The sequence below is a fragment of the Schistocerca nitens genome, chromosome 5 (genome assembly GCF_023898315.1).
Source record: "Schistocerca nitens isolate TAMUIC-IGC-003100 chromosome 5, iqSchNite1.1, whole genome shotgun sequence".
NCBI lineage: Eukaryota > Metazoa > Arthropoda > Insecta > Orthoptera > Acrididae > Schistocerca > Schistocerca nitens.
Window position 1 is genome coordinate 629,639,294 of NC_064618.1, and position 53,541 is coordinate 629,692,834.

At 43.9% G+C, this 53,541-nt stretch overlaps 1 protein-coding gene across 1 annotated transcript; it reads right to left on the reverse strand.

Annotated features, from left to right (window-relative positions):
• Positions 1 to 805: 805 nt before the first annotated feature.
• Positions 806 to 24,167, reverse strand: LOC126260625 (outer dense fiber protein 3-like protein 2; the record flags this gene model as incomplete). Its single annotated transcript, XM_049957963.1, has 3 exons — positions 24,149 to 24,167; positions 23,878 to 24,096; positions 806 to 894 (listed from the first exon to the last, which is right to left on the reverse strand). Coding segments are annotated over exons 1-3 (327 nt in total), but the record flags the coding sequence as incomplete, so codon positions are not given.
• Positions 24,168 to 53,541: the final 29,374 nt, after the last annotated feature.

Genomic DNA, 53,541 nt, shown 5'->3' on the forward strand with positions numbered 1-53,541 from the left:
GTTTTGCTGTTGCACGACAGGGCAATCACAAAACTCGGATGGACAACAATGAAACACCCGCCTTACAGTCCTGACCTGGCTCCATGTGACTATTATTTCTTTGGGAAACTGAAAGACTCTCTTCGTGGAACAAGGTTTGAAGATGATGACTTCCTTGTGCACGCTGCCAAACAGTGGCTCCAACGGGTTGGTGCAGAATTTTACCGTGCGGGTATACAGGCGCTGGTTCCAAGATGGCGTAAGGCAGTTGAGAGGGATGGAAATTATGTGAAGAAACGAAAATATTGTTCCTAAAGGATGTATCTACACACTGTAAAACTTTCAAACATGTAGAATAAAAGATGGATTTAAAAAAAAATAGTGTGCATTTCTTTTGGAGTGACCCTCGTACGAGTATGTAGGATGAAGAATAAAGATGTAGACTGTTAATAATGTCTGTTTTACTTAAAAAATTTTAAGTGTTTTCACATAGAAATTCAGCCATTAATTTCCAGCACGTCCTCGTATGTACGCATGCGCTCGTGTGTGTTGTAAGTAGGGGCAGGCTACTGTGAGCAGTTAAGCAGAGATGTTCTAAAGGGGGGGGGGGGGTGAGGTTCGCCGGCGTACAGTAAGTAGTCAGTGACATTGAAGCAATATGCATAAATAGTGTGTCAAGCCAGCGGGGCAGCAGAGCAGATCTCGGCACTCACATGGTGTAGGCGGGCGCCGACGTCTTGATTGGCTGGCTGGGCCCCAGGTATTCGGGCATGACGTAAATGTTGGGCGCCGGGTTAAAGTCCTCGCTGCGCAGCTTGGTGCGGTCGCCCAGGCTGTAGGCCGGCGCGCGGTCCGTCCGCATCGGCGGCACCTCCTCCGTCAAGTAGGCGGGGGGGCCCGGCACGTTGAGGCGCGCTGCGGCACACAGCAGGGTCAGAGCGTGGGAGTTGAACGTATCACGATGGGATGCAATACAGTGACCTTTGTACAGTAATAATTGGCAGAATTTAACCATATTTTTGGCCTACACACAGCTCAACAAAGTGTTTCAAGATAAAGTGATCTCATTATTAGGTAGTAAAACTTAGCTCAACAGTTTAAAACGCTAAACAGTCTACTAGCGCAATTGCGGCATATAAAAAAATAGATAAAACACACTGGGGTATAGGTCCTCGTCTTTCATTAATATCGACGACATGTGTCAGTAGCAACTCTCTGTGACAAGTGGAACGGACACCGAACTGCATTAGTGTTGTTCGTGTTCATTGTTGTTACTGGGCTTTTACGGATGTATACACTGAGGTGACAAAAGTCTTGGGATATGTCCTAATATCGTGCTAAACCTCGGTTTGCTAGGCATAGTGCAGCAGCTCAAATGTTCAAATGTGTGTGAATTTCTAAGGAACCAAACTGCTGAGACACTATTTAAACTAACTTATACTAAGAACAACACACACACACACACACACACACACCCATGCCCGAGGGAGGAGTCGAACCTCCGGCGGGTGGGGCCGCGCAGTTAGTGACGTGGCGCCTCTTAAATGCGCGGCCTGCAGCAGCTCGATGTGACATGGACTCAACAAGTTGTTGAAAGTCCCCTGCAAAAATAATCAGCCATGCTCCCTCCGTAGCCATAATTGCGAAAGTGATGCCGGTGCAGGATTTTGTGCGCGAACTGACCCCTCTATTATATTCCACAAATGTTCGATGGGATCCATGCTGGGCGATCTGGGTGGCCAAATCACTCGCCCAATTGTCAGAATGTTCTTCAAACCAATAACAAACAATTGTGGCCCAGTGACGTGGTGCATTGTCATCCACATAACAGCATCGTTGTTTGGGAACCTGAAGTCCGTGAATGACAGCAAATGGTCTCCCAATAGCCGAACATCACCATTTCCAGTCAACGATAAGTACCATTGGACCACAGGACCAGTCCTTTCCATGTAAACACAGTCCACATCATTAAGGAGCACCATCAGCTTGCATAGTGCCTTGTTGACAATTGCGTCCATGGCTTCGTTGGGTATGCGCCACATTCGAATCCTACCATCAGCCTTTACCAACTGAAATCGGGACTCATTTGACCGGCCACGGTTTCCAGTCGTCTGTGGTCCAACCGATATGGCCACGAGCCCAGGAGAGACGCTGTAGGCGATGTTGTGTTGTTAGCAAAGGCACTCGTGTCGGTCGTATGCTGCTATAGTCCATGAATGCCAAAATTGCACCGCACTGTCCTAACGAATACGTTTGTCGTACATCCGACATCGATTACTGCGTTATTTGAATTAGTGGTGCTTATCTATTAGAACTGACAAGTCTACACAAGCGCCACTGCTCACGGTTGTTAAGTGAAGGTCGATGGCCACTGAGTTGTTCATGGTGAGAGATAATGCCCGAAATTTGGTATTCTCGGCACACTCTTGACACTAAGGATCTCGGAATATTGAATTCGCTAACGATTTCCGAATAGAATGTCCGATGTGTCTAGCTCCAACTACCATTCCGCGTTCAAAGCCTGTTAAATCCCGTCGTGCGGTCTTAACCGGGTCAGAAACCTTCTCGCATGAATCACCTGAGTACAGCTCTGCCGATGCACTGCCCTCGAGTACATGACACTACCCATACCTGTATAAGTGCATATAGTTATCCCATGACTTTTGACACCTCAGTGCAAGGTTCGTGAACAGCACCAGATGTTGAGCGATCGCTGTGAAGGACACGGAGATGCCATGTACTAATGTGCGGGAGTGTTACACAGGTCTGCGACTAAAAAACTGCATAGGATTTTTTAACTTTTTCTTATAGATTTTGACATCCCATAAGCAGCAAATATATTCTATCACATAGGTTTTTATGTATATTGCAGTATTTATGTTCATTAGTAATAAACCTATGTGGTTTTTTAAATTTAATAGTTATTAAAAATTATATCAATTATTATTGATAAAATAAACTTAAATTTAAAAAATTACAATGCTAATTATTCTTTGTTACCACTTGCATGTTTTACCGTGAACTCTTGGGTGCCAGAAGCAAGTGCAAACAATCTTATTGTTCAGTTTTATCGTGTTGCGACAAGTCAAATGACGATTTGTAACTCACATGAAATGAAGAGAATCTCTCAGTAGACATATTGCTATTCAAGTGAACAGTGCTGTTGTTTCTGTCTAGTCATGGCTACAAGAGGTTGTGTTATCCCTCCAAACAGTTTCTATCTGTGGTGAATACACTATTAAAAGTCAACAGAGAAACACAGGTGATTTTGTGAGGAAAGTTTATTTTGCTTACTTTAAATTAAAACTTGCTGATCAAGATAAACCATGAGCCCCGCATAAGGTGTGTAGAAGATGTGAAGAAGATCTTCGTTTGTGGTTTAATGGTAAGAAAAATGCATTTCGATTTGAAATTCCTATGATATGGCGTGAGCAGGAAAACCATACCACTGATTGCTACTTCTGTTCAGTTGACGTAAAGGGATTCAATTCAAAAAACAAAAGAAGCATAAGTTACCCTAACCTTGACTCAGCTACGCGCCCAGTGCCTCATAGCTCTGAAATACCTATACCACAGCCACTTTCCAGTTTGGATGAATACCCGAGTGAGTTGGAGGACGAAGTTACATTACATCCTCACGGTGAATCAAGTTCATATTTTTCTTCAGACGAAGATGAAAGGCCTCAACTATTTTCTCAAAGTGAGCTCAATGAGCTAGTAAGAGATCTAGGTCTTTCAAAAGATGCAGCCGAGCTGTTAGGTTACAGAATAAAAAATAAAAATCTTTTATCATGTAGCACCTCATTTTCATGGTTCAGATACCGAGAAAAAGAATTTACCCAGTTTTTCTCAAAAGAAGGAAATTTAGTTTTTTGCAATGATTTCGAAGGACTCATGCATTGCTTTGATATGCAGTATGACTCATCTGAATGGCTCCTATTCACTGATTCATCCAAAACTAGTCTTAAAGTAGTATTATTGCACAATGGAAATAAATTTTCATCGCTTCCGATGGGACATTCTGTGCATATGGACGAAAACTATAACGATTTGGCCATTATCCTGAAAAAAAAAATCAAATATCTGGACCATCGATGGATGGTTTGTGGGGACTTCAAAATACTCACGATGCTTTTGGGTCAGCAGGCAGGCTATACTAAATACCCTTGCTTCTGCGTAAATTTGACTCGATGTTGTAATCTTGAGATAAGTTTTCCACTTATCTCAAGATTACAACATCGAGTCAAATTTACACAGAAGTTGGCAGTAGGGGCCTACTTATCAGTATTATATTGCACCCCCTCTGGACTGAAAGCATGTACTGATTTGCTTGGGAAGGGTGTCATAAAGCCATTGAGACAAGCTAGTTCAAAACTGTTTCAACTGGTCCTTTAATATCCTGGATGCTGGCACTGGAATGAGGTAGACATTGAGATGATCCTACACATATTCTGTCAGGGACAGATCTGGGCAACTTGCTGGCCATGGAAGAACCTTATCATTATGCAGATAGTGCATAGAGCGACGTGACATGCGCGAATGACCATTGTCCTGTTGAAATGTGGCATCATGATATTGTCTCATTAGAGGTAACAAATGATGATGCAGGATCTCTGAAACGTGCCGTTGTGCCGTCAGAGGTCCCTCAATCCTTACCAACCGTGACCTGAAGTCATACTGGACAGCTTCCTACACCATGATGCCAGAAGTAACACCACCGTACCTCTCCATAACATTGAAAGCATGGGACCTCCCCCAAGTCGCTGCCATACCCGGAACGGTAGTTACCTGGAGTAGTGTAGAACTGTGACTCATCACTGTCATGGAACCACTCCAAATACAAACGGTCATGTTGTAAATTTAATGACAGCCTGAGCCTATTACATGTTCTCAAGTGGCAGATGCAGATGTGATGCCGTTTTGGGTGCGCTTGGTGCACGATATTCCCTTGTAGTGTCCACACGTGGTGATCGGAACTTTGATGACTAGTATGCCTGTCCTGACGTCCTAATACAGCCCATCATTCGGTCAATGTCACATCCGAATGTCCCATATATCTGGATATTGTTCGATTCGACCTGTTACTCTAATAGAGACCCACAAGCCCTTTCAAACTCTGTTACATGCTCATAATGCTGCCTCACACTAGTACGTGACAACTCCGTGCTCCTCGCAGTCATCACTCAACATATGATGCTGTTCACACTCCTTATATTCTCTACCAAGCCTAGTAACAACAATAATACACGAGCAACGCTAAGATACTCTGGTGGCCATTCTAAATGTCACAGAGAATTGTACTCAACCGCCGATGGTGTGTACGTGTACGAAGACATGTTGACATCGATGTGTTCTGGATGCTTCGTTTTTTTTTTTTTTTTTTTTCAGGCAGTGATCTGGAATGCCAACCTTGAAATCTAGTTTCATTGGTTAATGAGACACGTTGCAAAACGACTAGTCTTCCATTCCTATCGCGTTATTCGTTTGCGCTACCAGCTACAGAGACGAAAGAAAACGAGTCTGAGTTTGTGAGTTTGGAGACGGTGCCAGTTCGTGAGCAACACACGCGCAGCACGTGTTATCTATGTGCGATACGAGCTGAGCCTGCCAGCTAGGTGCTGCGGCAGCGTACGCACGGCCGGCGAGTGAATGCAGTTGTATCCTACAGGGGCAGACCCATCGCCTGCCGATGCTGTAACCTCTTTACCGGAATCTAAACGTTTCCCGACCACACGTTCCTTTCGATGTAGGGGATAGGTGGAAGTAGGAGAGCGCCAAACCTGGTGAACAAGATGGATGTCACAATTGTTCTTCCTTCAAAATCCTCAGTGTTCTCACTACCAAAGCACATTTTCGGGTATCCACATTGAAAATGATTGTGTTTCTCTGGCAGTCTCGAGCTCCTTCTCATGTCTTTTTTATGAGATTTGCGTAGTTTCGGCAATTTGTTGTAATCTTTTTAAGATGACCGATAAGAAGAACCCCTTTTTTGTCCCAGAAAACATTGGCCGTAACCTCTCTGACAGGTGAAACTGACTTTCCCCGTCTTGGTGCAGCAACACACGTCGTCCTCCGCGGCAGTCGTTGCTGTTTCGTTGTGACGCCACGCCGTGCGTCCAGATCTCACCTATAGCAACAAATCAGCTGGACTCCTTTTTAAACATTATAAATGTTGCTGAGAAATTATGTCCGTCCTTACTTACAATCAGCACCGAACCTCCTCAAACTTTACATTAATAAGGAACTTAGTAATGTACACTATTTTTAGTTCATCCATTTTAATGAAACAGCCTACACAAATCGCTACTGAATTAGAAGCACGCATAAATAAAAGTATTCTATGACGTTTAGAACTTTCCTGGCTTGTTGATTGTTCCATGATAGTTCCACAATATTCCGTGACAGTTGCCGGATATCGATAACTCGTTGCTACAATATTCCGGCCGAGAGCCGTCCGGTCATCTTGAGATGTATACCGCCTAAACTGCGGACATGACGTACAAACCACACAGCGAGGAAGAGGCTTTACCTCGCACACAACAGGAAAGTACAATATTGAGCAAAGACAGGCTGAAGTGGTGTCCGGTCCTCCAGTAAGATCTTACCGTTTCTGGGATCGGTCAAAGATGACTTAATGCTACACAAGGCAGCGGTTTATAGCGAACTGGCTCAATGGTTAGCAAACACTGTTCAAATTCCTGTCCAGCCGTCCAGATTTAGGTTTTTGTGTGACTTCTCTAAATCGCTTAAGACAAATGTCAGGATGATTCCTTTGCAAGGGGCATGGCAGATTTTCTTCCCCATCCTTCTCCGTTTTAAGCTTGTGCTCCGTCTCTTAATGATCTCGAAGTCGACAGGATGACAGACTCCTTAATTTTTCTTTAAAGGATACCATACGATTGGGTAGCATCTTACACAAAGGTAACACAGGATACCGTGCCAGGTTTTCGATCAGCTGTCACAACTATGGATCTGTGGTTAAAAGAGGAATTTCGTTTTGAATATTCTGTCATATCTCCGTTCTGATATTAAAACAAGTATAAACCTGTAAAGACTAAGCGCCTCAGTTATGTATTTGACTGGTTGGTCGCATAGAGGGGCGCTGATGAGTACCAATAACAACATTGGCGTGCCTTTACCTAAGACGGTTCTATTCGAATAGGCCTCATTCCTTCACCTGTCTGGGTAGCACTCAGTTCGCACTAGTTTACCGTACATTGTGTGCATCTGGCAGTGTGTTTGCACACTTTAGCAGGTATATACAATATTACCTCTTAATGGGACGAAAGCAGGAATCGAAACTGAAAAACTTGCTGTAATCTTAGCTCTGCATCAGAAAGGCTATTCTAGTAGGATAATAGCAACAAAAGTTGGTGTAGCCCAGTGTGCATTGGTATGTACTTGTACATTGCAGCGCTTAAGCAAAATGGTGTTAATGCAAGTGCTCCGCGATGTGGAAAACCCGGAGTAATATCATAGAGGGGTGATCAGTTCATATGTGTACAGAGTAAACGTCAGAGGAGTCGTACTACACTTGAAATTCGCGACGAAGTAAATAGCGTGCGAGCAGCTTTTACCTTTATATCAAAAGTGAAATGCCGTCTTCTAGAACAAAGTTTAAAGCGATGCACATCGGCCAAAAAACCTTTACTACGCAAACAAAATAAGGTGGAAAATTTGTAACTGGCACAGCAAAAAAAAAAAAAAAAAAAAAAAAAAAAAAAAAAAAAAAAAAGCTTGCAGCAATGGTCCAAGTTGTTATTCAAAGACGAATCTAAGTTTTAAGTATTTGGAAGCCACCGTCGAATGTTTGTTCGTCGATCTCGTGGAAAACGTATCAAGAGCCGGTGTGTGACGCCAACGGTGTGGGATGTTTACGAGCTTGTGAGAATTAATGGAACATTAAAGAAGAAAGGATATTAAAGGACACTGGTCAAAAATGAAGTTCCATCTGGCTGGAGACTTATTGGACGTAGTTTTCGTCTCCAACAGGGCAATGATACCAAACGTGTTTCCAAACTGCGCAGAAGGTATGACAATAGAAAAGAGAAATCTGAGTAACTCAAGAATAACATTTGCCCAAGTTACTTACCTGACTTAAATCCCACTAAACTCTTATCAGATGAACTCGACAGGGAGGTCAGAAACCTAAGGTCATCTAATGCTGTAGACCTGTCGAATAATCTACAGATGTGTTGGACCGCAATATCTGCAAAAACACTACAAAACCTTACATCCAAAATGACAAGAGTTTGTGCATTTGTTCTGAGCACAAAGGGTGAATACTTTGAAGTACGCTTATATCGTACTGTACTTAATTATAGACATAAAGAAATATTTATTTTGTTTGTACGATGTGTTTGTACATTGAAATAAAGTCTATAGATTTTATGATGGGTGATCGAAAACTTTGACCGGTAGTGTATATAGGGCGAATGAGCTATCGTGGTGTAGTTTCCGCTAACTTATAGGAGACAAGGTGAAGATTTTCTGACATACACAAGTAATTTTTTAATAACTTTCTTCATTTTTAATAGAACTATACACATTTTTGTGTTGTAGTTTAATGATCCATGTGGAGATCGATCAACTATTAACGTCATTACAGCAGCGCAAACTGATGTTCCGCCGTCAAGAGAAGAGACCCCTCAAAAGTCTGCCTTACTGTATCACATGTGAGCAAAGACGTAACTCAGGTATTAATACTGTCATATCAAGGGTGCTCGAAATCTGAGCATTGACACATGACAAGGAGCAGTTCCGAACAAACAATATTCCATGCAGAATTTCATCTGGACTTACCGCAGCACAGGCCCACGTTGTGCGGCATTTATCGTCTTCGGTAGTCATCGGTGTTCTTTTACAGACTTCTACACTCCTGGAAATGGAAAAAAGAACACATTGACACCGGTGTGTCAGACCCACCATACTTGCTCCGGACACTGCTGCGAGAGGGCTGTACAAGCAATGATCACACGCACGGCACAGCGGACACACCAGGAACCGCGGTGTTGGCCGTCGAATGGCGCTAGCTGCGCAGCATTTGTGCACCGCCGCCGTCAGTGTCAGCCAGTTTGCCGTGGCATACGGAGCTCCATCGCAGTCTTTAACACTGGTAGCATGCCGCGACAGCGTGGACGTGAACCGTATGTGCAGTTGACGGACTTTGAGCGAGGGCGTATAGTGGGCATGCGGGAGGCCGGGTGGACGTACCGCCGAATTGCTCAACACGTGGGGCGTGAGGTCTCCACAGTACATCGATGTTGTCGCCAGTGGTCGGCGGAAGGTGCACGTGCCCGTCGACCTGGGACCGGACCGCAGCGACGCACGGATGCACGCCAAGACCGTAGGATCCTACGCAGTGCCGTAGGGGACCGCACCGCCACTTCCCAGCAAATTAGGGACACTGTTGCTCCTGGGGTATCGGCGAGGACCATTCGCAACCGTCTCCATGAAGCTGGGCTACGGTCCCGCACACCGTTAGGCCGTCGTCCGCTCACGCCCCAACATCGTGCAGCCCGCCTCCAGTGGTGTCGCGACAGGCGTGAATGGAGGGACGAATGGAGACGTGTCGTCTTCAGCGATGAGAGTCGCTTCTGCCTTGGTGCCAATGATGGTCGTATGCGTGTTTGGCGCCGTGCAGGTGAGCGCCACAATCAGGACTGCATACGACCGAGGCACATAGGGCCAACACCCGGCATCATGGTGTGGGGAGCGATCTCCTACACTGGCCGTACACCACTGGTGATCGTCGAGGGGACACTGAATAGTGCACGGTACATCCAAACCGTCATCGAACCCATCGTTCTACCATTCCTAGACCGGCAAGGGAACTTGCTGTTCCAACAGGACAATGCACGTCCGCATGTATCCCGTGCCACCCAACGTGCTCTAGAAGGTGTAAGTCAACTACCCTGGCCAGCAAGATCTCCGGATCTGTCCCCCATTGAGCATGTTTGGGACTGGATGAAGCGTCGTCTCACGCGGTCTGCACGTCCAGCACGAACGCTGGTCCAACTGAGGCGCCAGGTGGAAATGGCATGGCAAGCCGTTCCACAGGACTACATCCAGCATCTCTACGATCGTCTCCATGGGAGAATAGCAGCCTGCATTGCTGCGAAAGGTGGATATACACTGTACTAGTGCCGACATTGTGCATGCTCTGTTGCCTGTGTCTATGTGCCTGTGGTTCTGTCAGTGTGATCATGTGATGTATCTGACCCCAGGAATGTGTCAATAAAGTTTCCCCTTCCTGGGACAATGAATTCACGGTGTTCTTATTTCAATTTCCAGGAGTGTATTTCAATTTCTTTCCCATAAGTAAGAGTCCGTCAGTTTTAATCTGGAGAGCGAGTAGAACATTTTATGTTTCCTGAACTACAGATCCATCGATCTCCAGACGTTCTATAAAGAAGGTCCGTAATTACTTGTCAGAAACGGGTGGAACATCTGTCGTGTTGGTACCGCATGGATGTCTAATCTTCCAATAACAGCGTCAGAATATCTGTTAGGACGCCTTTGGCTGTCTAGGGTACCATCAGTAAAATAAGGAAGAGCGATGCGGTGCATTAACATCTTGTACCACACTTCGTCGACCAAGGTGTCCACTTTTTTTTTCCAACGAGGATTTTCAATCGTCCTGTAGCACATATTGTGAAGACTGATTTGCCCATGATATGTTAACGATGCTCCATCCAAAAACAAACTCTTGCATAGAAAGGCCGAATTACTTTATAGTTTTCTTTGACACCATGAGAAATGTAACCAATTCCGAAAGTAGTGGCCGTGAATAGTTGATGGAGTGAAATGTGGAAAGATAGGGTTGTGTTGGATAATAGTATTTTCGGAACACGTATTTGAGTGATTACACTCTCACATTTAAGACGTCTCGTAGTGACACGGGGATTGTGTGTTATTAAATCTGCCTCTGCAGCTACTTCTGTACTCTGAAAGTCACCTGAAAGTGTGTGATGGAAGGTATTTTGTGCACCACTATCACTTCCCCTTTTCCTATTCCAGAAGCGAATGGTTAGCGGTAATGCCCGTGTGATCTCGAATCTCCCTAATCTTACCTTCATGGTCTTTTTGCAAGATATACGTAGAAGGATGTTGGTTGTCTCTTCTAGCAAAGTACGCTCTCGCAGACTTTAACAGTAATGCACTCCACGCAGAACGCGTCTCTTGCAGTGCTGGTACTCCAGTTGGCTGAGCATCTCCGTGACGCTTTCGCTTATTGAATGAACCCGTAACGAAACCCGCTGCTGTTCGTCTTCTCTATTTCCTATATTAGTCCTATCTGATACGGATCCCATACTGACGAGCAATATTGTATTAGTTGAACTAGTGTTTTGTAAGCTACCTCCTTTGTGGGTGGACAGCATTTTCTGAGGATTCTTCTCATGAATCTGTATGGCATCTGCCTTACCTGCTGTTATTTTTATGGGGTCCTTACACTCCAAACTGCTACGTACGCATAGTGCTGGGTATCAAGATTTTGAACGTGGCTGCGCTTCGGCTACTGTTCATGCAAGAGCTTCAATGGATTAGAATAAACAGCCAACTAGTTGCAAAATACGGGTTTAGTAAACCTTGCCCAGAGTTTCAACTATTTTAAAACCGTTTTCTTCAGAAGGCGTGTCACTGACTCTGAACGGGACTTATTTACGCTCTATAGGATCCGATGCCACGTTTTATATTTAAATGTCAGTTTTATACAAGTGTTTCAAGTGGGAATATATGTTGTTGTATCCAGCGTCAAATATGTAACATTTAAAAAATATTTGGGACAAAGCCCTACAGTAGTCGGATACTCCATTTATATAACGTATTTTACATTATGATTAAATGGGTGACATGTCTAGACAGAGTCAAGGACTCGCACGTTAGCTATAGATAATGTGATTTTACGTACAATATTTTCTGAAGAAGACGGTTTTAAAATCGTCGAAACCATGGTCAAGGTTTAAAAAACCTGTATTTTACAACTGGTTGGCTGTTATTTCTAACCCATTGGAACTCCTATACATTTTATGGATGCGACTGCTTCCAGCGATTGTTCTGCACTCGTGTCATCATACAGTAACGGATCTTTCTGCCTATTTATGTTTAGAATCAGCTGCCAATCCACGCACCAAGTGTCAGTCCTCTGCGGGTCTTCCCATATTTCACTACAATTTTCTAGCGCCAAGACTTCTCTGCACACAACATCATCATCCGCGGTAATCCTCATGGAACTTTCGACGTTATTCACCAGTTATTCAAAGGTTTTCAATGACTTTAACAGAATTTGGCCATTGAAATAATTCAGAGGTAACAGGTGAAATTTTGTGCTTCAACGGACCTCGAACCCGGTTCTAACGCTTAAAAATGTTCAAATGTGTGTCAATTGTGGGATTAAAGGGACCAGACTGCTACGGTCATCGGTCTATGTGTCAATTCCTAAGACACCAAACTGCTGAGGTCATCGGTCCCTAGACTTACACACTACTTAAACTAACTTACGCTAAGAACAACACACACACCCATACCCGAGGGAGTACTCGAACCTCTGGCGGGAGGGGCCGCGCAACGCGTGACATGGCGCCTCAAACCGCGTGGCCACTCCGTGCGATTTTCACGCTTAACGCGAGCGGTTTCCTTAATCGTATTTCTTTTTCTAGGTCCTACATCAGTCTGTCCAATTGCCGTGAGTAGGGAACAAACAATGTTAAAAAAGGCGACTCAATGAGGGTTTTATTCCCCCCCCCCGCCTCCCCCCTAAGACGCTACACTTTTTCTTTTCTCCCCTGAACAGGGAAGGGAACTACAAACAAAAAAAAGAAGATATACTTGACACCGCCACTTGTGTGCTAACAAAAAAAGAACTGCACTTCTGCAGACTCTGGAACCTACCGAGATCTATCCTTAAACAAGTAATCTATTACTAAAAGGGGGGTAGGAAAGGAAGAAAGTATGGGAAGAAAACACACAGGGTAGAGATGAAAATGAAAGGAATTGAGTAGGGACTTTCTTTTCTTTTTTTTAAGTACCAAAATTCTGGGAGTAGCTTGCGCCTTCGAACGGTGGAACGTCCCAATGTGTCTTCCCGAAATTTTTGTGGATATTCCATTTGTACTTCGTTTAGAGCATCATGTCAGAAAAATAAACGTCAGCATTTCATGGCTTGGACGTTGCAATTGGAAGGCTGGTCATGAAAGGCGCTCCATACAAAATTTCAAAAGAATTGCATGTATCTTGGAGTTGCGAACAAGTGCGCAGTGTCGATAATTAAGGTACTTCCAATAACCAAGTTACGATTTCTCATCTCCAATTCACGGCGTTAGTTTTCGTTACAGAGTAATGAAACACGTCAGGGAATAACACGGCCGAAAGTGATCTGAGCACGTCGGGTAATGCAAGCCAAGATATGCTGCGCGAGTCTCCAGACGTCTGACGACGGACCACATGAGAATCGATGGGCGTCTGTATCGTCCACACTACAGTAAATGCATAGGGGTGTCAGAGACACGAATGCGGTGCAAACGAAATTGGATGATCTGTTAGAAATTGACGGTGATATAGCAGGCGGATTGGACGCTGATGTAGAGAAACCCTGATGCACTACTTTCCATACACGACGCCATATGACCTGAGGAAACTTATTTTCGATTGGACTGGGGGGCTGATGCACTTGTAACTCACTATGTACAGTCTTTGTCCAGAGTATTCGTGGGAGTGATTAGGATTGGAGGATGTAACTTAATTCCAGAAAGGAATTCCGAAAGCGATAAAAGGGGAGTGGTGGAATGTCTGATAACATGACTGATGCTGATATGGACACCAGCTCACATTCATGTAAAAGCAGCCTCGTGAGGCTTGTCAGACAATCGCTCCGAACTTTTAATTGGGAGCTAACAAAAGTCCCATAACTCTGACTGGCACGTGGAACAAGGTACCCCACCAAGCTAACGTGGGAGGGCAAGGGAAGCATACTGAACTTTGAATAACATCCTGGTAAGAATGAAGAATCCCATCACCATCACCATATGATGGATGAGGGTAATTGGGACTGGGCTCAGTTGTGTCATGTGAGGGATATGAGGGGTATGAGACATTCACGCATCGTGCAAGGCATCTACGCCGTTGATCAACGAGTCCAGCTCTGAGCGTCTAGAGGAGACATCTGCTGTTTGTTGCCGCTGAACGATCTGAACGATGAAGATCATTCGTAAAACCAATGCCCAAGCAGGAAGCAGGAGTGGCCACGCGTAGAGGAGCTGTACATCTCTCAGGTACGCTCTCTCCAGTGAACAGAACCAATGATTTGGAAACTTTAAGAGAACTGCCCAATGCCTCACCTCATCCATGTCAGAGCCGCGCAGACATCATCTTCAATGCACAGGTAGAAGATGAGGTCATCAGCACAGGCCGTACAACAGAAACGGGGCTGTACAATGACAGACCCACCAGGTTTTGACAAAGTCCCTGGATTAGGGGCTCTGACACCAAAGCATACAGGGTCGTGGAAAGTGGACAACCCTGTCGGACAGAGCGCGCGATCACGATAGGCGGGGTGAGAGGTCTGTTATAGAGTGTTCTTGAAGTCGTGCCACGCAAGACGCGTATTACCGCTGTTATTACATGGACCGGTAAACCCATGCACTGGAGGACCATCATCAAAAAGGTGTGATCGATAATGTCGAAAGCCTGACTGAAGTCAAGCAGGCAAATGTCGCGACCTGGCGAGTGTAATCATGTCGCTGTAACGGCAAAGGGCAGTATGAATATTATTGTCACCACCCAGGAAAGTCTGATCGAGGGACGTGGCATATAGTGCTGTCCTCTTCAGTGGTAACACCAACAAACGCGTCAAAATTTTCATGTCGCTGTTGAGTAGAGTGACCGGCCAGTAACCACAGATCTGCGATCATACATATGGTTTAGGGACATTGATAATGACCACATGAAGGAAGGTGGCTGGAATCGGCACTGTTGAGGACATCGGTTCACAACAGGTTAACAATGGTCCCTTCCAAGTGTCATGTGAGTAAAGTGATCTGCACTTTAGGTCAATGTACTGTCACCTGATGGGCAGGAGCAAAATTTTATCAAAGGGCAGTCACGTAGAATCGTGTAATAAAAGGGCAAAGTCCATGGTGCTTGTAGTAAAGGCCTGACGTCTTTGCCATATCCCATCAATGTCGTGCGTAAAACTGGTTTTTGCAGGATAGCGACAAGGATAGGTTGGATGTGTAGGTGGGGCGCCATTGACGACAGAGGACCCATGCATCCTCAACCATCTATCAGCAGTCAGGTGGGCAATGTTTAATTTCCACATGCCACGACTGTGCCACAGCCATTGGCAAGTGAGGGAAACATCACAGATGTAGGCCTCGTGGTGGAGGAAAGCCTCAAATTTCGGAAAGTCGATTGTCGCCAGCGAGGGAGCATGTGAGGTATATACGTTCGAGACGACTGGACGAATGCACTGTATAATATGTGAAACCTGCACAGGTGCCACGAATATTCGTTCATGTGTCAATAAGCTGAAGTCATTCGATAATAATAGAGAGGGCTGCACACATGAAATGTCATGGGAGTTGATCAGTGGACCATTGGGTGGAGTTGAAGTCCCCACCAAGGACCAGATAATCCAGGGGATCCTCAAAAAGGGGCGATACCTTGTCAGCAAAGAAGGTGTGTCATTCATGACACTGACTGGATCTGGACAGTGATAGACATTTAGGATGTTGTTGTTGTTGTTGTTGTGGTCTTCAGTCCTGAGACTGGTTTGATGCAGCTCTCCATGCTACTCTATCCTGTGCAAGCTTCTTCATCTCCCAGTACCTACTGCAACCTACATCCTTCTGAATCTGCTTAGTGTATTGATCTCTTGGTCTCCCTCTACGATTTTTACCCTCCACGCTGCCCTCCAATGCTAAATTTGTGATCCCTTGATGCCTCAAAACATGTCCTACCAACCGATCCCTTCTTTTAGTCAAGCTATGCCACAAACTTCTCTTCTCCCGAATCCTATTCAATACCTCCTCATTAGTTACGTGATCTACCCACCTTATCTTGAGCATTCTTCTGTAACACCACATTTCGAAAGCTTCTATTCTCTTCTTGTCCAAACTGGTTATCGTCCATGTTTCACTTCCATACATGGCTACACTCCATACAAATACTTTCAGAAACGACTTCCTGACACTTAAATCTATACCCGATGCTAACAAATTTCTCTTCTTCAGAAACGATTTCCTTGCCATTGCCAGTCTACATTTTATATCCTCTCTACTTCGACCATCATCAGCTATTTTACTCCCTAAATAGCAAAACTCCTTTACTACTTTAAGTGTCTCATTTCCTAATCTAATCCCCTCAGCATCACCCGATTTAATTTGACTACATTCCATTATCCTCGTTTTGCTTTTGTTGATGTTCATCTTATATCCTCCTTTCAAGACACTGTCCATTCCGTTCAACTGCTCTTCCAAGTCTTTTGCTGTCTCTGACAGAATTACAATGTCATCGGCGAACCTCAAAGTTTTTACTTCTTCTCCATGAATTTTAATACCTACTCCGAATTTTTCTTTTGTTTCCTTTACTGCTTGCTCAATATACAGATTGAATAACATCGGGGAGAGGCTACAACCCTGTCTCACTCCTTTCCCAACCACTGCTTCCCTTTCATGCCCCTCGACTCTTATAACTGCCATCTGGTTTCTGTACAAATTGTAAATAGCCTTTCGCTCCCTGTATTTTACCCCTGCTACCTTCAGAATTTGAAAGAGAGTATTCCAGTTAACGTTGTCAAAAGCTTTCTCTAAGTCTACAAATGCTAGAAACGTAGGTTTGCCTTTTCTTAATCTTTCTTCTAAGATAAGTCGTAAGGTTAGTATTGCCTCACTTGTTCCAACATTTCTACGGAATCCAAACTGATCTTCCCCGAGGTCCGCTTCTACCAGTTTTTCCATTCGTCTGTAAAGAATTCGCATTAGTATTTTGCAGCTGTGACTTATTAAACTGATAGTTCGGTAATTTTCACATCTGTCAACACCTGCTTTCTTTGGTATTGGAATTATTATATTCTTCTTGAAGTCTGTGGGTATTTCGCCAGTCTCATACATCTTGCTCACCAGATGGTAGAGTTTTGTCATGACTGGCTCTCCCAAGGCCATCAGTAGTTCTAATGGAATGTTGTCTACTCCGGGGGCCTTGTTTCGACTCAGGTCTTTCAGTGCTCTGTCAAACTCTTCACGCAGTATCTTATCTCCCATTTCATCTTCATCTACATCCTCTTCCACTTCCATAATACTGTCCTCAAGTACATCGCCCTTGTATAAACCCTCTATATACTCCTTCCACCTTTCTGCTTTCCCTTCTTTGCTTAGAACTGGGTTGCCATCTGAGCTCTTGATATTCATACAAGTGGTTCTCTTCTCTCCAAAGGTCTCTTTAATTTTCCTGTAGGCAGTATCTATCTTACCCCTAGTGAGACAAGCCTCTACATCCTTACATTTGTCCTCTAGCCATCCCTGCTTAGCCATTTTGCACTTTCTGTCGATCTCATTTTTGAGACGTTTGTATTCCCTTTGACCTGCTTCATTTACTGCATTTTTATATTTTCTCCTTTCATCAATTAAATTCAATATTTCTTCTGTTACCCAAGGATTTCTATTAGCCCTCGTCTTTTTACCTACTTGATCCTCTGCTGCCTTCACTACTTCATCCCTCAGAGCTACCCATTCTTCTTCTACTGTATTTGTTTCCCCCATTCCTGTCAATTGTTCCCTTATGCTCCCCCTGAAACTCTCTACAACCTCTGGTTCTTTCAGTTTATCCAGGTCCCATCTCCTTAAATTCCCACCTTTTTGCAGTTTCTTCAGTTTCAATCTGCAGTTCATAACCAATAGATTGTGGTCAGAATCCACATCTGCCCCTGGAAATGTCTTACAATTTAAAACCTGGTTCCTAAATCCCTGTCTTACCATTATATAATCTATCTGATACCTATTAGTATCTCCAGGATTCTTCCAGGTATACAACCTTCTTTTATGATTCTTGAACCAAGTGTTAGCTATGATTAAGTTATGCTCTGTGCAAAATTCTACAAGGCGGCTTCCTCTTTCATTTCTTCCCCCCAATCCATATTCACCTACTATGTTTCCTTCTCTCCCTTTTCCTACTGACGAATTCCAGTCACCCATGACTATTAAATTTTCGTCTCCCTTCACTACCTGAATAATTTCTTTTATCTCGTCATACATTTCATCAATTTCTTCATCACCTGCAGAGCTAGTTGGCATATAAACTTGTACTACTGTAGTAGGCATGGGCTTTGTGTCTATCTTGGCCAGAATAATGCGTTCACTATGCTGTTTGTAGTAGCTAACCCGCACTCCTATTTTTTTATTCATTATTAAACCTACTCCTGCATTACCCCTATTTGATTTTGTATTTATAACCCTGTAATCACCTGACCAAAAGTCTTGTTCCTCCTGCCACCGAACTTCACTAATTCCCACTATATCTAACTTTAACCTCTCCATTTCCCTTTTTAAATTTTCTAACCTACCTGCCCGATTAAGGGATCTGACATTCCACGCTCCGATCCGTAGAATGCCAGTTTTCTTTCTCCTGATAACGACGTCCTCTTGAGTAGTCCCCGCCCGGAGATCCGAATGGGGGACTATTTTACCTGCGGAATATTTTACCCAAGAGGACGCCATCATCATTTAATCATACAGTAAAGCTGCATGTCCTCGGGAAAAATTACGGCTGTAGTTTCCCCTTGCTTTCAGCCGTTCGCAGTGCCAGCACTGCAAGGCCGTTTTGGTTAATGTTACAAGGCCAGATCAGTGAATCATCCAGACTGTTGCCCCTGCAACTACTGAAAAGGCTGCTGCCCCTCTTCAGGAACCACATGTTTGTCTGGCCTCTCAACAGATACCCCTCCGTTGTGGTTGCACCTGCGGTACGGCCATCTGTATCGCTGAGGCACGCAAGCCTCCCCACCAACGGCAAGGTCCATGGTTCATGGGGGAAGACATTTAGGATACGGACGCCAAACACTGTTAGGACTATACCCCTAGCATTAGTAAAGTACACCACATCTTCATTGGGGAGCCCTGTGCACAGGAGGGTGACCACCCCGCTACCATGCTACTATTGTCAGAGGCAGGAGGCATGTGGGCAGTGTAGCTAGTGAGAGCACATAAATCTGCTACAAACGCCTCTTGGAGGAAGGCAACATCGACATCAGCAGGATAAATGATGTCTCTGAACATTTCCAGTTAATGCGGAGCTTGAATTGTGGTCAGATTCATTGTTTTGATGCGGTAGTGTTGTGGACATGCTTCTACTATTCGCATGGAGATCGTACAGAGATATCTAGATGGCGTGAACATCTGGCGCAGCCACTGTGGCTGCAATCACTGGGTGGGAGCTGGGTAGGGCGCCACTGTGGGGCACTCCCTGATGGGTGAGCCAGTGTTCCGATCTGCTCCATCATCAACATCGTCAACCCAGGAGATCGAAACCAGTGGCATGCGACACTCGCTCCCACTGAGGACTAGGGGTGATGATGCTGCCACTGTGGCATCTGGTAAACCTCCATCCATGGGATCCTTCATTTTCAGGGGGGATCGCAGGCAGTGGAAAGGATGTTCCTTAAATGGGACATCGTAAAGGACACTTCTGTCATCAGAGCGCTCAAAGGGAGATCACTGTCTAGTATCTAGACCACTACTCCCGATGCTATATGAAGGAGTGTGTAGTCGGAGGACGTTCGACTTCGCTTCTTCCGTTTTCTGGGCAACTGCACCTTTCAGAGGTGCTTTTCCACCTCGGAATGCGGTTATTCATCGATCAACGTCGTACCTATCTGGAGGGAAGCAGAGATAGGCACCACACTCAGTTTGATGTGCATTGTGATGGGCGCGCTGTATATCAAGCGCTGGGGAGTTCTTTGTCTCGTCGCCATCATAGAAGATGGTGCCAGTGAGGTCACATCTACACCAACGTTCTCAGGGGCAGTGTGATTGGGAGAACAGGCGCATCCTGAAGTGATGTGTCTGGGTTGTGCACGGCCATGGCGTAGGTGTCTGTTAAAGAAGTGACTGCCGCTTTGGGGCTGCATCACTGGCCGGGATCTAGAGCGAACGGCGATGGGGACAATCGGACCTAACATGGCCCTCTTGTCCACATCTTGCACATGTCCACGTTTGGCCATCATACATGAAGATGGCTTGGACAGCTATCAGCAGATAGGATACTACATGTTAGGACAGCTCGATCTCGATCTATCAGACACCATTTAACATGTGGTATGCCATGAATGCCTGTCATTTTTCCGCGATATGGACCAGAAAGTTGCTGTAGGGTCAGAAGGCTTCAACGGCCACATCATGGGGCATCTCAAAAGGAGCTGAAACACTCGAAGCCAGAGTGGTCTACCGTCACCTCCCCCATGTACCCGTCAGAATATTTGAACTTTAATTCGTGTGCGTATTGTCGAACTACGTCAGTGTATCCTGTCTTCATCCTCATTTTAATGTAGACGAAGCTGCCGGTGATAGAGAAGTGAATACCTATCACTTCTTGTTGTTCCAGGCACAGCTCGACGCAAATGAATTGTTCAATTTCATAAGCGAACAGTCGTGGATTTTCGGCTTGGACTGTAACTCTAAGTGTCGCTCGGCGATAAGAGTGCGCCATGGGGTACAATATTCGACACGGAAGTACACAACGCCGCTAGTGGAGCGCTGTCCGGCGGGCAGAAGTGATTCGCATGCGACCACGACCGAAAGCCGACTGCCTCAGCCATCGAAACACGCTTCCCTCCCGACTCAAATTCCCTGTGTAGCGTCTCTTACTCATGAATTCCCTACACGCCATTTCGGATTCCCAAAAGAATGTATCTTTGGTCGATGCACAGTATTAATACATACATATAGGATTATCTGTTGTGTCTTGTTTTAGGGCACAAAAACATATACGTGACGTGTCCGAAAGGACAGACACCTTACGTGACGTAGCGATCATACAAATACTTATTCGAAGGTTTTGAATGATTTTAGTCGCATTTGGGCATTGACTTATTTCAGTGCCCAAATGCGGCTAAAGTGATCTATGTTCCTTTTTGTTGACGTATTTACTTTCTTACGTGTCCACTTCCGTCAATTTTATATAATATTTGCAAGGTCAGATCATGAGGACTTGACACGATAAGGACACATTTATTATGCATCTACAGTGCTGGTCCACAGTTTTGCAACATTCACCATAAACAAAAACCTTATTCACTTTTCTGTTTGTGCAAGCCTGTGTAGGTTCACGAGAAACCTGTCTGATGCTACACAGCAGAGCACGGACCGACGGGCTACAAGCACATAGGTAAACACACAAACCATACCTGAGTTCCGTTTTTGCTTCATTTAGTACAGCATGGAATATTTTTGTGTGACATATTCTCCTTCGGTGAATAATGGTTTGCAGTGCTGTTACAGTCTTACTATTTCACCAACAGCCACACATGTTATGTCTTCAAAGTCCTCCTCAGAGGCTCTACTATGAAGACACAAATTAGGTGTCATTATTCGACCGTGTAAGGTTGAGCCAGATAGTAGGGGATTCTATCTCTATTTTCTTCCAAAAGGTTTATTTCATTTTCTTGTTACAGTCAAGCATTAGCTGGTAGCTTCAGCTGCCTGTAATTTTCTCGTCCAATACTCTGACAACAGCATATCAGGACCGAGGTGGGCAATCGCGATCACGCGCCTCCCTTGTGTGCTGATGAGGTAACGCCGCTTATGCGAAGCTGACCAGGCCACGCTTCAGAACTTTCCATGCCGCCCCCGCGATTTTCTTGGCTCCTGACCAATCAGAGCGGAGGAAGCCACGTGGCCATGCTGGAGGTAGCCTGCCATCCGTCTCTCTCTGCCGCGCGCCCTGTAGCTGTCAACATCATCTTCTCTTCCCGGTGCTGCGGCGCCAAGGACTTTATTTCTGTAGTTGCCACACCATTCAAACTTGTCCAAATAGCAGATACCACTTTTCTTTAACTTCGCCTAATTTTGCTGCGAACTATGTTTCGCCCACCACTACGTCTTGGCTCACCCTCGCCTAACCAGGCCTGACTCATGTTGCCCATTTGAATTCGCATCTGTTGGCTTTCCTGCCAATAAATGGCCTCATTTAAAAAAAAGGTGTCAGAATAATTTCTTTCAACACATTCGCCCATCGCCTTAGCCGCTCCCAACAGAGCCGTTCCTGCACAACCGCTATAAACGTTAAAAAGTACTTTTGTACATCAGAAAATTGACGACATTCTCCGATATCACTTAACGGAAACAGAATCTCTCTTTATTTTCGCTTTCTGCATATATTTGGGATGGGTTGTCTTAACTGCCTCACCCCGTACAAGGCTAAACAACCGCACATTTCAGGATAGCCTTGTGGAGCACCAGCAGTGTACTGGCCTCATACAAGACAGCAGATCCGTTACTGCTGAACACCATTTCTGCTGGTCATTCGATTTACTGTCAAGAAATGACAACTGTGACCCACACATCGAAGTTTTTGGAGATCATAACCGACATAACTGTCGGAGAACATGACTAGTCAGAATGGTCATTTCCCATTGGATGTCACATGGAATCCTGGTAGTGATGTTCTGTGCAAACGAAGTATATCTGCGATTTTACCGAACGAAGAAGATAGACCTGGCACAAATAAGGCGAGCTTTGACCACTGAGGGCCCTCAGAGCAAAACTCAGACTTAAAGCGGACACTGAGGTAACGCTTGCACAGCAACTTAGGAGTACGCCACACATGCGCTGATATACCGAGTGATCAAAAAGTCAGTATAAATTTGAAAACTTAATAAACCACGGAATAATATAGATAGAGAGGTTAAAATTGACACACATGTTTGGAATGACATGGGGTTTTATTATAACCGAAAAAAAACAAAGTTCACAAAATGTCCGTCGGATGGCGCTGGACAGCAAAACTGCTACCGTGACGGGTGAGAGGTACGTCGATATGTTACAGAAGCGCATCATCCCCAGCCTGGCTGATAAACACCTGCTGGAACGTACGATGTTTATGCAGGATGGCGCTCCACCCCATATTGCCAGACGCTTGAAAGATCTCTTGCGCGCGTCCGTTTGGTGATGATCGTGTGCTCAGCCGCCACTTTCGTTATGCTTGGCCTCCCAGGTCCCCAGACCTCAGTCCGTGCGATTATAGGCTTTGGGGTTACCTGAAGTCGCAAGTGTATCGTGGTCGACCGATATCTCTAGGGATGCTGAAAGACAACATCCGACGCCAATGCCTCACCATAACTCCGGACATTCTTTACAGTGCTGTTCACAACATTACTCCTCGACTACAGCTATTGTTGAGGAATGATGGTGGACATATTGAGAATTTCCTGTACAGATCATCATCTTTGCTTTGTCTTACTTTGTTATACTAATTATTGCTATTCTGATCAGATGAACTTTTGTATTTTTTTGGTTCTGATAAAACCCCATGTCATTCCAAGCAAGTGTGTGAATTTGTTCCTCTCTATCTGCATTATTCCGTGATTTATTCAGTTTTCAAATTTATACTGACTTTTTGATCACCCTGTACACAGAATGCATCTCAAAGATGACGCTAGTAATCTACACCGGAGTATCAGGACAGTAAGTTACCAACATCCGTCATCTCTCCAGAAATTTCGCGTAACAAGTGTTTCTGCTTATTAATTTGACACTTATTTAATCACAGTACTTGAAACAACACGCCAAAGATAGAGCGTTGCATCTCGCAGCTGCCTCATAAGCTCATCCCGCAAAATCATATTCCTGGTGTACAGAAGCAAGTCTATCTTGTGAAGATTACTCGACAGTGAACACAGCCTGTACTCACGCAGTGGGCGTATCTTTTTGGCCATGGAGTACTGCGGCGTGCCGTTGGGCCCGTAGCGTGTGAGGTTCCTCTGGAAGGCGTACTTCGGCCCTGGGCCCAGGCGCCACACCGCCCTCTTCAGCGCCTTCCGCATGGTGTATGCGGGCATCCGATGTTTGGTGACGTCATGGTTGTCGTAGCCCACCAGCGGCGGCAGCCCGTAAGCGTTCGGCGCCGGCCCTGCAACAGTGAGGTTCAGGCTCGCTGGAAGGGTTTTCAGCTCTACGAGTACACAGCTTGACTGCGTACATGATCCCTAACGGAGCGACTGCAGCAGACTGCCATGCCTTTGGCTCACATCGTAAAATCTATACAGAATGTCTGGGTTAAGCATACAAAAATGTAAAATCTAATAACTCGAGATGTAACTGAGATACAGGGTGTTCAGAAAAGGGCTCCCTGATTTCAAAATTAAATATCTCGAAAACAAAGATCGATAGAGGAATGCAGTAAACGGTATGTTTATTGTGAAAGCTGTAAGAAGTTTATACAGCAGCTTGAAATAATAGTTACAAAAGCTGCTAACAGATGGCTCTGTAATCGCCATACGTAATGCCTAGTATAAATAGTGATCCGAAGCCCAGAGCGATCAGTTCCACTATTGAAACGTGAAAGGAGGTTAGCGTACCGAAGGAAGAGATTAAAACCATGTACTCCATTGAACAACGCGTTTTTCTGGTGCTAGGGTACCACAGGTTGGAAGAGAGTCCTACGGCAACAAGGCGAAGTTTTCAAGCACGATTTAATGTTCCAAAAGGACCCGATGCGAAAACCATTCGTACGCTCTTCGCAAAATTTCAACGAACAGGCAGCGTAACTGATGTTGGCCGCAAGCAAACCGCAGTTACGCCTGAAAATATCGCCACAGTTTCTGGAATTATTCAGCGAAACCCAATGTCATCCGTCCGTAGAATTGCATCTGAGACTGGTTTGAAGCGTTCCAGCACGCAGAAAATACTGAGAAAGAGCCTACACATGTTTCCATTCAAAATTCAAACGCACCAGGCCATACCCGTACGAGCTGTGCAACAAAGGGTTGCCTTTGCTAATCAGATGCTCACTATGATTGATAGTGAAGGATTTGATGTTGGCTGCATCTGGTTTACAGATGAAGCACACTTCCACCTGAATGGATACGTGAATAAGCAGAACTGGCGATTTTGGGGTTCCGAAAAGCCATATTGGTGTGAAGCGAAACCCCTGTATTCTCCTAAAGTTACTACGTGGGCTGCAGTATGCATCAGAGGCATTATTGGCCCTTTTTTCATTCGAGAAACGGTCACTGGTGCACGTTACGTTGCAATTTTGGAACAATTTGTCGCCACACAGCAAGCGTTAGAGGATCGACCAGGTACTGAATGGTTTATGCAAGATGGAGCCCGACCACATCGGACCGAACAAGTGTATCGCTTTCTTGAGGAATACTTCGGGAATCGAGTCATTGCTTTGGAGTATCCCAAATTTACTGGTGCAGGCATGGATTGGCCTCCATATTCGCCGGATTTGACTCCCTGTGACATTTTTTTGTGGGGCACAGTGAAAGACATGGTCTACCCGAAGCATCCCGCCACGCTGGACGAGCTTGAATCGGCGATCTCTGTGGCATGTGAATCCATTCCGGTTGAGACACTACGAAATGTGATGGCGAATTTCATTCTTCGTTTGCGCCACCTCTGTAGTGCCAATGATGAATATTTTGAAAATATTGTGATGTGACTGTTTGCAAAGATTGTTTTCATACGATTATTTCACTTATGTATGCTGATATGACCTGTACAGCGTACAGCGCCATCTGTTAGCAGCTTTTGTAACTGTTATTTCAAACTGCTGTATAAACTTCTTACAGCTTTCACAATAAACATACCGTTTACTGCATTCCTCTATCGATCTTTGTTTTCGAGATATTTGATTTTGAAATCGGGGAGCCCTTTTCTGGACACCCTGTATGTATTGGTGGTCTGCTTCTACAAGTATAGTAACTCAAAATGTTCCTGCGTTTGCTTGCTGCAGCTGGTACCGCGTGCGTATGCGTGTAAGGACCTTGTTAACGTAATCGCGCGTCAGTAGCCATGTGAATTCACAGTAGAAGGTGTTCCGTGTGCTTTCTCCCGCGGAGCTTAAGTATGTTAACCGGTAACGCGTCGTTGTTTTAGGTGTGAGTGCGGGCTGGGACCAATTGACGATATTAACATTTACGTAATTATTAAGAAATGGGACAAGGCGCTTCGAGAAACTGGGAGTTTGCTTTCGATGTCGGGTCACAACGCCAAGCATGCAGTTCCAGGGGGTGCCGTTGAGTTAATTCGTACGTCCTTCAAGCGGAGCCGTCATTAAGTCAATCCGACAAGCAGGTACGCAGTTACAGTTACCTTGTGTGCATGTACACGATGTCTTCCATAAAAAGTTACGCCTACGGGCGTACAAACTGCAGCTTCGTCACAAAATCAAACCTGAGAGCAGACCACGATGGAAAGCATTCGTAGAGAGAATTCTGGTAAAAATGGATGAAAATATAGACAGGTCGGAGCTCTGTTCTGTGTCACAACTTCATACTGACGTAATATTTCAACAAGATGACACACCATGCCATTTTGCGAACATTGCGAGACATTTTTTGCATCACGAGTTCCTAGATCGCTGGACCGGGAGATGTAGTCCATCGATTGCTTGGCCCCGTTAAGCACAGACATTACGCCACTTGACTTTTTTTTCTGTGGAGATTTATCCAGCATCAAGTGTGTAGGACACCAGTTCGTGATCTACCAGATTTGCGCCATCGCATTCGTGCAGCTATCGCAAATGTTATGCCTGCAATGCTAGAGAACACTTGGAGAAAAGTAGAATACAGATTAGGTATCTGTCAGGCCGCGCTGGTAGTGGGCATATAGAGGTGTATTAGGACTGTAAATAAATAAATAAATAAATAAAATAAATTAAAAAACGTTTTGAGTTACCATACTTGTAGAAACATACTGCCAATAAATATGTTAATCTCTTCTCAACTTATTATATGTTTAACCCGATCACGCTCTATTGTTAAGCTACTATTCTGGAACCCTTAACCCTGTACCCAGCGCCAGTTGAAGGTTGACTAACTAACAGCTCAAAAATGTGTGAATTCCTAAGAGACCAAAGTGCTGAGATCATCGGTCCCTAGACTTACACACTATTTAATCTAACTTATACTAAGAACAACATATACACCCATGCCCGAGGGAGGACTCGAACCTCCGGTGGGAGCGGCCGCGCAATCCGTGACATGGTGCCTCTAACCGCGCGGCCATTACGCGCGGCCGTCTAAACGGCCGACAGGGACAGCAAAAATTTGATTTTCAATATTCTACGTAATTACTGACCGCATTTAAAAATTTAAAATACTGTCATAATCCACTCATTAAGATGTGTAATCTAATACTAAAAGTATAACACAGAAAGACAAGCATTAGCGTTAGAGCTCTGTGTTTGTCTTCAGGCTGGTTCAAATGGGCTCTGAGCACTATGGGACTCAACTGCTGAGGTCATTAGTCCCCTATAACTTAGAACTAGTTAAACCTAACTACCCTAAGGACATCACAAACATCCATGCCCGAGGCAGGATTCGAACCTGCGACCGTAGCGGTCTTGCGGTTCCAGACTGCAGCGCCTTTAACCGCACGGCCACTTCGGCCGGCTTGTCTTCAGGCAGTGTAACTGACGGCGTACAAATATCCGGACTTTATTCATCCAGTATTTTAGAATGACAGCACTTAGCAACTTTCAAAAACATTTTGCATATAATTTCAAATCTTTAATAAATCTTATCTTGCTGAAATCCCTGACAAAATGACGACAGGAAAAAAATATTGTCCTTACTACATTTTCGCTGTTCAAGCAGTAAAACTTCTGTATCAGTAATGACGATTTAACTTATTACGTCTTTGCTACCGACTCCATTAGCAATGTAGTTGCAGACAGTATCCACATATACCACTGAATGTGCCTGAAAAAGTATATCATTCTACGACACATAGTTCAGGCTTTCAGACTTTATTCGAAACACATTTTGCAAACAGTATCTACTTATATCACCTAAATGTACCTGCAAAATTATGTCACTGTACGACACATACAGTGTGGTTGGAGACAGTGTGGAAGGCTTGTAAGGGAGTTGCTAGGTAGGCTGCGATAAGAAAGAATGGTTAAGGAAAAAATTTCGATACGTTTTACTGTTTCCGAGTCAATCACACTTTAAGTGAGACAATCAGGCCAATAAACCGCAAATTCAAACTAAACACCAGGGACGGTGTAGTTTTGTGTCGTTTCTTCGTTTTGTTTTGTAAAACAGAACAACAGAGCCACACAAAAATTGGACATCGGACCGCAGTAAGGATCGAATCCGAGACAAAGTATGAGCACTGTCGTGCGCTATCATCTACTCTAAGAAAAACTGACGCAAATTGTATGTGATGGTCCGTTTGTATTAGTGTGCGCAGCTGCCTGATAGGCCTACTTCAATACTAATTAACTCGGAAACGGTGCAACGTATCGAATTTTTTTCTTAATAATTATTTCTCAGCACAGCCTACCCTGCAACACCGTTACAAGCTTTATGGACTGATTCTGACCACCCTGTAGTTCAGGAGTTTGTTGTCATAAACATTTATATGTGTAAAAAACTTGTTTTTCCTTATGATGGAGAGCAAATGACACAGACAATATTCTTCCAGTGTTTAATAATGAGAGCACTTGGCGACTTCCAACAGACTTTAAGCACAACTGCAAACCATTTCTAAACTTTTCCTCGCTTACGTGCTTAATGTCAAATGTTTAACACATCAATCTCTTTACAAGGTAATCAGACGTCTGAAGCTGTTTTGTACATTGCAGTTCGATTCTGTAAAGAAGCGGGGGGGGGGGGGGGGGAGGGGGGGGCGGGTTCTGGTTGCAAACTATTTCAGCTACTTTTAGTTATACACGACTTATAGTTATGACAGTACTGCAATTTTGTGGGTAATTTGATATTAGGCAAACCACATATGTTTATTTGTATGAACATCTGTGAGGGAATCCTCCTTACACTGCCAGTGCTTCACGTACACACAATATTATGGTAACATTTATGAAAGGCATGGGTAAATGTGGAAATGTGGGTTTATGGTTACATCTACATTGACATCCATATTCTGCACACCAATGATAAGCACATGGTACAGAATTGTTCCCATATATCGCATATTAGAATTTCTTGTCGTTCCTGCATGTCTGGAGCGTGCGAAGAATAACTGCTTAGCTTTCTACGTACGCGGTTTAATTACTCTGATCTCGTCTTCGCTTTCCGTAAGAGAAAGATCCGTAAGAGGGGTTCTAATACATTCCTAGAGTCTTCACTGAATATTGGTTCTTGGGATAGAGAGAGAAAAGCTTCTGTCTTCGAACCAGCACGCATATAGGCAGTATCGCTTGTACGAAACTCAACTCGTCCTTTTCTCACATGATATTCTAAAAAACCATGGATGGAGGGAGAGGGAAATTCCATACTCCTTGATTTCCCTAAAGCGTTTGACAAGGTGTCACACAGGCGACTCATGACGAAGGTACAAGTATGTAGATTAGGTTCCCAGGTATGTGAGTGGCCCGAAGACTTCTTAACCTTCCGGTGGTAGCGCCTATGAAACTCGCAAGAGCGGGCGCGTGCGGCACTGACTGCTCCCTCCAGAAAATCGGCTTTTTCGCTCATGTAGCAGCCTTGTTTTCAATGTAAGGTAGGTAAAATCGCCGGCCGAAGTGGCCGTGCGGTTAAAGGCGCTGCAGTCTGGAACCGCAAGGCCGCTACGGTCGCAGGTTCGAATCCTGCCTCGGGCATGGCTGTTTGTGATGTCCTTAGGTTAGTTAGGTTTAACTAGTTCTAAGTTCTAGGGGACTAATGACCTCAGCAGTTGAGTCCCATAGTGCTCAGAGCCATTTGAACCATTTTAGGTAAAATCATTAGAAACATATCGCGATATCGAACTGAATTATATAGTTGATTCTTGAGCATATTACAGCCTTTCAATAAAATGTAGTTTTTCAATGTAAATTGGAAATCGTTCCTCAATATTCATCGAACCACAATCATACTATCTCTCTACCATTCCACTCCCGAACAGCGCGCGGGAAAAACGAACACCTAATCCTTTCTGTTCGAGCTCTGATTTCCTATTTTGATCATCATTCCTACCTATGTAGGTTGGGCTCAACAAAATATTTTCGCATTCGGAAGAGAAAGTTGGTGACTGAAATTTCGTAAATAGATCTCGCCGCGACGAAAAGTCTTTGCTTTAATGACTTCCATCCCAATTCGCGTATCATATCTGCCACGCTCTCTCCCCTATTAAGTGATAATACAAAACGAGCTGCCCTTTTTTGCACTCTTTCGATGTCCTCCGTCAATCCCACCTGGCAAGGATCCCACGCCGCGCAGCAATATTCTAACAGAGGACGAACGAGTGTAGTGTAAGCTGTCTCTTTAGTGGACTTGCATCTTCTAAGTGTCCTGCCAATGAAACGCAACCTTTGGCTCGCCTTCCCCACAATATTATCTATGTGGTCTTTCCAACTGAAGTTGTTCGTAATTTTAACACCCAGGTACTTAGTTGATTTGACAGCCTTGAGATTTGTACTATTTATCGAGTAATCGAATTCCAACGGATTTCTTTTGGAACTCATGTGGATCACCTCACACTTTTCGTTATTTAGCGTCAGCTGCCACCTGCCACACCATACAGCAATCTTTTCTAACTCGCTTTGCAACTGATACTGGTCTTCGGATGACCTTACTAGACGGTAAATTACAGCATCATCTGCGAACAACCTAAGAGATTATAAATCAAATCTATAATAAAATATGACCAGAATTTGACAAGCAAAAAAGTAGATAGCTGCTTGCGCTGAGAACATTATCAGAATAAACAACATTGAGCAAGAGTATAGCAACTGAATAGACCACTACCGGTCTGAACATAATTTGTAGGTTCGTAAGGTTCTGTCTTTAAAATCGAGATAAATAGAAAACATTAGAATGCAGGATTTTCAAACGTATTACAATCTTTCCACATTGCAATATGTCGTGAGTGTTTCTTACAGAGAAACTGATTACAATCATTACATATGATAGTTGTACGATTGCACTTTTTTCCTCCACATAGATAACATGGTCCATTTCTTTTTGCAGTGTCTGGGGCTGCAATTGGTTGGGGTTCAAAAATGTTCAAATGTGTGTGAAATCTTATGGGACTTAACTGCTAAGGTCATCAGTCCCTATGCTTACACACTACTTAACCTAAATTATCCTAAGGACAAACACACACACCCATGCCCGAGGGAGGACTCGAACCTCCGCCGGGACCAGCCGCACAGTCCATGACTGCAGCGCCTAGACCGCTCGGCTAATCGCGCGCGGCTTTAGCTGGGGTAGCTCGCGGTATTTTACAAGAAACAGTCGGATATATTTTCGAAGTGTGCACATCTGAGTCCTTCTTTTCAAATGCTCCTCTAAAAATTCGAGCGCTAATTCACTGAGAAAGTCGCGACGGCGTATCGTGGATTCGGGGTTATTATAGAGAAACACCACTTGTGAATTTATGCCAGCCAAGTCCAAAAAAACTGAAAAAAGTCCTTAGAGGCCATCTCTTTGTTTCCGTGCAGTTGAGTAAGCAACGCACATTTTATCGACTGTATCGCCAATTCCCTTGGTGAAATTACAATCAGTGTTGACCACTGGTTTACCCGTCATTTCATCGGTAACTTTTTGCGGTCATGCATAGTCGGTAGAAGGAGTACTCATTCCCTTCGCTTGTTCTGGATTGAAACAAGTGTTTTGTCGTACTGAAATCCATAAAGAGTTGAACCGATTTCCCGTGATTTTGAGATAAATTCGGGAGGGATTTGTCTTTTGTTGGCTTTGAGGGCACCAATGACAGTCAATCCTTTGTCAAGAAGGATATCAGCTGAGGGCACACTAGTGTAGTAGCTGTCCATTGTAATGTTCCTGTTGGAACGTTGAATATCTTGAGAAAGTCTATGAACTACATCGTAGGGTTTATTTGATACATCCCTAGAACCAGGCCTTTGCTTTCCACAGTACACCTCGAAATTTGATGTATAACATGTTTTACTGTCACATATTGCATAATATTTCAGTCCATATTTGGCTGGCTTGCTAGGCATATACTGGACAAAACCACATCTACCTCTAAACGCGAACAGCATCTCATCAATTATTGTGAATTCACCATGACTAATTATTCCTACAGCTGGTCAAAAACTTGTTATAAATATTGCGGACGGCTGCGAGCCTGTCAGACTTTTCTCTCTCCACTCTTGTACACATAATCAAACCTCATTGATCGAAGCAAGAATAGGAAGTGCTTGTAACTGCATGTCGCCCTTGTGATCATCATACCAGTTCCATCATCTATCCATTGCTCTGTGCAGTTCGCACGATTCCCATGCTTCACTCCAACTAGGAATAAAAGACCCAAAATACCCATAATCCCATCCCGTGTAGTGTCCTTGCAGTCCCGATCTCCGGAGTATTTTAATTCGTCCCTTTTGTTAGCAATAAAAGCGTTGGTACAGTCTACAATTGTACCAATAATGTCAAGGCCTATAAATTTGATAAATGCATCAATGGGTTTCGGAGTATCACTGCAAATCCGCTTTGGGCTGGGAAAAATGCTAATGATATTCTTCGCTGGTACTCTTGAAGCAGCTTTCACTCGGGGTTTGCTGCTCCAAATAGTTTCCTTGTCTTGTCCGATGTACAAAAAGAAATCATCACCAGTATCATCAATTTCCATTTTATCTGCTTCCTCTTCAGAAACCTCTGAACTGCTGTCACGCTCATTTACTTCCACGACTTCTTCTTCATCCTCAACATCTGAGCCGACTATGTCTTCTTCACTATCCTGTGTCCCTTCTTGAAACCGCCTCTTCTCGTCAGCGTCCAACTGCTCAATAAGTTGCCTGATCTCCTCATCGGAAATGTCACGTTTCCCCCTTGAGACAACATGCGACGATGCAGACTAATAGATATAGATAGGTAAATATAAATAGTAGGTGCAATTATCATAAGATAGGTAGGTATTTGCATTACACTGCTGATATGAATGTAGCGGTATATGGATAGATGAAATAGCTAACCCATCATTACCAGCCAGGGGACTGCTGACAGATCAAATCAGTCCAGCTTTAGCAGCCGAGAAGAGCGAACGTGCTAATGTTTCTCCGCCTGCAGCGCTAGCACGCTCGCCATGTTTACTTCCTCCGTCCGACACAAATGTGACGCCGTAGCTTGACAAGATCTGCAATTCTCATTTAGAAACGACTTTACTAGACCAAAAGCACTCAATGTCGAGCGCTTTTTAAAGGAGGAGACCAAGATCCAGACTGACGACATCGTCGGCATCCACTTTTCGATCGCAAGTAATATGGACTTATTAACGACGCTACATTCGACAACGTTCTTCGAGAGACGAAACAAGGACTCCGATTCCGCCACTTTGACGGAAATGTTGGCACCGTACAAGAACACGTGGCAGAAAAGTGGACCAAATTTAAAACGTATCCAATCCTCAACGGAGTACGCCAGGTGTGCACTGAACTCTGACGACACGTACCATCATACTTCCACATAAGAGGCTGCTGGACCATAGTAATTTATTATGGTCAGCCTAAAACGTGTTCCACATACGGCAAGGAAGGTCGCCTACGTTCTGAGTGCCTTCAGCGTTAGATCTCACAACCCCCACCGCAGGACGCGGCATCTCCACCAATTTGACAATCCTCCCAGTAACTTATCCGGTGGCACTCAAGACATCTGCGTCTGTTCAAACACAACAGATCGACGTTGCAGTACCGGAACAACCCTCCGGAGACTAACGCCTGGTTGGTCAGTCAGCCTGGCCAGTAGCAGACCTCCGTACAAAGTAATCGATACCACTGAACATAGCAAGCACCACCGACAGCAGGATGGCTATCGATACACTTATTGTACCGACAGAAGCCTTTATGCCACAAAGGCGTGAATCAATGGTGTCGTCCAACACGGCAGGCCACGCACCAAAAAATGTTCAATGAAATGTCAAAAGCGACGCTGCAGAACAATGTCGGAACAGGGTAGATCCCAGTCGCCGAAGGAAGAAAAATTGATCCTCCAGGACGCCGACCAAGAGACTGACACCATTGCCACTGACTCCACTCCCGCAGAACGGACGGCAGGGCAGGCGCCGTCCATCTGCCAGACCTCTGCAGCGAACAATGATCAACACGAAGGTTTCAGTGCAGGCTGTGAAGGAACTCAGTCCCTTCCTATCAACCACAACAGACTTCCGCCCCCACAGCGTGGGCTGAGGACACCGAGACCGAGCAGTACCCCGATTCGGGTCCTGCTGAGTGCCGCCAGAACGTCCAGTCGGAAATCACAGGGAGGGCTGCAGTTGGCGGCATATGACGTCACTCGCTATGTCCGCTTCTTTCCACCATCATCGTGTATAACTCTGCCCAACCATCGTACTGCACGCTTACCGTTTGGCATCGATGAATGTCAACATGGTTAGCTCCACTGCCAAGATCCAGTTCCCGAGAGAAACTATGCCACAGGAGTCGACTTTGCAGTGTACGTGATGCCTGGTGGTCCCACAGAAAACGACGTGCAGATTTTAGTGCATAGCGATATCGAAGCCATCGACATCATATATCTCCCCTCCGCTCGAGGAGTAGCGGTCACGACACTCGACACCCGATTAGTCCTTACGCACCATTGGGCACCACCAAACATTGCAACTGGGTTAGGTTCTATCCACTGACATCATCTCCCTTGTGCTAGGACGGTTTCAACACAGTGTCTTCACTGGTGATTTTAATTGCATCCTCCATCCCAAGAACCGAATTCTGCACTACACGCCTTGTCCAGAAGTGAGTATAGTGATTCATGATCTTCACTTTTGCACACATGGGATAAGATACACAGCGAAAGCTCTGGAAACACGCATCTTATCAGTTGTTCAGCGAGCCGACTGGATCGTATATGTGTAACAATCTCTTAGGGAGTTTCCACAGAACCATGGCCTCTGGCCTTCTCTGATCACAGTGCCTGTACCTCCACAATGCATCTCCATTCTTAACAAGTCTGGCATACTAACGGCCTTTGCAAGATGAATATAACGCACTTACAGGACCCGGATTGCCGTTGGCAAGTCGCCATACCGTGGGCCAATTGTGAATAATTTCACACCCGATATCTCTTGACTTTGGCGTGGTGGCTCCTCTGCATCAAACCGGCAATGCGCAAGATACTTATCCAGTTTGGCAAAGACGCAGCTGCGTGGCACTAGCGGACCCTGGACTCTTACTACACGGCTCTCAGGGACCTCGACGCCCTTCCTCATTGCCAGACAAACAACGAGAACGACACCAAATGAAAGCCCACATGCTATCATTGACGAAGCGCCAATTAGAAGGCGCCGTAGCCTGCTCGTGACGACACGACTGAACAGCCGCAGAAGTGCCAGCCAGGCACCACATTGTGGTGGACATGTTCCGACACTGCCGACAGTTGATCACACGCCCTTTGACTCGATACGGTTGCTCTTGTACGACCCAAGCAACCATAATGAAAGGAAAAGAAAAGTAAATAACGAGACTACAGAGGAAGCAGGTGATACACACTATCGACATGGCAACAGTGACGGCATTAATGGAGGGAGTCTCGGCTTGAGGAGTTGGGATAAGCCTTGGACGTAAGTGCTGTCAATAAGTCTCCTGGACCCGATGGATTATCAATCGACTTTTAGAGGACCTTCCGTGGCATCACGGTGCCTCGCTGGGTTACCGTGTTCCGTGAACTCACGTCCCCGAACTGCACTGTACCGCCTACGTTAGTCGAAGGACTTCTCATACTGGCACGCAAGCCAGCGGTAGGGTAATCAGTCAATGACTACTGGCCATTTAGAATGTTGAACGCCAACTAAAAGATTTTCGCCAGGCTTTTGGCAGGCCGCATTAAGAAGACATTGCCGATGATCCTTGCCCCAGAATATACGTCACAGTGGGAAGATACAAAAGGCCACTGGCGACTGCAGGTACTTAACAGCGATCTCGGCGTGCCGCCTGACAGCGGTGAATGTCTCCATCGATTTGTATCGGACCTTCGATAGAGTGCACTGTAACTATCTTCTACACGTGACGAATCATGGATTTTCCCCCAGGGGTCATCGACACTTTGTGGCGCCTTCTGGTAGCTGCCAGCTCTCACGCCCACGTAACTGATGGACGGTGGGCCAAATACCCATTACGAGGTCTCTCGAACAAGGTTAACTCTTTTTTACCTACCTTTACGCTATCGCACTCGAACCACTCCTCGGGGGTTTCAACACAGACTGTCTGGTATCACCCTATGAGGCATCAGCTTGCACTGTATGGCGTTCGCCGACGACCTCTACTGCTAGTTGGATCCTGCGATGAAGCATACTAAACTGGATCGATTTGTATGGACAGGCTATGGGTTAGTCTTCTGAACATCAACAAGTCGGCAGTGCTGGATATTGGACGTAGTCTCGGGTATGGGCGCTGTCGTCCCCCTCCTGCCAGTTACTGAACATTTAGGAAGAATGTGAGTGGAATAGCCGAAGCAAACTATCGACTGTTACTACATATCGTAGGCGTGATTGTGCGCCAGGACGTCTGGAAACCTAGAGGTCGCGCGATCGAATTCCGGTCAGACCACGGAAATATTGTCTTCGTTTTAATCTAGCCTTCATCCGTCAACCAAGTGAGGAGTCATCAGGAACGACACATGTTTCGGAATCCACGTTAAACTGTTTGTCCCCTTTCCCTTGTTGAATAACTTCCGGGACACGCAAGTCGCCTAAGTGGTGTCCAATAGAGAGACTTTCATCCAACCATTGTGCCATACGATAATTTATTTATTTATTTTTATTTATTTATTTATTGTTCCGTGGGACCAAATTAAGGAGAAGTCTCCATGGTCATGGAACAAGTCAATACATGAAATTATAACACGATAGTGTAAACAGATAAAATGAAATATAAAAAAACATATTCAGGTGACAAGTAAGTTTAAATAAAGAAAATCAACAATGTAACACTGGAATTTGCTTAATTTTTTAGATCTTCCAGGAGCTCCTCGACAGAATAGAAGGAGTGAGCCATGAGGAAACTCTTCAGTTTAGACTTAAAAGAGTTTGGGCTACTGATAAGATTTTTGAGTTCTTGTGGTAGCTTATTGCAAATGGATGCAGCAGTATACTGCACTGCTTTCTGCACAAGAGTCAAGGAAGTGCATTCCACATGCAGATTGGATTTCTGCCTAGTATTAACTGAGTGAAAGCTGCTAACTCTTGGGAATAGGCTAATACTGCAAACACCCCAAACGACATTAAAGAAAATATATACTGTGAGGGCAATGTCAGAATTCCCAGACTATTGAATAGGGGTCGACAAGACGTTCTCGAACTTACACCACATATAGCTCGAACAGCCCGTTTTTGAGCCAAAAATACCCTTTTTGAATCAGAAGAATTACCCCAAAAAATAATACCATACGACATAAGCGTATGAAAATATGCGAAGTAGACTACTTTTCGTGTTGACGTGTCACTTATTTCAGATACTGATCTAATGGTAAATAAAGCAGCATTTAGTTTCTGAACAAGATCCTGGACGTGGGCTTTCCAGAACAGCTTACTATCTATCCGAACGCCTAGTAACTTGAACTGTTCCGTCTCGCTTACAATATGCCCATTCTGTCTGATCAAAATATCGGTTCTTGTTGAATTGTGAGTTAGAAACTGTAAAAACTGAGTCTTACTCTGATTTAGCATCAAATTATTTTCCACAAGCCACGAACTTATTTCATGAACTACATTATTTGATACTGTTTCTGTATTACACACAAGATCCTTAACTATCAAGCTGGTGTCATCAGCAAACAGAAATATTTTTGAATCACCTATAATACTAGAAGGCATATGATTTATATAAATAAGAAACAGCAGTGGCCCCAGCACCGACCCTTGGGGAACGCCCCACTTAACAGTGCCCCATTGGGACTGAACATCACTACCACTCTCAATATTGCGAAGAATTACCTTTCTGTTCTAAAAGTAAGAGGGGAACCAATTGTAAGCTACTCCCCCTACTCCATAATGATCCAACTTCTGCAGTAATATTTTGTGGTCCACACAGTAAAAAGCCTTCGTCAAATCAAAGAAAATTCCTAGCGTTCGCAACCTTTTATTTAAGCCGTCCAAAACCTCACAGAGAAAAGAGAATATAGCATTTTCAGTTGTTAAACCATTTCTGAAACCAAACTGAACATTTGACAGCAAATTATGTGAATTTAAATGCTCCAGTAACCTCGTATATACAACCTTCTCGATAACTTTAGCAAACACCGATGGCATAGAAATAGGTCTATAATTGTCAATATTATCCCTGTCTCCCTTTTTATAAAGTGGCTTCACTACCGAGTACTTTAATCGGCCAGGAAACCGACCACTCCTAAAGGAAAAGCTACAGATATGGCTAAGTACTGGGCTAACATACATAGAACAACACTTCAGTATTCTGCTAGATACCCCGTCACGTCCATGAGAGTTCTTGGTCTTTAGTGATTTAATTATTAACTCAATCTCCCTCTTGTCAGTATCATGGAGGAGCATTTCAGGTAACAGTCTCAGAACACTTTTTTCTAAGAGCGCTATATGATTCCCTGTTGGGACTAGGTTTCTATTTAGTTCACCTGCTATATTCAGAAAGTGATTATTAAATACTGTACATATATGCGACTTATCAGTAACACGGACATTCCCACTACGCACTGATTCTATATCCTCGACCTGTCTCTGCAGACCAGCCACTTCCTTTACGACTGACCATATGGTTTTAATTTTATCCTGAGACTTAGTTATTCTATCTGCGGAAATACGGAAGCGTCCGATCCCGCCCGTCTGCTTTGACCCATGACGTCACAAATATGGCGGAAACAAAAACAAACACACACACTTTCCACAAGAAGCCTAATGACACTAACGGGACAATCGCTGGAAATGGGATGTTTTGGGTGGGGGGCAAACTAAATATAAACAAATTTAGACGCCTTGCGTAGCTACAACGTGTAAGTGAAGACAGCCATGCATGAATACCCACCCACCTCCCCAGGGGTCGTAACCCCTGCAACCCATAGAAGATAAAGATGCTTCAGTAGCTGATTAGTGTTTTTTGTCTTTTTAAAAAAAATCTCACGGGATAGAACGAACAGATCAGAAAGATAAATATAATAAACTAAAACAGAAATTGGAGGAAACAGATAATTAAAATAAGTAATAAGTGTTTTTAAATTAAAAAAAAAATCTCACGAGATAGAACGAACAGATCAGAAAAGTAAATAAACTAAGATAAAACAGAACTGGAGACAGCCACACTCAAACCAAACTCCGCGCCGTCATGACGTCACACACGTTAACACCCTTACGTCACGGGTCAAAGACGACGCGTGGGATCGGACGCTTCTGCCGATCCCTATCTGCATACCACATACTTTTTGCCTTTCTAATAACATTTTTAAGCACCTTACAATACTGTTTGTAATGGACTGCTGCATTTAGATTCTGACTGTTTCTAACGTATTGATATAACTGCCACTTTGTTCTACAAGATATTCTTATCCCTCTAGTCAGCCACCCAGGCTGCCTGTTTGTGCTAGTACCCTGTTTTGAACGTTCTAACGGAAAGCAACTTTCAAAGAGCACGAGAAAAGTCTTGAGAAAAGCATTATATTTATCGTCTATTTTATCAGCGCTATAAACAGCTTGCCACTCTTGTTCCTTGATAAAGTTTCCAAAGGTCTCTACAGCAACTGGATCAGCTTTCCTAAACAGCTGATGACTATATTTAACACGTGTTGCAGCACAAAAATCTTTTAGAGTTAAAATTTGTGCATCATGATCTGAAAGGCCATTCACCTTTTTGCTAACAGAATACCCTTCTAGTAATGAGGAATGAACAAAAATGTTGTCTATGGTTGTTCTACTGTTCCCTCGCACTCTCGTTGGAAAGAATACGGTTTGCATAAGATTATATGAATTAAGGAGGTCTACCAGCATCCTCTTCCTTGCACAATCACTTATACAATTAATATTGAAGTCACCACATATAACTAACTTTTTGTATTTCCTATAAAGTGAACCAAGAACCTCCTCTAGCTTTAGCAAAAATGTTGTGAAATCGGAGTCTGGCGATCTATAAATAACAACAGTTAGAAGTTTAGCTCCATTAAATTTAACCACACCTGCACAACATTCAAACAACTTTTCAGTGCAGTACTTCGAAACATCAATTGACTCAAATGGGATACCGTTTTTCACATACATGGCTACTCCCCCACAGCGCAAAGAGCTCCTAGAAAAGCTGCCAGCCAACCTGTATCCTGGTAAAGGAAGCCTCTGAATTATCTCCTTATTTAAGAAGTGTTCAGATATACCAATAATTTCAGAGTCAATATCTATAAGCAATTCACTAACTTTATCTCTAATACCTTGTATATTTTGATGAAATATACTAATTCCCTCATTACTCGGATACCTTAGCTTTGTCAAAAGTGGTTCCTTTGTTAGAGAGACTTCCCTTAAGCAGGAATACCTATCAGCTGACTTCAATCTAAAAAAGGTGCAGCTCTAACACCCACTACTACAGGAATTTTCCCATGAGTGATCCCACCAACCCCACCTATGCTGTCACCTATAAGCTTTGCTAACCTTCCCTTCCAATACCTGTTGAGGTGCAGGCCATGTCTAGTGAAACCCGCCCTGCTGATAGACTCTACCGACACCACTGAAATGTGACCCATGCTTTCTGTCATCAGCGCACCCCCAAGTCTCATGTTATTATGCCTTACTTCTTTATTAAGATGAGGCTAATCGTGACGCTGAAACAGTTCCACGAAATGCACATTCGTGTTGCCAGTGTGAGTGGCTATCTTTTCCAGGTCACCATTTATGTCATACTCCCCATCCCTATCAATACTATTACCAGCCCCACCCACAATCACTACCTGATCCTCTTTAGTAAAATCCCTACATAACCCCACTATGTTAACAGTCACCTGAGCCAATCCTGCATTAGGCTTCACAATGCTGGTGACCTGGTACTCACTCCCCAACACTTCCTGCAACTGCTGGCCTACACCTCTGCCATGAGAACTACCTAACAGCAGAACCTTCTTCTTCCTCTTCGACTTTGCAACTGCTGAGGTCTGCTGCATACTTCCTACATCTACAGCTACTAGAGATTCCTCTCCACTAGACTCTGACAGTTGGTCATATCTATTGTAAACACCAATAGTAAAACTATCTGAAAATCTTCTTCTCCTAGCAGATCTCTTGCCAACAGCCAGCTCCCATTCCCCAACCCCCTTCTCCCTCCTCATCCTATCTAGCTCCTCCTGTGCGTTTTTCAACTGCACCTGAAGGGCACAGATCTTACGCTCCTGCTCCTCTATCAACTTACTCTTGCTACATAACCTACACTTCCAGGAGAGGATCTCACCAGAATGCCCACTGGCTTCCCCACTGCATTCCCCCCAGTGAAAATACTTCGAACAAGTCTCACACCGCAATCCACTACTCACGAACCTACGGCAAAGCCCACACTTCTCACTCATCGTAAAATTTTACTTTTTTTAAGTTCCGCTACTACAATAAGAAGATGTTAAAACCTGACTACAATAATCACAAACTTACTCTACAAGGGAAGTAACTACTAGTATTAACAGTATTAATAAACAACAAATATGAATATAACAAAAGACTAATACAGAAAGAGAATCAAACGTCTAATGACACAGTAACGAAGCTGAAAACAGTTCCCAAAAGATTCTTCTGAAATTATTTCACCAGAAAACACAAAAAACACCAGCTGAAGACTACTAAAGTTCCTAAATAAACCACTATACACAAACAATTAATCAGTACTTAGCTTTCGATGCGCCGCTACAGCTGCAACTGGTCAGCGCGGAATGTAAACACAGCTAAGAGGTTACGTTGCTCGATACGAAACACAAATATCACGTCACAACACAAGAAAGGCAGAGGCGAATGAAGAAACCACTAATAAGTCACTCATATAGTAAATATTATCACAAAAACCGTTAAAATATGTATCTGAAACGTAAAAATATATAAAAACTTAGAGAACGGTCTCACACGCAGTCACTCGCTTCTGACGTCATCAGTTCAGGTTGGAAAGTGATTATTCCTGAATGAATTATATACTTCACATGTTTGTGTAAGCTGTGAATGCAACGAGGTGTCCATGGTCTCTTGTTACCACAGTTCTGCGCTCGAGTTATATTTGCTATACTTTGCAAGACAACGCAATATACTATCACTCGTTGTGTTCCATGAACTGGTTGGAATATTACCGTTCAGGCCACAAGCCCATCCACATGGGCACACCCTCATGCAACCGACAGAAAACCGTCCTGTTTTGAAGCTAGCTTGTAAGTTGTAGAACTCCTCGCCATTTTGTAGACTCTTAGTTTTCATGCTATTTTATTCTCCGAACGTTAGCTGTGAAATATAGAAATTGATACACGTAAAACATAATTGCTTGTACTAATTTTTTTTGGAGGGGGGGGGGGGTTTATGAGCCCCTTGGCCGCCCACTTGACTGTTCAGCGCCTGTTCATTTCTCTCCACATCCAAGAGATCTTAGTATGTACGGAAAACAATGTTGCAAAAAGTTGTTGAGGCTTTTATATCCATTTCTTGTCGTCTCAGGGTACACGGCCGGCGTTTGTTTACTGATTTTTGTTACGTTTGCCAAAATGAGTTATTGGTATTGTTAACGTCACCCTCCACCACTAGCAACTGGTTCAACAAAATTATTATAAGCAATTATTTAACACCTAAAGAGCTAGTATTGTATGAGAAAGACAGTTTTTCACTCTGATTTACTGTTGCCGAAGCTGGCCTTCTGCCAGCAGTATGTCATTTATAACCCATGATGACCAACGTGTGGTGGAGTAGTTGACCATGATAAAAAATAGCTCAGACTTCCAAAAATGATCTGGAACTGGTATTTTGCACGGAACAAAAAATGGTTCAAATGGCTCTGAGCACTATGGGACTTTAACATCTGTGGTCATCAGTCCCCTAGAACTTAGAACTACTTAAACCTAACTAACCTAAGGACATCACACACATCCATGCCCGAGGCAGGATTCGAACCTGCGACCGTAGCGGTCACGCGGTTCCAGACTGAAGCGCGTAGAACCGCACGGCCACACCGGCCGGCGGAGTGCACGGAACACATTTGCGACAGTTGTCACCACTTGTTATAGAAACTGCATTTTTAAGTCAACAGAATGTTTTTTGTTTACATTGCGAACGTGTTTTTGTTTCTCCTTTGGTGCATTGGGACCCTATATGGTGAACTCGTGATTTCGGGAATAAATGAAACTTGTGAACCGGAAACTCCGGAGTTAGCAAGTGAGAGCGAAACAACAAGTTAATCTGTGTCTGTGTGTTGTCTGTCCCCTGAATATTGTGGATGGACGTGACAACGTCGACAGATGGGCCTCGTAACCCGACACCTGCTGTTGAATATTTATCAATGAAGCGAGACCTAAGTGACCACGTGCTTTAGTTCTATAAGAAGAATACATTGGGAACTTTACAGGCCTACAGCCGTGTATAGGCATAAGGGATATCATCCCCACACAAATTCATAGTCGAAGTTCCACATGAAATAATTTAAACGAAACGACACATGGTGTCATATTCATAGCTTGGCACACCATGGACGTACGGGGATAACTAGGGTTAACTTCTTTTAAAAGTAGAATTTTAATAGTGTAAATCACGAACAGAACATTAACGTACTGGCATGAATGATATGAAAATAACACGATTTATTGTTTACATAAAGCTAAGACAACATTAATAGAGCAAAAACTGTATGTATAATGCAAAACGTAATATGACATATTTTATAGAAGGAGCCTGCTTTGTGAGTTATCTGGGCTAGTGGCGCACTGAGATTTTGGATCGCGTACAAGCAACGTAACAGATTGTCATAAGCAGTATCAGTAATAATGCTACATGTGGTGTCACCGCTAGACACCACACTTGCTAGGTGGTAACTTAAATCGGCCGCGGTCCTGTAGTACATGTCGGACCCGCGTGTCGCCACTGTGGGATCGCAAACCTAGCGCCACCACAAGGCAGGTCTCGAGAGACTGAGGAGACCTCGACCCCAGTTGTACGGACAACATAGCTAGCGATTGGACGTGCTAAGCCTTGCTCTCATTTGCCGAGAGATAGACAGTAGAATAGCCCTCTGATAAGTTAACTGGCGACCACCTAGCAAGGCGCCATTTGTATCAGTGCCTATAGCTTACTAATATTCAAGAGAGATGTATTCCAAGGACTAATTAAAAGTTAAGTAACAAGCATCTACGTACTTTTCTTCTTATTCATTTATAAGTTCTCATGTTCCAGACTTCACGCCCGTCTGCGTTAGCCTTGCGTGCCCTATCGGCTACAGCATTGTGTCTAGGCTGTATGGTCTAGACACAACACTACATATTTCACATGTGTTTATGGGATCGTCTTGTTGTAAGGAGAATAAAAGAAGTACTCACTGTTGGCAGCAGTGTACCACTGTCACAAAGAAAATGGAAATAGTGAGCTATCAACTCTCACGGTGAAAGTAAATGCCCCTCCACTGTGCATTAGACGTCAGTATGCGACTCAGAAACTAGAGTGGTTAGTTGAATTGTTATGTGACAGTATAAGTTTTGCTCATATTTAAATGTTGCCAGGCCTGAAAACAGTTATACGAATGCAGCGCCATGTACTGATTCTTTGCGAATTATTTTAGTTCAGTAGTCTGACTATGAGTGAAAGCAAACAACAGTGCCGAGACTTTCAAAGCGGTTGTCCAAATATGGAAGATGAAGAACGGAGTGATAGGTCCAACGTCAAGACATATGAAATCTTGTAACAGTTGAACGAAAACTGCGATCTGAGCGATGGGGGACGATTATTGCTTTGGCTAATGAATTTCCTCGAGGTGGACGCTTTACTATTTACAGGAATGTCACGGAACTGCTCGGATCTCATAGATTATGTGCGAGATGAGCACCAGAAATGTTTACCAAGATCAAGATTCAGTATTTCTGTTGGGAACGTATCGACCATCCACTCTACAGACAAAGCTCGCACCCAGACAGTATTATAGCCGAGTGCCAAAAGGGCCAGGAAAGTAAACGCCATAAAAAAAAATGGTAGCGTCGATGCCTTCAGTGAGAAAGGAGTCGCATTCGATGCCCCGCAAGTCCTCAGACTTTTTCTGGGATGGAAGATCTGGTACGGGCTCTATTCGGCCAAATCAGGAGCTGCTTGAATAAGGAAGCAGCGGCATCACCAGGATCCATCTCCTGGCGTTAACAGCTGGAGGGGTTCTTGACTTGATGATCCCATGTCCCACGATCAAAGATCGCTTCTCGAACTGCCCTGTAGGCAGCAGTTGGTTAGTCAGTGGTGTTTACTTTGGGGTTACCGGGAAGTAGAGACGAATATTAAAGTGCTATAGAACATACAAAATTTTTTGGAAATGTAATTTTTTTTACAAACACATTAAGTAACTTGTCCCATTTGTGTATGAAAGATTATATCCTCCATATGCCCACCCATGCGTTCACAAACATGTGGTGGGATACTGTTAATAACCCTTTTAATTTCATCCTTCAATTGCTGAATTGTTTGTGGTTTATTCGCGTACACTTTTGATTTCACAAATCCCCACAAAAAAAAAAGAAGGTCACAAAGTGTTAAGATCGCATGATCCGGCAGGCCATTCCTGGTTGCCAAGCAAAGACATAATTTTGAGGAAACTTTTCCTTCAGCAGAGCTATCGTTTCACGGGATGTGTGAATTCTCGCGCCATCTTGTTGGAACCAAAAATCGTCATTTTTTTCCCAATAAGAGGGAAAAACCAATCAGAAAGCATGTTTCGGTAACGGTCGCCGTTCACAGTTCTTCACCATTTCCAAAACAACTGGCCACAACGCACACCACACAGTCGTGCGTTGTAGGTGCATCTCATTTTCCACAGTCACTCGAGGATTCTGCTTACTGACGTACGCAAAAAGGTGGAAGTGCGCCTCATCTGAGAAAATCATTCTTTTTGTGAAGTTCTCGTTCTCCGCCAAGATCCACTGAGCAAATTGACGTCTCCTTCCATAATCTGCAGGCTTCAACTCCTGTGTAAGATGAATCTTGTACGCATGCATTTTCAGATCTTTTGAAAGGAAATCGTGCAGTGTACTTGGTGATAAACTCAATTGTTGAGCTCGTCGACGAACCGATCTTTACATTGTCACACATTAGAGCAATGTTTTCTTGCGTTCTAACTGAACACGATCATTCTGTTTGCTTAACGTTTGAGACAGGACTCGTGGTCTCAAACTTCCGGTTCAACTTCCGAACTGATGATTCGGTTGGAGCAGCATTACGTCCGAGTGTCACATGCAGTTCACGAACGGTTGCCGTGGGACTTCCACTGATTTTGTTTTCACAGTTTTTGTTATGACTTGGATAATTCGCTCAGCTGTCATCTGCTCCATGACGAAGATAAACAGCAAACAACAATGCTCAAAACACAAAAGCTATCAGGCTACTAATGGGAGGGATCGCAGATAACAAACATGAAAAAACACGGCTACCATCCGTCATGTGACAAAATAGCGCAAAATTCAAATTCGTCCTTACTTCCTGGACACGCGCTACTAGAAACAATGGTTTGGTGGTAAACGGTTTCACCTTGACGATGATCGCAAGATCACTGTCGTCTGCTGCTTCAGTTTCTGATAAGTACGCAGAGAACTTCTATGTGGACGGGTTGGAAAAGCTAGTGCAAAATCATGAACAGTACTTGGAACCTAACGGAGATTACATAGAGTACTGAAGTAAGACAATAAAAACATTCAATACTCAATAACCATTCAAACTGCCATAAAATTATAACAAATAAAAAGTCTAGAATGATGAGGTGTTTCCGCATAGACGCATCAAGGTACTTTACTCGCTACTGCCGGTTTCTACGTCCATCTTCAGGTTTATCTATCAAGAATACACTCCTGGAAATTGAAATAAGAACACCGTGAATTCATTGTCCCAGGAAGGGGAAACTTTATTGACACATTCCTGGGGTCAGATACATCACATGATCACACTGACAGAACCACAGGCACATAGACACGGGCAACAGAGCATGCACAATGTCGGCACTAGTACAGTGTATATCCACCTTTCGCAGCAATGCAGGCTGCTATTCTCCCATGGAGACGATCGTAGAGATGCTGGATGTAGTCCTGTGGAACGGCTTGCCATGCCATTTCCACCTGGCGCCTCAGATGGACCAGCGTTCGTGCTGGACGTGCAGACCGCGTGAGACGACGCTTCATCCAGTCCCAAACATGCTCAATGGGGGACAGATCCGGAGATCTTGCTGGCCAGGGTAGTTGACTTACACCTTCTAGAGCACGTTGGGTGGCACGGGATACATGCGGACGTGCATTGTCCTGTTGGAACAGCAAGTTCCCTTGCCGGTCTAGGAATGGTAGAATGATGGGTTCGATGACGGTTTGGATGTACCGTGCACTATTCAGTGTCCCCTCGACGATCACCAGTGGTGTACGGCCAGTGTAGGAGATCGCTCCCCACACCATGATGCCGGGTGTTGGCCCTGTGTGCCTCGGTCGTATGCAGTCCTGATAGTGGCGCTCACCTGCACGGCGCCAAACACGCATACGACCATGATTGGCACCAAGGCAGAAGCGACTCTCATCGCTGAAGACGACACGTCTCCATTCGTCCCTCCATTCACGCCTGTCGCGACACCACTGGAGGCAGGCTGCACGATGTTGGGGCGTGAGCGGAAGACGGCCTAACGGTGTGCGGGACCGTAGCCCAGCTTCATGGAGACGGTTGCGAATGGTCCTCGCCGATACCCCAGGAGCAACAGTGTCCCTAATTTGCTGGGAAGTGGCGGTGCGGTCCCCTACGGCACTGCATAGGATCCTACGGTCTTGGCGTGCATCCGTGCGTCGCTGCGGTCCGGTCCCAGGTCGACGGGCACGTGCACCTTCCACCGACCACTGGCGACAACATCGATGTACTGTGGAGACCTCACGCCCCACGTGTTGAGCAATTCGGCGGTACGTCCACCCGGCCTCCCGCATGCCCACTATACGCCCTCGCTCAAAGTCCGTCAACTGCACATACGGTTCACGTCCACGCTGTCGCGGCATGCTACCAGTGTTAAAGACTGCGATGGAGCTCCGTATGCCACGGCAAACTGGCTGACACTGACGGCGGCGGTGCACAAATGCTGCGCAGCTAGCGCCATTCGACGGCCAACACCGCGGTTCCTGGTGTATCCGCTGTGCCGTGCGTGTGATCATTGCTTGTACAGCCCTCTCGCAGTGTCCGGAGCAAGTATGGTGGGTCTGACACACCGGTGTCAATGTGTTCTTTTTTCCATTTCCAGGAGTGTACAAATTACTGTGTGAAGCTTTTGAAATGGCAGAAATACAGAACCATAGTGTTGACACTTAACTAAAAACAATGACAACTACTCACAATGGTTATATTTTCATAATGAAAATGGACAATTACAAGAGTCCCAGTATTCGGGAAGTTATCCTAAATTATACGTCAAACCATATTGGCGGATTGTCGTATTAAATTGAGTTCACCCAAAAGATGTTTGTTAAAATGTACAAAGCATGACTGCTGAATGAGCCAGGCCTAGAAAAAAGCGGGATAAAAACAAATAATGACTAGGTCACTACTTTAAATGGGGATGAAATGCTAGAATTTCGCTTAAGTCTAGGGATAGCACCATGAATACACGGGAAATATCACCTAAAAAATAATACTCTAGTCTGGAACCGAAACGTCGAGAACGGAAAAAATTTGAAAATTAGCTTACCGGATAACACCCCTTAGGATATATTACAGGATCCGATAGACACTAGCTGTAGATGACCTACTTTCGACTTCACGCATTGGTGTGTATTCTAGGCAGACAAACCTGAAGGTACGTCTACACTGACGTGACACCAGTAGTTGCGAAAAATGGAACTTGATACAGCTATGCGGCTTTTGGGAACACCTCATCATTCTTGCTTGACTTTTTTAATTGTTAAAATTATTATCATAATTTGGATGGTTACTTAGTGTTGAATACTATTCATCATCTGGATTTGCAGCTCCTTGTGTTAACGTGTTTACCGTGTTTGCAGTTAAAATTGTTGGATGTAAGGTCCGCCAGTTACGCAAAACACCCTATTTTCCACGTTTACAAACATGTTTCAGCACCTCTGTGCCATGAGTGGGTTTCTGTATTATTTAATCTGTAATGTAAACATTTTTACTAAATGATTACAAAATTATGTGGATATTTAGTTCAAACGACAATTCGTCTCTTTTTGTTAGTACCTTCACACTCAGTTTGCATGGTTTTTCAGGACCGCTTGTTTATTATTTATTACAGGTAGCTTGCCATCTGCAACCAAAGGATGTTGATGAGAAAATTTGTTGGGATTTAACCTATCATTTTATGATCTAAACGTAATTTAGTTTGTCGCGATATTTCACGCCTATATTCGTTTCTACTTTCGTTTTTGTGTGGCAGGTCCTTTTACTCTCAGCATCATGGTGGGGTATTGTTAAGTATACGTAAACATAACACGCATTTTCACCAAATAAGGTCGTAAAAGCACTTTGCGCTTCACCAAAACACACTAATTGTGATTGGTTCAAATGGCTCTGAGCACTATGGGACTCAACTGCTGTGGTCATCAGTCCCCTAGAACTTAGAACTACTTAAACCTAACTAACCTAAGGACATCACACACATCCATGCCCGAGGCAGGATTCGAACCTGCGACCATAGCAGTCGCACGGTTCCGGACTGCGCGCCTAGAACCGCGAGAACCGCGGCCGGCAATTGTGGTTGTTGTGTGTACCAGCCCAGTCCGTGTTCATTTGTTCACCAGTGAGTTTGACGCCAAATTTGAATTTTGTTTACATTTTATCTATGTGTGTGTGTGTGTGTGTGTGGTGTGTGTGTAGACGTTTCAGCTGTTTGAGTTGTCTTTATTGTAAAGTTCCCTTAACGTGTTAAATAGTGTGCCCTTGCAGAGTGTAGTGTACTCATTCATGACCTGTTTTCCTTCTGCTATTGCCGTATGTATGTAGAAGTTTTCCTCAATGGTCAGTTTGCTGTATAGGCTGTGGCTGGGTTTTAGTATTCTTAAGTCTGTTTGTATTGTAGCTGGTTCAAATGGCTCTGAGCACTATGGGACTCAACTGCTGAGGTCATTAGTCCCCTAGAACTTAGAACTAGTTAAACCTAACTAACCTAAGGACATCACAAACATCCATGCCCGAGGCAGGATTCGAACCTGCGACCGTAGTGGTCTTGCGGTTCCAGACTGCAGCGCCTTTAACCGCACGGCCACTTCGGCCGGCGTATTGTAGCTGGGTGGTGATTGTGGGCTATTAGGTGGTCACAATCATCACCCAACTACAATAGAAACAGACTTAACAATACTAAACCCCAGTCACAGCCTATACAGCAAACTAGCCAAAACTTCCACTTACAGAAGGCAATAGCAGAAGGAAAACAGGTCATAAGTGTATACACTACACTCTGCAACGGCACACTATTAAACATGTTAAAGGAATTTACAAAAACGACAACACAAATAGCTAAAAAGTCTACACACACACACACACAAAGATAAAATGTAAACAAAATTCAAATTTGGCGTCAAACTCACCGGTGAACAAATGAACACTGACTGGGCTGTGACACACAACAGCCACGATTACAGTGTGTTTTCGTGAAGTGTTAAGTGCTTTTACGATCTTATTTGGTGAAAATGCGTGTTAACTTTACGTGTGCTTCACAGTACCTCACCATGATGCTGAGAATAAAAGGGATTGCCACACAAAAACGAATATTGACGTGAAATATCACGACAAACTAAATTACGTTTAGAGCATAAAATGATAGGTTAACTCCCTACAAAATTTCTCATCAACATCGTTTGATTGCAGGTGACAGGCTACCTGTAATAAATAATACACAAGTGGTCCTGAAAAACCACGCAAACTGAGTGGAAGGTACTAACAAAAAGAAACGAATTGTTGTTTGAACTAAATATCGACATAATTTTGTAATCATTTAGCAAAAATGTTCACATTGCAGATTAAATAAAACGGAAGCCCACTGATGATGGCACAGAGGTACTGAAACATGTTTATGAACGTGGAAAAAACGGTGTTTTCCACAACTGCTGGACCTTACATCCATCAAGGTTTGAATGTTTTTGGTTTTATTCACAATGTCTCTAAGCTGTAGTTGCTCTCACCTGAAAGTTCTTTATATTGTAGCAGATTTGTAGGAAACTGAAACAAGCAATCGATAATTGTTCTAACGAAAATATTTTTTATGACCCTTACATTTGGAATGCCCCACGTATTTTGCACGGGTCAACTCCATCATTCTAAAGGTAGGGGACGTACTGATACTGAGGATGGCTATGTGCCTCTACTAGGGCAACTGAAGTTGGAAAAAGAGTGAAGGTCGTTTCGGCGTAAATATAGCTGAAAATTCGTCACTTGTTGTATTTCTTCATGTATTCTTTGTAACACCTTATCTTCGGTGTTCTGAGACGTGCATTATGAGAACGAATGCACATGAGTAGAGAGACGTATGTGAGAGAAACAAATTGGAATTCGAACACTACGGCTTCGACCGGGTATGAACACGTATTGTGCGCGACGAAGAAAATATACGAGTACAACTAATGAAACGTCTCATGGAGTACTGAACCGGTATTTCGATTTTCGTGAAACACCTGCCACTCTCAATCAATAACGAATAAAAAAGATTTGTAACAACTCTGCTGACGACGTAAGCGAATTGCATCGCTAATAATTTGTATGTGCCAGTTTTCTAAGTATGTTATAGTGTGATCATGAGGTTTTGAGGAAACTACCTCATGTCCGTCACAGTTATGACTTTTTCCGTGATTTTTATTTTATTTATGGCAAATGTATGTGGATGACTAAGTGAATAATGTCTCTCTAGTCGCAGTTTTATTGCAGATGAGGGTGTTATCTACTACGAAGCGTTATCTGATATAATAATTCTTAGTTAGGTCTAAACAAACATTCAGGATTATGTAATTGTCCACAGCTGACTCTAAATATGGAGAAACATAATGAAGTGCAATTCATAAAACGAAAAATGTAGTAACTTGTATCTGACTATGTTATTAATGAGACATAACTACTATATCAGACATGTCTTACCAGTACTAATGTGTGGGAATAATAAGTAGAACGTTTAAATTGGACCAAGTCGAGGGTAAAACTAATGGCACGCTTCGATATCTTGGTAGGACACTGGGAAAACCCTCGGACGTACAGTAAACAATAATGCCTATAGAACGTAGCGCTCCTTTGTGGTTAAACCAACGAGCACGTTCTAACTCTTCATCACCGTAAGGTTTTAATGGCCAAACGCTTCTTTTTCAATTCTTCATTGTACGTTCCCGCCAAAGAAATCCCAAAAGTATAGCCTCTTAGAGATAAATTAAAACTGAAAATAAAAATTTACCGGCGAACGAAATTACAGCATCAGGTGCTATAAACCAAACTATTCACTTTTCATTAACAATACTACCACAAATCCATCGAGCGGTCTCGATTACAGAACTCACTCTTGCTACGGAACTTGGCTAGTGAAAGTGACTTACCCTTCTGGGCAGCAGCAACCATAGGCCTTTGATTTTCTTCATTTTCAGCCATCATGAAGCTTAGAATTCATATTACACATAATTTACCAGAACATATTAAGTTTTCAGAAAAAAGTAACGCGCTTTACAATGTTTAGAATATAGCCTCGGCGAAAATTATTATCGTTTTAAACGGGGCACCTCTTCCTGTTCTTCTGCTATTCATCGTACTGTATCCATATTGCCACATATAAACAATCTCTGTACAGAGAGCTTAGAAGCACAATCCTCCGATATTGTTACTGAGATCCGACTCAGACACAGCTATCAACATTCTGTTTAACTAAATCATTTTAGGGATACCGCCATTTCGTTATCAGTTGTCTCTTATGTTGGCTGTTAATAGTCCAAGAAATAAATGTTTTCACTCCATTAAATAAGAGCTTAACCGATGAGCTGTCAATAGATATAATAATTTCAACAAAACGAAAAATTCTGGCCCGTATCATCTCCATTATTCTGATTGAAAATCTGAAAATTGTATTTGCTTATTAGCTTGTTGTGGTACGATGAGATCCAAGCAATACAAGCACAGTACGTGGTAGTGGACTGTGGAGAAAAAGTATGAAGTTAACTCATCTCGATTAGTGTACTTGCGAAACACTCTCACTAGTAATGTCATTCATAAGCGTAGAATTATACTGTGGAAAATGTGTGAAGTGAAAGTATTCCCTAAAAGTATTCCCTAAAGTAAATACCCTTGTCGTTAA